The sequence below is a fragment of the Hirsutella rhossiliensis genome, assembly GCF_020360975.1.
Source record: "Hirsutella rhossiliensis strain HR02 chromosome Unknown scaffold00019, whole genome shotgun sequence".
NCBI classification, from domain to species: domain Eukaryota; kingdom Fungi; phylum Ascomycota; class Sordariomycetes; order Hypocreales; family Ophiocordycipitaceae; genus Hirsutella; species Hirsutella rhossiliensis.
The window spans coordinates 326677-386070 of NW_025408685.1; the positions used below are offsets into that span (position 1 = coordinate 326677).

Genomic DNA, 59394 nt, shown 5'->3' on the forward strand with positions numbered 1-59394 from the left:
GCCCTACAACGAGAAGACCCTTCTGTAGCTCTCGACAGCTCCACATCCGGCCAGGCCTCCATCAAATTCGGCAACAGCGACGCCATCCACTCCTCGGCACAGTCGCCCTTAACACACCCTCGGAAGGATCACGTTCCACGTCCTTCAAACCCCAACTCCCTTTTGCTCTGCCTTGCTGATATGGACCGGCTTGGTATCTATTTCAACAACATCACAGATACCATCAATTGTACTAATCATTGTACTAATCGCCCTACAAGCATTCCAGTCGTACGCAAATGGGGACATCCCTGGTTCTTCCTTACGAAAGATGAAGAGTCCATCTCGTTTCTTACGGAAACAGAGATTCGTACACTTCACCGACGCTTTGGACACCCAGCAGTCCCTAGGCTCCATCACCTCTTGAAGCAAGCCGGGCACAGTGACGTCTCGATAGACACATTAGAGACTATCTCTAAGTTCTGTCACCACTGTCAAATGCACTCACAAGCCCCACGCCGCTTCAAGTTCACCCTTAACGATGATCAAGAGTTCAACTACGAAATCATCGTTGATGTGATGCACCTAGGAACACCACAACGCCCTGTTCTACACGTTGTGGACTCAGCTACTGCTTTCAAGGAGCCAGATTTTTACCGTCAATGTCAGCTAAAGATACATGGGAGACCCTCCGGACCCTCTGGATCGACACGTATCTTGGACCTCCTGATACCCTCCGTCATGATGCAGGAACTAACTTTGCTTCTCTCGAATTCCGGAACGAAGCAAAGATTATGGGAATCAAATGCTCTCAAGTACCTGTTGAGACGCATTGGTCCATTGGAAAGATTGAACGCTATCACGCACCCTTCGACGCGCCTTTAACATCCTCCATGCTGAGATTGGCCACACCACTTCCGCCGAAACAGTCCTTCAAATGGCTGTTAAAGCAATCAATGATACGGCAGGACCTGACGGTCTTGTGCCTACGTTGCTTGTTTTCGGCGCATACCCTCGCGTATCTACAGACCCTGCCCCTTCCGCTTCCACCCTCAAAAGATCGGAAGCTATGCAGAAAGCGATGAAAATGCTCCGCCAACTCTCGGCAGAAAGACGAGTTAAGGATGCCCTCCATGCACGCAACGGCCCGAGCACGACAGAAGTGCTATCCCTCCCGCTGCAAAGTGAAGTTCGCGTTTAGATGAAAGACGGTTGGCAAGGACCCTTCAAGATTGCATCGATTGATAGCCATAACATCACCATTGACACAGTCAACGGCCCCAAGTCTTTCGATCGACCCTTGTACAACCGTATCTGCGTGATGATACCACTCTTTCCGACCCTACACACGACACAGACCCTCAGGCATTCGTTCAGATCTTAATGAACAACCGGCTCAAGACCCCGTTAAGACCCTAACGGCCCTGCCTGCCCGACCCGAACCCCCCCCCCCCGCAAGAGAGGACGCCCACCAGGATCAAAGAACAAGCCAAAGGATTTGATCATGATGGCCCAAGCCGTAGACCAGAGCTTCTTGACCCAAAAGGAGGAAGATGCACAAGCGCTTTTCCTCAAGCTACGGTCTGATGGCATAATCACCTCTCCTGGTGACCCTTCGAAGAATCCGATAACAAAGAGATTACTGACCTCGTTGGCCGCGGTGTATTCCAATTTGAACGATACGATCAAATGACTCATGGAAACTATAGAATCTTTCGCTCTCGAATGGTTCGTGAAGTCAAAGGAATCAACACTAAGCCCTACGAAAAGTCTCGACTTGTTATTCAAGGACATAACGACTTTGAGAAGACCACCCTCCTGACGCAATCTCCGACAATTCAACGCGTTAGCCAGAGACTCATCCTCGCTATTGCCCCCGGACTTCTTCAAAACTACGGCATAACCCTCTCCCTCCGTGATATCACTCAGGCATACCCGCAATCCCAGACCAAGCTTTCCCGGACCATTCTTACGTATTTGCCCACGGAACTACAAGGCAAATACCCTAACGGAACAATTATTCGTGTTATTAAGCCCCTGTACGGTATCGCAGAAGCCGGAGTCCATTGGTTCCGCACATATCAGCAGCATCACCTCGAAAAGCTGGATATGTCTACCTCCACCTATGACTCCTGCCTACTGATTTCGAATACTGGCCCTGACACGCTCGGTATTGTTGGAATGCAAACTGATGACACCCTCATCCTTGGAACGAACAACTTTTCTACCCGTGAAGAAGAAGAGCTACAAAGGCAGAATTTCGTTCCAAGCCCAAGACTGACATCACATACGGAACAACGGTTGACTTTAATGGTGCAAGACTGACGTTGCTGAATAATAACCCCTTAAGAAAGGATCCTTTACTTCAACAGAAGGGACAAGCAGCAAAATGACCACCATTGACCCTAAAGCAATTGATCGTCACCAGCGCTACGTTGAGGAACGAGCGCGAGCCTCATACATTGCTTCAATTGCTCAACCGGAAGCTTCTTTCGATGTTTCAGTCGCAGCCCAAGTACAGACCCTGAGGATAAAGATTACGCAATTTTGAACAAGCGACTGCAATGGCAAATGGATCACCAACTACGTGGCCTCACGTACAAACCAATTGATCTAGCTACTGCAAAGCTGATGGTTTTCACCGATGGTTCTTTCGCAAACAACAAGGACTTATCCTCCCAACTAGGATTCGTCATTACCCTCGTTAACGAGACAAACCACAAAGAAAAACAGTTCGAGATTAGTGGTAACATCGTACACTGGAGTTCAACAAAGTGCAAACGTGTTACCCGTAGCGTCCTAGCATCAGAGATCTACGGTATGGCCAACGGATTCGACATAGGCATCTCCTTGCGATGACTATGAAGATAATTACGGAACGACTCAACCTTCCTCCTATCCCTCTCATCGTCTGTACGGATTCGTACTCTCTACGAATGCCTAGTCAAGCTCGGTACGACGAAGGAAAAACGATTGATGATTGATATCATGGCCCTTCGCCAGTCATACGAGAAGAGAGATAACAGATATTCGTTGGATCAACGGCGCAGACAACCCAGCAGATGCAATGACGAAAGCATCACCAAACCGAGCCCTGGAACGCTTCATCGATACCAATAGTCTGACAATTCGAGTCGAAGGATACGTACAACGTTCCTAACCGCTCCTTATACCTATGATCAAATGATTGCTCCTATCAGGAAGACCCCTTCACTTCTTCCCAGATATCTACAGCTAAGAACAAGACGTCGGACCCACTTTTTGGCAATAATGACACACGCCCCTCACGGCACATTCCTTCACGGCCTTAACGCTACTATCCTTTAGACCCGTTCAAGGTGTTGCTGTGCTTCTCACAGCAAAAGAAGAGTTGCCTGTGTAGGAATGTATCTATCTAGTGGTGTGACCAACCATGGTTGGCACGTGACCCGTACGGTCACGTGTGCGGCTGAGGGCAGCGTGCCCCCTTTCTCCACGCTGGCCTCTGCCTCCTTAGATAGAGAATCAAGACGAATACAACATCAGGTTAACCCTAGTACCGTCTCATTGCAGCAGCTGCCGCAGGTGCCTACCCACAGTTAGGGACTTATCTACTCCTCGAGCCCAATATGACTGCTACTTGTTTGTCCATACAAATTAGCCGATCAGGAAGTACCCGAAAAATCTGCATGATAAGGATATATTGTGCCAACTAGCCGCGTTCAGACGCGTTATTTCCGCTCAGTTGACCACCTGTTAATTCTACTGCTGTCGGAAAGACAGGGTCGTCAGCCCATCCACCTTTTGCCTGCGTGGCGCAACGGTCTTCGCGACAACTGCCACGACATTATTTTACCACGACCTCGCCTAATTCCTGCTTCGATATTCCGACAGCGGCTTCGGATCAGCCCCCGAATCAACGCCCTGACCGACGACCTATCCTACCCGTTCAACCCCGACTCCTTGACACTTTATTGTGGTTTATTTGGTGTCGTTCCGACTACCTGTGTCGCGTCCATTCTCGAGCCTTTCAGCCAAGATCAGGTAAAACTTCATTACTCTCAATCTACCCTCCTTATTTAATTACCTTACGAGTGGATAGCTAATTATAACATGATACGTAGTATGGCCCCTGCTGAAACAAAAACATCTGCCGCAGCGAATTTCTTTGCTCCAAGGACCCGGCGTAAATTGCCAACGCAGAATTATGCCCGCATCGAACGTCCTCAATTCAACCTCGGAATCGCGCGCGCGCGCTGATTCTAGCGCAACTCCGGCTCCTTCCTCTCCTCTTCCAACTGGCGAAGATACAATTGTCTGCGCGCCCCCGGGTCATCCTGACTGTGAGTCAGATGATGACATGCCCGACGCGGATACACCAGAGCCGCCATTGAACAGTAGTCATATGACGCTCGCAGAGAAAGCCGGACTTATCAAGAAGTGGGCCGACAACAAACAAAAGCATGTTCGCAAGAAGAGAGACAAGAACAGCCACGTCTATTGGTATATGCAGAGGAAGCTATAGACAGAAGCTTTTACTCAGAGGATAAGGATGGGCCGAAGATCTTCCAAGAGTTCCGGTGGACTTGTATAGAGTGCCTTCAAAATCCCAATACTCTTCGGAAGAGATTCCAGGTCCTCGAATCGAACCGCCGAGGGTTACCTCTGGCATGGGAGACCATTTAAAAATCCACGGTATTACGAAGGAATCTCACCACGCTCGAATTAATGGATACGGCCGCGCCATTGGTGGAGGAGATTATACAGAGGCAGACGCATGGAGCGGTCGACCTAGGCAGAGAGCAAGACTCACGGCAAAGGAGTCTATCCGCCGGTGGTTTGTAAAACACCGACAACCCTTCTCTGTTGTCGAGACTCCTGCTTTTCAAGAGATGTTCTTGGCTCACAACACAACATGTGTGTACAGGAGTCGTATAACGTTACGCAATCATATATATACAGACTTTGTCGAACGCAGGAGAAGCTGAAGATTGAGCTTGAGTACAATTGTGCCACCATCTCGTTCACCCTTGATATCTGGACAGCACCGAATCGGGTGCCCATTTTCGCCATTATTGCGCACTGGATTACACCGGAGTTTGAGGAGAGAGAAGTTATTGAGTTTATTGAGCTCAAAAGATCTCACACTGGCAAACAATTAGCTGAGATAGTTGAGAGGACGCTTGAGGAGCTCAGGCTCAAGCCTAAGCTTCTCGCCATTACGGGAGACAACGCCGGCAATAACGGCACGCTCTGTCAGTCTTTGTACGATTCTCTCAAGACCAAATTCGACGACAAGGTGAGCCCAATAGGGAGGCCCGCATGCGCTTTCACGGCAGGAAGAGTTGGATCCGCTGTCTAGCTCATATTACCTCGCTCATTTGTGAGGGCGTCTTGCAAGATCTCAAAGCAGGCACAGCGAAGGAAGCCAAGAAGATGCTTGACAAGTGGGACGAAGAGAATAAAAGCAACAACTACACCATTCCGGGAGACTCTAGTCGAAGTGGGATTGCCAAAATCCGCCTCCTCAATCTCTGGATGTTGAGATCCGGGTCTAGGAGCAAGACTTCAAAAGCATGCCGCGCACGCACTACCGGAAGCCAACCTACGATGTCGACACTCGCTGGAATTCGGCCTACGACATGATTGACCAATTCCTCGAGCTTGAGGCAGAGTATACTGAGTTCGTTGATACTCACCCGCAAGTCAAGTGCCTCCTGCCCTTATCAGAAGAGATTGTCGCTCTATCAACTGCGGAAGGTTCTGAAGCCGTTTAAAGACCACACTCTGAAAGTCTCCGAAGTTATGCCGCCGATCTCACAAAGTCTCGATATCTATTGGGATTTGGAAGCTCTCCTTGATGATGTAGTCGAAGGAGTTGGCGACTTTACAGACCTTGATATGTCCATTCGAGACGCCTTCTCGAAGGGCAAAGCAAAACACGTTACTTATATGAAGAAGCTTGACGATCAAATGATGCTATTCGCAGCTCACATCCTGGATCCGCGTTATAAAACTCACCAATTGGAAATGATGATACCGGATCAATACTCTGAGATTATGGCTAAAGTCAAGAAGTATTTCAAAACGGAGTGGCCGGAGCTAGCAGCATTGAATGCCACAAACTCAACTATGAGCCAATCCAGACCAGCTGAGCGTCCTCAAGGAGTCTCCATTGCGCAATGGAGAGCCATCCAAATGAAGAAGGCGAGGGAGGCGGAGACGGGCGCGGCGATCCCTATTTCGGAGCTTGAACGGTGGCTTGCAGCTCCTCGAATAGAGTTCGACGAGTCTATTGCAAAGTCTCCAGACTTCCTACTGAAGTGGTGGAAAGAACACAAGGTCGAGTGGCCACTTTTGGCTGCGGCGGCGCGTGATCTTCTCTCTGTCTCTGGCTCTGAAGTTGACGTGGAACGCCTCTTCAGCGGTTGTAGAGACGAATTCGGTATCCGCCGTCACGCCTTGAAGGCAGATACGGTGCGAGTACTAACACTTTTACGGAGTGCTTATACTCAGGAAGATAAGATCGATCAGGCGTTGATCAAGGCGGCCATGGAGTATGACATCCTGCCCTTTGCCAATAGTATTATTTGGAGACCAGACCACATTCCGGGCAAGCTGGAAGATGGTATGTATGGATATACCCTCATTATATATGTAGGTATATGCTAATCTGTGTTCAGGCGAGAATCCTCCTCAACCTCTTCCTCCCACCGAGGCTCCCACCGAACCCCTACCCCAAACCTCCTGCATCCCAAGCCGATAAGTCTGCGATATCAACCCCCTGTCTAGATACAATGGAGGCTTCGGAGGATTGGGGCTCTAAGAGTGTAGCCGTGTACAGTGGCGGATTCGAACGCGTTGTACCGACGTATTTTGAGGATTCGGCAGAGCTTTGAAAGTGCTTATTTTCAGTCGATTTGCCTAGGACAGGCGGATCAGTATTTATGTAAGTTAATTTTTGTAGTATTCGGGATTATCGACTTCTTAGAAGGCTATAACTTAAAACTATATACTACTTATTGGCGTTTTTGAGGCATCTTTGCAATCGCTCAGGTACACACCAAATTCACTTCGTTTAGGGGGATCCCTTCAAACCATTCATGAATGGCCTGAATTGGCCCAAACCCAACTTGAATCGCGAAAATTGGAGCTTGAAGATTTTGAATCAAGATCCAAAAAATTCAATTCATTTGATTCATCCTTCATTCAAAATCTTCAAAATCTTCACCTTCGTCTATCACCCCTAGAAGCGAGCCCTGACATCCTCCCGACAAGATCGTGGGCTTGACAGCGAAGAGGTCCTCAGGTATGCTTGGAACATTCCATGCAATAATCTGACCGGCAACGCAACGAACTGATCGGAAGTCGCTGACGTTTGACCAGTTCACCCCGCAAAGAAGTATCTAGTTTGCGAGACGACGCAGTCAACAAGTATTGCGCGTGGCAGTGTACAAAGGTCCGAAGCTCGATCCAGAAACAAAACTATGATCTGGCACGGGGGGTTGACCATAGATCATGGACTTGATCTTGAGCTACTACAAATTAACCAGGACAGCGCAGTCCGGTTATATATGAGACACGGAGTGGTTGAGGGCGTGGCGTTTCGCTGGGTTCATGATATTGGGGCTTTTCTAGACCAGTCTTCTGAAGGAAACAATCTCCAGCGCGAGATCATCAGTAAGAACACTCTGGGATCTGGACTTGACGATTAGGGGGCTGGCAAGCCTGTGATTTAAAAACGGAAGAAAATGTTTACAGGGCACTGGATAAAACGAGCACTGAGCCCCACTGTACAAGATTAAGGAAGATGCTCTCTGCAGATGCTTATTACTGAGCCTTGTAATGATGATCTGTGGCGACCCGACGCATCACTCTGCCCCGCGTTTTCTTATTAACAGATCTGGGGACGCTGAGCCAGAGCACCGCTATACGGTGTGTTCGGGTTTTGCGACTTCAATAGAAGAATGTAGACCAACCTCAAGGTATTTGTGGCTGTTATCAGTGTGATTTATCCGTACCTCCCGCCATATTGGCTCTATGCCTACAACTACCATAGACCGTCGAGGTACGTACATGCAGCACATCGTCCAACTCTCCCCTGTAAAAATTCTGTCCCCTGGAGAGCTGTTAGCGGCTTGCTAGCTGGGGTCAGATTTACAGCGCTTCAGCTGCGGGGTCCATCGTGGCCCTAACAGCACAGAGGAAAACCATAGGAGAGTTCATATTCCTCTGCGAAGCCGGTCTCGACAACACGTCCACTCGGACCTCATGGCTCTCTTCGGAACCAAGGAGCTGTGGGTATTGGAAGGTCCGCCCTTCTAAACAACGGTGGCTGGCGGCGGAGGTTTTTCTCCCTGAAGGCAAGCTGCGCGACAGCCTCTGATTCCTTCTGAGGGGTGTTTTCCCTACCGCCGCTCCTCGCTATTTCCATCGCTTGGTTACCGGAGCATGGACTGCGGCAGCAGTCTTAGCAGCGAGCGAGATAATCCTGACCAGGAAAACCAAGGGTTGACCATTGTGGCAATTGCCACGCGCCTGGAAGTCGCGCTGACGGGAGACAGGCTTCGACAAGGAGCGCCAAAGAGCCTACGAAATGCTGGATGGACATTTGGGAGGACTGGCCGCGGGGGCTCTGGTCACTTGTATTGACGTGCTCAGCGACAACCTACCGTCGGGCGTAGAGAGCCGCCTCCAGGATCCACCTCGACAGCTTGCCTTTGGCCTTGCAGGGAGTACTGGGTGGCCTTTCGGTGGCAGGAATTTTAGATAGTCTAGCTCAGCACGTCCTGTGCCCCGTCTCGGGGACCTGAGCGGCCTGAAGGCCGCTGGACAAAAATACACACACACACATGTCAAGTTCTCAACGTGTTACCCAGCCTCAAAGCACTGGCTGGTGTTATACTCAGGGAAGGGATGCCTGGCTTTTGAAACAAATTTTGGGATCATCTCGTCACGGAACAGGCTGTTTGGATAGTTGCTTCTGTAGGGCTCGTGACATCGAAAGAGCTACCATCAGAGGACGACCACTTCGGAGTTCAAATCGTCTCAATTTCAGTCGAATTCTGCGAATAGTTGCTCGCTGCAGGAAGCTATTTTCGCGATGTCAATATGTGAGCGGACGTCAAGAACGAGAGTCTTAATATGCTTGTGTTGGGTCATACAATCTGGAGGCATTTCGTTCTTGGCTTTACCGGACGATTCGAAGTGTGTCGGTGAAAGTGGAAGAAGTGGGGGAAAATTCCCCGCGACCAGCGGCGGGGGGGTCGCTACTCTACCCATCGTCCAAAGGCCAGCCAGCCGCTGTCGAATCGAGTTGACAAAGTGCCGGATACCTAGAGAACCGAGCGCTGTGCCACAGGTAAATGCTCGTGCTTTCAAGTTCCAATACGAGAAAATGCACACATGCGTTTTCGCCCCCATATACAGTATCGGTCACCATCCGAGCCCTTCCGCACAGAAGCCAAGTCGGCGGATTATGGCCGAGACAGCAAACCAACAGAACTTATCGCAAGACCGCCGAGTATATCCCTTAGTTGGGAAGCAAACGGCAGTGGTGAAGTGCACCCCCTATGCAGCTCCCAGGGTGTGCCAGCCGCTACACCAACGGCCCCAGCAGACCTGTGGAGATTTCCCTTACCCAGGAAGCCACGGGGGACTAAAGACGTGATTGCGACCGTGTTCGACCGTCCGACCTCCGTGCTGCGATATGCCAGTCCACATTATTTGTTTCGGGAGCTTCGGGTAGTTTGGTGCTGTCTGAATTCATTAAAAGAGAGAATTACACTGTGCAGTTCCGCTGGTGCCTTGAGGAACGAAAGGCCTCTTCTTATCGCGCGACCACCCAACCCTATTTTTTTCCCCCCAAAACTCCCGTCCTCTGATTGGTCGGGTTCCTCCCTTTTGATTGGTCGGAAAGGAAATTATCATGGTTTGAAAGCTTCCCCGCAACCTCGACTGCTTACCGCTCCTTCCTCCGGCCTCCTTTTTTTCTGATGGAACGGCCCTGTTTCGTCCGCCCTCTCGGCCGCCTATCACTCCTAGCCGGGCCTTTGCCTTTCTTTTGGGGTGTCTTGGAAGAAGACGTATAGAACTTGCCCCGCCGAGGTTTTGTGAGAACGGTGGTTCTGCGGCTCGGGCCTAATGAGGAAATAGTTGGGCGTTCTATCTATTTATCCCCAGTCTCGTCTTGTCCCTCCCGCGGCCCCGGAGGTCATCGCCGAGCCAGCGTAGCGCCTCCCGACGGTCCTCTCACTGAGCCTCTCTAGCCGTGCCTGCGCCGCCGTCATCTCCTCGGGCACCCTGTTCCCTACCAGGTCCCTCTCCGCACCTCCGACACGAGCATGATGCCGTCGAGCGTCGGGCACCGCGATAGCTGCACGTATAGGCTATACGGGTCGCACGGCGACGGTACCGCGCGCCCGTCGACGGTCGTCGTCCTCGCCCCCGAGCTCCAGCGCCACGCGCTCCAGCGTCCCGCCCTGCACCTTGTAGTCGGTGCAGGCGAAGGCCGCGGCGCACGGCAGGCCTCCGGCTAACGTCGTTCCGCTGCCACGGCCGCTTCCGCTGGGCCTGGATCTTGACGCTGATGGGCGTCAGCAGGATCGTCCCGGACGGCATCCCCACGAAGTGGAAATCCTTGGTCGTCTCCGAGGCCAGCACCATGCCGACCGGCGGCCCGAAGTGCATTGTCAGCTCCGCCGAGACCCGGTGGCCGGGGAAGGCCCGGTCGGGTATGACGTCGACCGCCGTGTACCCGGCCCCGTTCACTAGCTTCAGCCCCTGGTGCGTGTTCTGGTTCACGACGACCGGCATGCCGGGCACGAAGAGGAAGACGGCCGGCACCGGAGTCGCGCTGTCGTCGCCCTGGCCTAGCATCAGCACCGCCTCCTCCTCCGTCGGCGTGCCGTCCCTCCACTTATGCTCGGAGACGAAGATGCGCGCCGCCGTCCGTTGCCGGGCCCGGAACGCGAGGGCCGCCTCTAGGTTGAGGTTCCAGCGATTCCTGTTAAGCGGCGTCACCACCGTCACCCCAGTCTCCCACGGTATCCGCCTGCCCGCCCGGTAGCACCTCGAGTTGAGGAGGTCTAGGTCCGACCGGTCCTGCTCCCCCCGCCGGATCCGCCCGAGCAGCCGCCGTAGCTCCGGGTCGCCGGCGGCGCGCATCTGCTCGTCGAGCATGACGACCGTCGTAAACTTCCTCCATAGCGCGTGCGCCTTATCGTGCTGCCGCCGCCGCTCGGCCGCGAACGCGCCGTCCGCGTCCCACGGCACCGCCGCGCTCGGCAGCAGGATCGACCGCTCCTGCACCGGCCGGAACTGATGGAAGTCGCCGCAGAGGATCACTACCGGGATGCCGCCGAAGTCCCGCGGCGAGCCCCGCAGCCGGCAGAGCTGCTCGTTCGCCGCGTGCAGCGTGCGCGCCCCGAGCATGCTGACCTCGTCGATCACCAGCACCTCCTTCTCCTGCCAGTCCATCCGCGACCGGCCGTCGACGAAGCGTTCGCCCTGTCCCGGCAGCCGCACCGTCTACCTCCTCGCCGACCCCCGCCTGGCCGCCCTGGCCGACCAAGAGGCCGCAGGCCGAGTGCAGGGTGATGCCGTTGATCCGCGCCGCCGCCGTCCCCGATGTCGCCGTGATTAGTAGCTGGCTCGATAGGTCCTCTGGGCGAACAGCTCGACGAGCGCCTCAATGACGCGCGACTTGCCGGTACCGCCCTCGCCGCCGACGAATAGACAGAGCTGGCCGGCGTCGCCGCTGTCGCCGGCGTCGCCGCCCTGCCGGGCCTGATCGAGCTGGCGGCATATGATGAGGAGGGCGATCGACTGCTTCTCGTTAAGCGTTAGCCGGCCCGCTAGCTCCCTGCCGGCGGCGACAAACGAGCTCGACGGGCCGAGCCGCACACGCATCCCCGCGTCGGCGTCCGCTGCCGTCACCTCGACGTCGTCCTCGCCGAAGCCGCCCATCACCCCGCGTAGCGCCGCACCTCGGTCGGCCCCGGGCGCCGACGCCGCCGCGCCGCACCTCGGTCGGCCCCGGGCGCCGACGCCGCCGCGCCGCCCTGGATTCCTTGGATCGCCCGCTCCCGCTCCCGCGCGGCGCTCCTCTGCTGCGACTTGATGGCTCTTACCTGCTCTTGCCGCGGCAGCGCCGCCCCGGAGAGGTCGACCCGCGAGGATTACCCGCCTCGGCCCCGCCTCGCCCGCCACCACCGTCGCATCGAGCTCGGCCGCCGACGAGAGCGCCGACTGCTGAAACCGGCAGAGCTGCTGCGTCATCGCCAGCAGCTCCGCCGACCGCGCCGTTACCTGGCCCGCGCCGGCGGCGTTCCGGACAACGTCGATGAGCCGCGCCGCGTCGCCTGCGCCGCCGGCGCGGTACACCTGCCCGCCCCTCGGCCGCCTCCTCCGCGCCCTCGTTGGCGCGTGCCGCCGCCGCCGGCTCGCCCTCCTCGGTCGTAGCGGCCCATTGCCTGGCGTCGCGCTTGGCGTCCTCCGCCGACCGCCGGAGCAGCTGTACGTTGTCCGCGAGCCGCGCGATCCTCGGCGCCAGCGCCGCCCGCTCCCGCGCCCAGATATCGTTGATGTCGCCCGTCTCCTCGCAGACGAATGCCTCCCACGGCACGAACAGCGCTAGATGCTGCACCGCCGCCCTTTGCACCGTTAGCCGGGCCACGGGCCGCGTCGCCGTCCGACGGTACGCCCTCGGCTTTGCTATACGTACCTCCGATGACATGACTCCTCGTCTTCCTCGCCGAACTCCTTACTGAGGTACCCGTCTAGGCGTACGCTCGCCCCATACCCGGCCGTCTGAGCACTTGCGCCCAGTCCTTCCCGGAGCCCAGCTCTCGTTAAAGGGTATCTCGCCCCAGGCCGCGCAGCCCTCGGCGCCTCCGCCATTCCGTTTCAGCCTTACGAGCGACGCGTAGTCGTAGAGACAGAGGCCCTGTAGGAGCCCGCCTCTATGCCGGTAGGCCTCGATGAAGGAGATCCTCGGCCCCGCCTCCTCGACGACGACCGTCTCGTCCGGCGCGTCGCTCGCCGTCGCCTCTACCCCGCTCGCCAGTCGGAGGTGCCGCCACTGGCGGAAGACGGCCCAGTAGAGCTGGTTCGTGTTCACGTACGCCCACGCCGCGCCGCTGCAAAACTCCGCGGGATACCCCAGGAGGTCGGCGATCACCTCGACCTGGGATAGCGGGCGCTCCGTGAAGATTCGGTTCGCCGCCTTTAGTAGGAATACCCTCGTCTTGTTCCCCCTTATAGGGTCCGCCGCGGCCTCCTCTCCGGCTCCGTTCCCCCCGCTATCGTTGCGGTCGGCGCTGGGGATACTGCTCTCTGCTGTCGGCTCTAAGGTCGGGAGTAACTCGGCCGCGGCGGCCACCCGCTTCCACGTAGGGTCCTCTACCTTAGTCGCATAGTTGGTGATGTAGTAGATCAGGGCCATGGTCTTGCGCTGCGTCGCGATGAACGAGATGTCGTGGTTGTGCCGCAGCCCTACCGCCATCGCCTTGTTCCACCGGTTCACCATGCTATGTGTCCGCCGGATCTCCAGCACGCCGTCCGCCGTGAGCGCCGTCCTCTACTAGCCTCCAGGGCGCCTTAAAACGGCAGAGGTCGCCCTTACGACCGGCCCCCGCGAGCGAGTACTTGACGCAGGTCGCGCTATGCGTATGGACCTGCGTCGCGCCGGCGCAAGTTGGCCTCCTCGTCGAACGCGTCCGTAAAGCGCTCGACGTCGTCAAGCCACGACGACATGTGCGCCGTGATCGACCGCTCCGCCTGCACAGCGTGGTGCCCTTCTGCGTCTAGCTCCTACGGCCTAGGGTTAGTTTCGGCCCTTTATTCTGCGTTCGACGGAGCCGGAGGCTACGCCTCTGACGTCGTCCGCCTTACCTCGGAGAAGACGCTGTCTACGTAGCGGATTATTCGCTCCCGGTACGCTGCCTGCTCCTCGCCGCCGGCGCCGGCCAGCGCCTCGCCGAGGCGCGCATTGCCCTTTAGCCAGAGAAGCCCGTGGAGGTGGAGAGCACCTCGTTCGTTCGTCTCTACCGCCGTAGTACGCCCCGACGTGCCCGAACACCGACTCGTCCCCGACGTCGACGTAATGCTCGAAGAAGAGCTTTATCTCCCGGTGAAAGAAGACGGCCGCGCTCATCGGGTCCGCTATCGCCAGCCGCACCCGCTTATACGCAGTCCCTAGCTCTCTTAGGAAGGCCTCGGCCGCTTCGGGGTCGCGGGCGCGGTACGCCGCCAGCCGTAGCTTTACCGGGTTCGTAATATCGTTCGGGTTTAGCGTGAACCAAATGGCCGGCACCCCGTATCTGACGATGAGAGATAGTATCTTCTTCCGCATACTTAGGCGGCTCTCCCTCGACATCGGCTGCCGGTGGCCAAACACCGATAGGGACCGGAGGAGCTCCTTTACCCCGTCGTCGCCGGTCTTGCCCGTGGCCTCGAGCTCGACCCTCGCCGCCTCGAGCCTCTGCGTCGTTAACGACTTTAGTAGACCCTCGACCTTTGCGAAGTTCTTCCTCGTTACGCCTAGCATACTGGCCTGGCGGTTCCTAGACCGCACCCCATATTAAACACTAGGAAGGCGAAGATGGGATGCGTCGCGAACCGGCCGCCGTGGCGCCGTAGCACGACGTCGGCCCATGCTTGGAGGTTCATGTTCCGGGTCGACGTGAGGCCCTCCGCGACCCGCTCCGCCTCGGCAGCCCGGCCCCGCCACCCGGTAGTCTCGCTTCCACGGGTAGCGGCCTCGTCGGCGAGCCTCGGCCCCCCCACGCCAAAGGAAATTAGCGTCGGGAAGGTCTTGGCGAAGAAGGAGGCGTCCGCCGAGTCGGCGAACTCGTTGCCGCGCCGTACCTGGATATAGGGCTCGTACTTGTCGCCATCGCCGCCGCGCGCCGCCCCTCCGGCCGCCGTCCCCACCCACGTCCTCGGGCCTGCGCGGGCGCGCGCTCCGTCGGGCCCGACGGCGTCGCGGGCGAAGCGAATCTTCTCGGCGTCCGCCACCCCTGGCGGCCCGTCGAGCGGGAACATGCCGGACGACGTCACCTCGTTGATTACTTCCCCGCCCTCTTCGGGCCTAGCGCCGTCCTCTTCGTCGTCGCACGTGGGCCTGACGTCGCGACTCCTCTCCGCGGGATCCCGCCCCTGGCTTAACATGACGAGGATCTCCTCGATCTCGACCGCGCCCTCGTCGTCCATGGCCCGCTCCGTCGGCGGCACCACCTGCGCGGTCCGCGTCCTCTCCCGCGCTGACGGCTCGTTTCGCTCCAGGCGCTCGCATACCACCGACGGCACCCCGTGCGGCGGCGCCCCCCAGCTCTCCATCTCCGCCACGTCGATCTCGACCTCGCCGTAGAGCGGGTTGTTCTCCTTAAGCCAGACGAGCGCCCTCTCGACCGCCCGCCGCCTTACCGACAGGAGGCCCGACAGGTCGCGTGGCCCCGGCTTCTCGGCCCCCTGCCACGAGACATGGATCTCGTCCATAACCCGGACTAGCGGGTGCGGGAGCACCTGGTCACCAGCCCTGCACGTCATTCGGGAATACCGTGATATGGCCCTTGACGTGCCTCGGATACCTCACGCTCTGCCTCTGCCCGCCGGGGATGCTATACCTCGTCACGAAGCCGTAGCACGAGTTGAGCGAGATCAGCTTCTCCTCGACCGGCGTGAGGCCCTTGAGCTCGTCGGGGTACGCGTGCTCGCAGCCGAGCCGGCCGTGGAGGTGCATGCCAGGCGAAGCCCTCACGCCCGAGGCACCGCGCGCACTCTGCGCATACCGGCACCGCCCGGCCTCGGGGAAGCAGCTTCGGCACGCGAATAGAGACCGGCCGCCCTCCGTGACGGGGCTCCGCCATGGCCACCTCTCCACGCCATTTCCCTAGCTCCTCTCTTGACCGCTTCCGGTAACATACCTTGCAGGTCAAGACCGGTAGCGTGCCGGCGTCGTGGAACGCCCGGTAGAACCTCTGCACCGTTCGCACCTGCCTCGCGCGCGGCACCGGCATGCACCACGTCTGCTCGTCTGCGAGCCTCTCGCCCGCCGCGAACTCCTCCTCGAGGTGCTGCAGTACGCTGGCTAGGTCCTCGGCCTGCAGCTCCCTCCGTCTTGGGGTTTTCTGGCCCACCCGGACCCGGGAGCATTTCCCTTCGGCCTGCCCGCCGGGGGTGCGGCCCTTCCTCTTCCGCTCTCCCCCGGGCTGCCGATTCATTGTCCTGCCTGCGCCCCGTTAGCCGTCTTCATGCGCCTTGGCCTCGCTCTGCGACCGTACCGGCTTGTTGGCTGTCCGTGCTTCCGACGCTCGGTCCCGCCTCGGTGGGGGGCGCCGCGTGGACTCCCGCCCTCAGAACCGGCCGAGCCCGGATGTGCCGCGGCGCCTGCTGGCCTCTGGGCGGGCCGCCCTCGCTCGGCGGCGGTGTGAGACCGGCTGCGATCGGTGTCGGCCGGGGCTGGATACGCCGCAACGCCTGCTGCCTTGCGTCGGCTTGGAGTCTCTGCTGCCTCGGTGGTCTTCCCCGCCTGCGCTTCGCGCCCTCGTCGACACTCGGCTGCGGCGTGGTGTGGCCGTTCCACCCTATTCCCATATCCGCTTCGCCCTGCCTAGGCTGGGCGATGTCGCCGCCGTTGGCAGTCGCACCTATCGGTCTCCAAGCGTCCCCGCCCGGACCGTCCTCGACCGGCGTCTCCAAGGCGCCACGCGGTCCGTGGGCTTCCTGCGCCGGGCTCGCGCCCCCCCCTGCTCCGCGCGGTCCCCCTCCAGCAGCTGACTCCATCGCGATACTGGCTGCCACTACCTTTATAAACCTCTCATCTACCTCGTGCTGCTATGCTGACGTGGAGCCTCGTGAGTCGGACGTCGACGTATACGTCCTTTCCTGGGCTGCTCGTCTTGCGCTTATGTTGCTACTCGGCATGCAGCTTATGCGTAACGGACACTTTACATTTACAATGACCTATGTACTCTATATAGAGCTCCGTAGTACGTCTATAAGCATGCTGCTGCTCTTCACATTATACCGGCGCCGACTTTCCATTAAGCCTACCGGGAACTGCCTGCTGCTATCGCATGCAACGGCCTAGGCCGGTCTTTACATGTAAGTCGCTACGGCACCTTCCTCTTACTCGTGCTTTACATTCTACGCTCTCCTTGTTATCTGGAGCTATGTCGCTAAGCGCCTTGGTTCGAGGTTAGATGCTTGCATGCTGGCTTTTAACCCCATGTCTTAAACGTGTCGCCAATGAAGCTGCCCTATTCTGTGACAATATGGCTTCCCGTATGTCGGTTGTCTTAAAAAACCCCTCTATCCCTAAGCAGACCGCCTTTTTGCCCTTTTCCCCTCGCTTCTCATAGCATTCTCTAGACAACGCTCTTTCCATGTTCTCCTAACCGCTAAAAATTTTCCCGTGTTTCCGTTAATATCTATGCTCGTGTTCTGTAAGGCGGCCCCTGGCCCTTCACTTCCCGCCGGTTTCTTCCAACGATACAAAAATAGGAAGAGTTCCTGCTCCTATTCTGCCCCGCTTAAACGATTCAAAACGGCAGCGTCGCTCTTACGCTATACAACCTCGCCATGTCTTCGTCCCCGTCTTCGGCCGCCTCTCCGCCGCATCTGAAGAGGCCCCTTAGTACTGGCAAGAGCGTCGACGGTGACATGTCTATGATGTTCTTCGCCCAGCCCGACTGCCCCTCGAGGTTCGCCCACTAAGACGAGCACCGCATCAAGAACCTTAACGCCGAAGGCTATCGCCCGTGTCTTCCTGCCCGTCCCCTCGTAGCTGCTCCCGGCCGAGTACGCGCCCCTCCGCGCGGAGCCGGATGCCGCCGACCCGGCTGTCTCTCTCTTCTTTAGCCTAGGTAAACCTCTCGATTTACGGCCAGCCGGTCGTCGACCCCGACCGGTCCGAGCATCGGTTCTTCGTTAACAGCCACGTCCACTCCCATGCCCTCCCCTGGGGGGTTCGAGTGCCGCGACGGTCTCCACGCCGGCCCGGGCGATACCGTCGTCTACAATTCCCACGCTCGTCGTCCGCGACCATGGCTACCATCCATGCCCCCCGCCCTGTATGTGTCTCCTCCCCTGCCGCGTCGCTGACTTCTCCTTGTGGCGTCCTCCCGCGCTCCTTGGCCTCCCGAGGGCCACTTCCCCTCGGCCCCTCCCGTCGTCTCCTTCCACGGCGTCGTCGCCGGCGCCGGCCTCTCCCTCTTGCGACGGGACCTCCAGCCCGGTCTCGACGCCGTCCGTCTCCGCTGCCGGCCGGGTAGTCGACCGTGTCTTCGTTCCTCAAGGCTTTTGTGCGCAACCCAGGGGGTTGCCTTACCTCGTTGGGCTAGGTCCTCACACCTCAAGAATCAAGGCTGACCAACTGCAGGGCATACCCACCTTGGTTCCCACCCCCCCACAAACCTATCGGATATTCGGACCAGATTGCCGCTGGCAGGTGCAGCACATTTGAACGCTGGAGCCTGAAAGATGTGGACAAGCGCGAAGTGTTTGCTTGCAACAGTACATCAATACCATGCTACTGTACCATGTGGCCATTCTCTCCAGAGACCAAACCGCAATAAATACCATGTTTCGTCGTGTGCTCAATTTCTACGTTCCATACTAGGTCCGCACCATCATAATAAGTCCGAACCTCAATTCATCACGTCTTGTTGATCATGGCTATGACGATTCCGTCCAGTTCTCGCATCTTTCAACAAATCGAAGATATACAAATTCGAATTTCACAGTGCGAGCAAGAATTAAAGTCCCACAAGTCACCACGATTCGAGTATGAGGAGAGACTGGCCGATGTCAACACCCGCATTGATGAGGCTTGGGAACGTCTGTTTTCAGGTCAAAGCCCGATCGATCGTTCCGAGCTCCAGAGCAAGATTCTGAATTATGGCCGTGAGTTGGAGAGGATTGAAAGTGAACATAAAGAGGGCCTCGAGGGGTGCAGAGGCTTCTTACCAGTGTCGTATCGATGCTGTTTGGAAAGACTCGTGCAAAGGGCTTATCGCAGTATTGGAATCTATGCTGCTTCCAAATACACCGCAAGAAGCAGAAGACAGGGAGCTCCAGCAAACACTTCCGAATGGGTCAACTAGAGATCAGCCGAAAGGCTCTCAACCGGCAGCACCCGTCGAATCAGTTGGGCGTCGTGGGCCTCCTGGGGGGCCTTGCACGGAGACCACTGACACCTGCGGCAAAAGCAACAGGGTAAGTTGCCCATGCCCGACCGAAAAGGACTATATTGACGAATCAAGCCTAAACGAAGGCTCGATAGGATGATTCAGCCGCAGTGGAAGAGGCGACGAATCACTGAGAGCCAAGAGCGGCATAGTGACGATTCACTGAACGAGAATGACGGGCAGTTGCAGGATGATATAGCCAGATATCTCACCCCTGGCGAAGTCTACCTTGCTTTCAAATCCGACGCCTGGTCGCCAGTACTTCTCTTGCCCACAGACAATTTGCACGATGTTGGCCTTCCAATTACAATCGAGGCATTGGGTCTGACGAAAAACGTCCCGCACTGTTATGAGTACGACCGGGAAGAGAAAAGCTTTCGATGGCGAAAGGAGTACGAGGGTGGCGGACGTCTTTTCGCAGAGCGGCAATACCCCATCATATTTTTTGATGGCTTGGATTTTCCGGAGAGAAGCTCAGTCGGCTGGGTCGCTGCCAGAGACCTCCGAAGCTTCGACTTAATGGATGCCAATATTGACAAGCGCATCAAACACGTCGGGCGGGTTCGCCAGTTTGTCAATGAGCGGGAAAAGTCACGAGCAAAGGATAAGGATGATGCATCTGCCTCTCAACGAGCAAGGTCTGTTGATGGTGAGTCCCTGGTCTTGATGAGAAAACCCCAATTCTAACACACTATTCCCAGGTGACGATACTAGGAGCTTAGGGGCTTTCCGTTTGACGCCCAAAACCAGCTGCGGAGATCAATCTCAGTCGGGTGAAATCGGATTATGCGCGGCCAAAAAGGACCCGAAGGTCTCAATCGACGGGGAATGCTCAACTGACGATTCGGAACCAAGACTTGGGTGCGATCCCAATCGAGAAACAGCGAGCTGCCCCAAATCCGAGCAGGATCGCGATGGCGACCGCCCCAAGGAGGACTTCGGTCTTGCACCTCATTCGAAGGCTCCCATATCAACTATGGGTTCGACCTCAGGATCTGACGATGGTACTCCATGCAGCGAAGGGATTACGAGGTCACGCCTGCAGGATCATCTTGCTTCTGATACTACGATTATAGTGCGCGATGAGCGGCCACCAAACACTGCCCAAGACGGACCTGAGCAAATTTTGTTGGACCACGGTACGTCGGTGTCGCACTGGGAAAAACAAGGAGACTCTGACTAGATACTAGACGAAGCTAGAACTGCGACGCCTCAACACCATTCGAAGGCGACGGCCGATGCGCAGAATTCGTCACGCTTCTACGAAATCCTGGATGTTGAGCCTAACAGCGAGCGAGAAGCTCAACCCAATGGGCCGGACGTGGGATGCCAACTTGAGGGTGTTGGCGCGAATGATTGTCTGCCTCATACTCAGACTGCTACTGCACCTACATCCACGTCAGATTTGGATGATTGTGAACATGAGAAACAAGCTCTTCAACCCGAAAACATGGATAAACTTTGCAGTGACGGGCTGCGATTGGCTACTGCGACGCGGACGTCTCAAGGTTTCCTTCAACTAGCGACAAATCGGGAAGGACTGGCATTACGCGCACACCCCTTACAAACGTTGAGACCCACGATTTTCAGGTACCAGCAAGCTAAGTTTGGGACCCAGACACGGGACAATGGCGACGAACAGTCTGGAGACGTAAATCAGTGTTTGCGGCTGCGAGACAACGCGGCTCTGCGGCGCCATGAAGACTCGCTGGCATTCCTGGACGGACCTGACTCTAGTGAGTACACAGTCAGCCTCGTCAGATCTCAAATCATTGATATGGGGCGACTGACACGTACACCGCTATATATGTTATGGCAGTGACGCAGCAACCTAACTATTCGATGACGTCCAGATTTAATGGATGGCCCCAACTTCTCCCACAGAATCTTCTTACGGAATTGACTCAAGTCTCAGGGTGGAAGATCCTGGCCCACATGTATTCATGGATCGTTACAAAATGTATTGTTGCCCCTTGAGTTGTGATAATAAGTGGCGATATTTGGCCTGGTTTACGAAGCATTTGCTGCGTCATCACTCCGAAATACAGTAGATGCTGTCTAGCTGTTTTTACTGCACATTGCTAAACTTCCATTGATTGAAATAGGCCACATCAGCCATGCTAGCAGCGGTGCTGTTGTGATGTGCATCTCACTTTTGGCTGGGCGGTCCATGCGACAAAGTTCTCTGCGGACTACTATGCCCTGCTCTACCAGCTGCAGATTGTCTTGGATGATAATAAGTCCGCCTTACGACGAAGAGATATAGCCGCCAAGTGTAAGTGAGAAGATAAGAGAAGAGAAAGAGGTGGAAGATGTGGGGTGCTTGGCGACTGATAGTAGACGTCAACCCCAAGAACCGGTATTAAGGCAAGTTCGCCCTGCCGCCTGGAAGTGGGAAGTTGTTGGAGTGATGCTGTACAATAAGTAAGTCCTGTCGATACTTCTCACCTTGGGAGCATTTCGGCGTTTTCGTATGGGATGGAGACGCTAACGATCTGACCTGCCCGCCAGGGCGGCCATGATTATCTCACGGAGGATGAGCCGAGCAAGCATGAAGATCGGGGACTGAAGAACTCTTGATTCTATATATAAGTGATAGTGAGAAGTTGGCTTCTTATACTTGTGACGTTGGGTTGAGTGGCGATATCGCCACTCAGGCAGCCTAGATGACGATGTCATCTAAAGGTTCGAATCCATCACTAATATGGCAGTACGAACAGCCACGACCTAAAATATGGGCCAGCTGTGCGAATATGGAAATCAGATTGTTGGAGGCTGATACATCCTGTGTGACTATGTTCGTTATCTGGTTAAACGGAGACAATGAGGAAGGCTATCCCATCGAAGTCTTCAATGAACGCGGCTGTAGGGTTCAGTCGACTTACGTTTCAGCAAGTAAGAAGCGCTATGCCGTTACGTGTGCTTCGTCTCCTACATAGAACAACGACCTTGGTGCCCGAGCCTGTCCGAATCTCACGTTAATGCTAAACAGTGGCGCAAATGCCGAGGCCTCCAGCCCCGACACCAGTTGGAGAAATCGTTCCGTGGTATCAGACAATAAATGGCGAGCGACCCGACGATGAGTCGATGACCCGGCATACTGTACCAGTACCGCCCATAGGTTCTCGCACCTCGTGATGATCCGAGGGCTGAGTCCCCATGTGTTCTTGCCGCGCGGTGATCAAGACGACAGACGGGATGCGACGGTGCGAGAAGTGGATTTTGGCTGCGACAAGACAGCAGCAGGATCGCAGCTTGTCTCGCAACACCTTCTCAAAAAGCCGCCCCACTGCAGCCGGTACGGGATCTTTACACCATCTTCTACAGATAATGATTGCCGGACCTACAGAGTTCTTGTCCCTCACGTATTGCAACGTCGGGGGCGGCGGGGTAAAACCGTCTTGGGTCCCTTACAGTGCCGTTTTACAAGCCGTCAAACCACACCTAAACAGGCACCAAATGTCTTGAAGTTCCGGCAAGTCGCTGCGCAACAGCCGGAAGGCCTCCTCCCCCGACCATCTTTTTTGGAGTAGTGGTGTCGTTACGGTACAGTGAGGCTCAGGTGCAGAGCACCGAGTTTTAGTGCCCACTAAACTCGGAATTAAATCCTACGCTGTTGCAGGGCCTTATGTAATTGTCAACTGCGTGAGTTTTGCAAGAAAATTGGCCAAACCGAAATGCCATTCTGTCGGGATGGATGCCACACTTGACGAGGGCATGAGCGTATCATTGGTAAGTCAACACACTGCAGCCAAGACCTGCTACAGGCGATGAACGCCACTCGTAGCGAAGCTCCAGAACACAATGCTCAGAATTTCTTTACGTATTACTTCGTGAATTCGGAAGGAGGTCAATTTGTGAGTACCTACCAGCCCGCGGCATTCCATGTTGTGATGTCCAGCCAAGAGTGGTCTACGCGACGGCATCCATAAAAAATTAGCCAAAGTTAGCTGTTGATCTACACTTCTTGGTACGACATACGACCCATCCAGTGATGAGACGAATGAAGTGCCTAAGCCCGAATATATTTGAGAACAGGGCGAGATTAAGCACAAAAGACATAACTTGCAGCTCATCTAGATTGAACATGTAGATCTTCACGTACGAAGCGACCGTGGTTAAATGGAAAATAGTATTTCTTCCGCTGGATTTGCGCAACTTCGTCAAAAGGAGTCGCAGCGGGCAACTACTCGAGGAGTCGCCCCAATGAAGACAGCGCACATTCAAATACCCGACAGTGTCTTGCGACTGGCTCATGCTAGACGTCGAGTTTTTGTCATGTATGAGACCGATAAGAGAATTCGGTCTAGTAAAGACGACAGAAGGAAGCAAGCAAGAGCTCGAATGTCTCGAAGGGAGAGTCACCCACAAAGCGGGAGCTTCGCAGCCGAGGTCGAAAAAGCAGAAGCCACACTTCGGCTAACATCTTGGTTCCTCTCCGCTCTAGCGAGCCGGGAAAACGCATGTTCAGTGGTGGCACAAGAAAGCGACAGAAGCAGGCACGAGGCTGAAGAGGCAATTTCCAAGTGTAAACAAGAAACGATAGAAGCAATACGAACCTTTGTGTAGGATTTTCCGAACATGATGCTTAACTCTTAGTCTACCCGGTATGCCTCTGTTTTGCATACTTGATACGGAGGAGTCGAAAACAGCAGGTATACCTCCCCACTTGCGCTATAACGCATCTAAAATTCACTGCGCTGAGGCGAACGTACATGATAAGCGCGTGAAACGCAACGAAAAGTCACCCGCTGATGGATCCTTTTCGAGAGATCTTGAAAGATGAATCTCCAACCTCATCCTGATAGAGCTCCATGGTAGTGAAGTAGAGAAAGGGGGGGAAGCGCTTTCGCGTCTTGAAAGCCCCTCACACTACCCCCCTCTTTTCTGGTGGCAGATCTGCGGTCAACTCGTGCCTTGGCTAATCCATAAAACATATAAGGAACTATTATTTCTACACTACGTGTGGGCCTACACGTTTACTGGGGCGTAACGGTTACCTGACAAATATCGTTGCGTTGCCCCCCCTCAGGATTTATCTCACGGTAAAATCAGCCTTATTAGCCACAGAAGGTGCCAATTTAACAGACAAGTCAGCCTATCAATTTGTCTGCTGCGTGCGGGAGCAATACAGTATGCAAGCCGGGCGCGAAAGCTTGTGAGTGTTTCTACTCCAGTGAGGCAGAACTGGCGACCAAACCATTTTATTCGTCGCTATCGCACAAATCCGAGAGATGCAAAGTCATTTACTCACCCTTCAACCTCGGCAATCCAGACAAGCTCGCCGCAGTCGCCTTCAGACTTCTATCTTCATCCGTCACGAACTACGCATTCCCAAACTCGGACGTAGGGGTCGCCGTGGGTCAGTGGGCTTGAGCTCTAGTTCCTCGCGTTCTAATTCTTTGCGCCCAAACTGACGCCGTCGGCAGTCTCGAATTGCGGTCTCTACAGCCAAAGCCTATGCTCCTAATAGTGTGGCCAGTGCGTTTGGACCCCTCAAACTGCTCATTCAGTGCGTGTGACTTGGCCGCACTACACTACCAGTGTGCCTGAGATGTTCAAACTGAACTATTAGTCTGTTCGTCACGGCCAAACTGAACTACAGTGCAAACTGTGGTCTACACTATTAGTGTGAACATATAGTCTGACATTTGGCATTGCACCCGTCGCACCTGCAAGGTTGCCTTCAAGTTTTCCAGCGCCCTCACCGAATTGCCTGCCTTACCTGCAGCTTTCCTCGCCCCTTTCCTGAATCAGAGGCTCAGACCCGGTACCGGTGGCTTCCGGATCGATATAGCGACACTGGAATCCATAATTAGACAATCTTCATCTGACGAAACAGAAATCTTACCTCGGATGGGAGTATCAGAGCGCTCCGGTCCCAGGATCGTAGGCATTCCAAGAGATTTAAAGTTTCAATGTTCATAGATCCTCGCTGGTCGGTTACCGAAAGTTTGGCTTTGGAGAAGAGCCGCTCTGTCTCAGTAGACATAGGCGCAATCGATAGAAGGTCAATGGCCATCAAAGATAAGTTAGGAACCGTCGCCGCTGCGCTGACTCTAACCACCATTTCAACGGATCCGATACCATCACCACAGGCTCGCGGCAATACACTTCGTACTCGTCGTCATCCATGTTGAAAATCGTAGCCTTTTGCTCTTTCATCCACATTTTGTACCCATTTGGTCGTCTTTGTCACGGCACCAACCTGGGTTCCGTCACGTGCATCCCTGTACTTAGTCTAGACTCTGTTCCACCTCCGTAGTTTGCCCTCCTCACAGCACAACATAGATCTTCCCTGGCATCCTAGGTCTGCCCCGTGATAGTTTGTGCTGTCTACTATCGGCTGCGCCGCCATCCCGATTGTACACCTAACCAGAGTTTTCCCATTCGACACCCCAAGTCCCACGCAACGAGATCACCACGCCGCGAGCGGCCCAGCCCTACCCTCGATCACTGGAATTTTTCCCCGCCCTGCCAAGACCATGATGAATCCCCAGAACCAGGCGGGCGCAACCCTCGCCGACGCTATTCATGATACCTTCCCAAACATCGCAGCTGCCCTTCACCGGGTCCAAGCTTGTGACTGCTCCAGCCTCGCCTCTATGCTCCAAGACCCAACAGACGACATGTACAAGAACCAGGTCGAAGCTCTCTGCCGCGCGGCCGAGAGCGCAATGGACCACTTCATCAACCAAAACGCCAATCTAGAGAGACGAATCGCGGAATTAGAAACACACCTCGCCCAAGCCCAAGGAACACCCCGGACCCAAGACTCCCTTGTCACCCTCGCCGATGAACTAAGAACTCTGCTGAGCGCCAGACCAACAGAATTGCGCCCTGAGTCACGCCCCCGTCGAATGATGCCAAACCCCAACCCATTTGAAGGCGATGAGAAGGATGTTAAGAAACGCCAACAGCAATATGTCAACTGGCGCTCTCAAGTGCTCGAACTTTGCTGTGGATAAGAGTTTCTTTGTCACCGATTTTATCAGAATCCAACACATCGCTGGCCTGCTTGGAGGATCGGCCTCGAAGCTCTACCGCAAGAAATTCGATTTCATTATTGAACATGAGGAAAACCAAGCCATATGGCCATGGCAAACCCATACCGACTGCCTGGCGGAGATGAACAAACAGTATGAAACGCTTGATCTGACACTTTCGGCTTCACAAGCCTTTGATAACCTTTGGATGGGCAAGAAACCCTTCCAAAACTTCATCGCTGACTTTGCCGCCCTGGCCGAGGAGTGTGGAAAGACTGAGACCCAGAAAGTTGAGTCCTTGCAGCTCAAGGTCTCTCAGGAACTCGCCAACGAAATGACGCACCAGCTTGTCCGCCCTGCTAGAGACAACTTCTCTGAGTGGTGTAAAATGTACCAGACGATCTACGATAACCTGTTGGCCAAGGACCACCAGGACAAACTGCGCTCAGGACGTCTAGGTAGTCGACCCTACCAAGGCCAAACACACCAGCAATTCCAACAACGCCAACAGGCTGACGCTGGCGACCCGATGGTTTTGGACGCTACGCGCCAAGCTAGACCTACGAGGAGGACTGCTTTACTAATAACCTCTGTTTGTACTGCAAAAGCCCGGCCACTTTAAAAGCGATTGTGATGAAAAGAAGCAGGCCGACGCAAAACGCAACCAGGCCTTTGGAACATATAAACCTAGCTATGGGTACAGTAGAGGAATGGGACGCGGCCAACCTGGACAAAACCACCGCCCCTACAATTACCAAGCCAGCCAACAACACAACCCACCCGTTTCCCAGCCCCAATTCCTGCGTATCCCCAGCCTTTCCAAGACTGCGATCCTCGAACAAGGCTATATTATAGCAGACGAGGAAACAAGGACTACACCAACCCCACTCCTCTGTCAACACCCCAGCCTCACTTGAGCACCGGGAAAGAATAACCTCCGCCCAGAGCCGCGGACGGAGGTCAACGAAGAACCAAGGATGCCGGAATGGATACGTCGCTGTCTCTCGAGCCACAAACCTATCAGACTTAGGTCAATAGACAGCAAATCTCTACTCATTCAAGCTACCTTAGTCCCCGCGCATACCGACCCCATTGAGGTGACGAGCCTTATTGATAGCGGATGCTCTGCACGGGCATTTGCGGACCGTAGCTTGTCAAGACCCGGAATATCGTAACCCAACCAACGCCAACAAAACGAGCCCTCCTCGCCGACGGGAAACCGGCTGGCTCAATATCGGAATACTTCATTGCACCAATATTGATAGGATTGCACAATGAGCTCTGCCTATTCTTTGTTACAGACCTCTCCCCGGACACCCCTATCATCCTTGGACTCCCCTGGCTGCAACGCCACAACCCAAGCATCGACTGGTCCAGTATGTCCCTGACATTCACATCCCCATACTGTCACAACTTTTGTTGCCCCCAAGGAGTTCAGAACGCATCTGCACCGGTGCTGCCCGACCCGCCCGGCAACTACCACGACCTACCAATCCCGGGTGAACCAGCCCGACGAGTCTCGTTCGACCTACCAACCCCTGGCAAACCAGTCCGACGAGCCTTGTCCTACCAGCCTCCAATTGTCGAAGATTCAGAGGACGACCATAGCAACTGCTCCAGCACTCTCACACATCAGTCCTCAACGGTCGACGACTCAGAGGACGATACTAGCAACTGCTCAAACACTAGCGAAGATGCCCCCGTCATGACATTTGAAGCAACGCCAATATCTAGCAAGCCAGCGCGACGAGTCTCATTCTATCAGCCTCCAACAGTTGAAGACTTAGAGAATGATAGTAACGACTGTTCAACGCTGGCGAAGATGCTCCGGTTATGACATTTAAAGCAACGCTGACCCCAGGCGCAAATCACTACCGTACCTGCAACCCGAAGAATCACCAAGGCCCCGAGTGCCGAGCCCAGATGATCCCCAATCAGCCGAGAACTAAACCAGCCCCGACTCGTATGACTGCTGGCAGCCGTCATACAAAGCCACCACCAAGACCTCCGCTACCTCCACTCAGCGTGCCACTTCCAAACCCATCTCGCGACACCGCCCTAGAACCATCAGACCGACCAGACCTATCGAACATACGGCTTACAAACGCTACAAACTTCGTCCAATTCTGCCGCGACCCAACCGTTGAGGCGATGAAAATGACATGGGATGAGCTTGATCGACTGGATAGTAGTCGCCAGCAGATGAAATACCGCCTACCTGACCTCCCAGAGGAATATTATAAAATGGTAGTCCTTGGTATAAGCAGCAAAAACATGGACTTCAGCTGGAAGGAAGCAAGACAGCTCTTTCCTAATGAATTGCACGACTTTGTTGACGAATGCTACTCACCAGCCCGCCTAGCCAAGATCACAGATGCCGATATCGAAAAGTTCATGAAAGGCAAGCCGGAGCGAACAGCGGATGACGTCTTGAAGAAGCTCCGATATGGCTCCGCGACCTCTACGATGTGTTCCTACCTAAGCTCGCAGACAAACTTCCCCGCAGCGCTCATGGGACCATAAGATAGAGCTTCTGACTGGAAAAGAACCTCCGTACCAAAAGACACGCCCAATGAACCCACAGGAACTCAAAGTCATACGGAAATGGCTGGATGATAACCTGTCTAAAGGGTTCATACGGGAGTCCCGAGCCCGCTGTGCAGCACCACTACTCCTTGCCGCGAAGCCAGGAGGTGGTGTCCGGATCTGCCAGGACTACCGCGGTCTTAACAACATCACCATAAAGAACCGCTACCCACTGCCTTTGATCCGTGAGACTCTAGATGCCCTATGCAACGCCAAAGTCTATACGAAACTAGACATTATCGCCGCATTTAACAAAATCCGCATCGCCGAGGGAGATATATGGAAAACAGCCTTTATCACACGGTTTGGCTTGTTTGAAACATTGGTTATGCCGTTCGGCCTCTGCAACGCCCCAGCAACCTTCCAGAACTACATCAACCATACCTTATTCGACCTTCTGGATAAGTTCTGCACCGCCTACCTTGACGATATCTTGATATATTCAACAGATAAGAAGCAACATAGGGAACACGTCCGCGAGGTAGTCACACGACTTCGCGATGCAGGCCTCCAGATTGATATCGACAAATGCGAATTCGAAACAACTAGGACGAAATACCTTGGGCTGATCGTTACGCCTGGAGGTGTCGAGATGGACCCCGACAAGGTCTCTACAATCCTCAACTGGAAGCCACCAACAGCACTCCGCGACTTACAAAGATTCCTCGGCTTTGCAAACTTTTATCGCCGCTTTATCCGTGACTTCTCCAAGATCACCCGGCCATTAAATGACCTCCTGAAGAAGAGCACAATCTGGTCCTGGGAGGTAGAACACCAAACCGCCTTTGACCGACTGAAAGCCGCATTCTCCGTAGCACCGGTTCTAGCCTTATATGACTATAATAGGAAAACTGTACTTGAAACAGACGCCTCGGACTGGGCGTCTGGAGGAGTCTTGTCCCAGTATGATGATGAAGGCGTACTGCGACCTGTAGCCTACTTCTCGTCAAAACACTCGGCCCAGGAATGCAACTACGAGATCTACGACAAGGAACTACTGGCGATCATTAAGGCTCTGGAAGAATGGAGGCCTGAGCTTCAAGGGACCCAAGAACCCTTCGAAGTCATCACGGACCATAAGAACCTTGAATATTTCACAACAACCAAGGCTCTAAACCAACGACAAGTCCGCTGGTCCGAGTTCCTGTCAGGCTTCAACTTCCGTATTGTTTATCGACCAGGCACCAAAGCCGTCCGTCCAGATGCGCTAAGTCGAAAGCCAGAAGACCAACCCAAGCGCGCAGACACAAACGACGACCGCATTAAGAACCGCCAACGGACCATTCTGCCAGAACACATCTTTGACCCAGAGGCCCTGGCTGAACTGACTCGAGAAGTCAATGGGGAATTCGACCTCGCTGCCGCCCCGATAGACGTTATCATGCCAGCCATGGACAAACCCATCGATGAACTGGTCGATAGAGCCTACGAAAATTCAGAGATGGCCCAAGACATGCTGACGGCCCTGAGAGACGCATCAACCCACCGCCGCTGGCCCAAGAAATGGCGAAAGGAACTTCGCGTAGCAATGGCAGACTGCTCTGTCATTGGGAATCGCATATACTACCGCGAGAAGCTCTTCATACCACCCAACGATCAGGAACTAAAGACCCAGGTTATTTACCGTACGCACTCCACAGGCCCTGCAGGACACCCCGGGCGGATAAAGACAATCGATTTGGTTAGCCGAACTTACTGGTGGCCACGCATAACCCGAGACATCGAGGAATATGTTAAAGCCTGCGAGCTGTGTGATCGGGTCAAAGCCTCAAGGTCGGCACCCCCAGGATTCCTCCAACCACTGCAAGTGCCATTCCAAGCTTGGTCAGATATATCCATTGACTACATCACGCCCCTGCCAGAATGCGAGCGCCATGGCAAAACATACCAGCATGTCCTCGTTGTTGTGTGCCGATTGACAAAGATGCGCCATTTCATCCCAGTTGTAGGCCTAACAGCCGAAGAACTAGCCTCTGTCTTTATCAGCCGAGTCTATTGCCTCCATGGCACACCCGACAATGTCATCTCCGACCGCGGTTCCCAATTCATCTCCGAGTTCTGGCGCCAAGTCTCCGACCGCCTAGGAGTTCGACTCCGCCATTCTTCCGCCTTCCACCCAGAGACAGACGGACAAACGGAACGGATCAACGCAGGCATCGAACAATATCTGAGAGCATTCATGAACTTCCACCAAGACGACTGGGTCGACTGGCTCCTCTTGCCGAGTTCGCCACGAACAACGTTACATCTGAGACCACGGGAGTATCACCATTCTTCGCTAACTATGGGTTTCACCCCAAACTCGGCACTGAACCAACCAAGCCACTGCCGCCAAACCAGTCCGCAGCCCAACGGCGAGTTCCTCAAAGCAAACAACATCGCCGACCGCTTTGAGCGTATTATCACTCAGCTGAAAGCCCTTGCAACCCAAGCCGCCAGACGCTACGAGGAGAACGCCAACCTCAATCGAGAAGATGCTCCTCAGTACGCCGAAGGTCAAGAAGTCTACGTAAGCACGAAGAATATGAAGACAAACCGGCCGATGAAGAAAGGAGACGACAAGTGGGCAGGACCATTCCCAATTCTGAAAGTCTACCCTCGTTCATGCTTGCTTAAACTCCCCGAGGGAATGAAGATCTTTCCCGTGTTCCACAACTCGCTCCTACGACCGAAACCAGAAGCAAATGGTCTACCCGGCCAAGACGTTATCAACGAGGCCGAGTCAAAAAACATCCGAGGACGAGTCCTAGAACGCGATGACGAGACAGGAGAACTAGTCGAAAAATGGCTATTTGACGGGCTACTAAATAGCCGCAGAGACGTTGATGGCCTACATTACCTAGTCAAGTGGAAACACTATGACCCTACCTGGCAACCGGCTAGAGACCTCAAAGGACATAACCAAGTACTCCTCGACTTTCATAGAGTTCACCCAAACAAGCCAGGCCCCCCGGTCTGGGCAAGGAAGTAAAGGGCACAACTATATACTTTGTGCCCAGGCCGCTCTTAGTCGTTTAGGCTGTTCGAGGACGAACAGCCGTTTGGGAAGGGGGTACTGTCACGGCACCAACCTGGGTTCCGTCACGTGCATCCCTGTACTTAGTCTAGACTCTGTTCCACCTCCGTAGTTTGCCCTCCTCACAGCACAACATAGATCTTCCCTGGCATCCTAGGTCTGCCCCGTGATAGTCTTGCACTTGGCTCTTGTGCGGAAGCTGGTCGAAGAACAGGGCAGGGAGTGGTAGATTTGTATGCCTCCCTCCAGAGCTCCCCTACCCGAGCTTTAGCTCTCTCAATCCATTCATTCTTGTCGTCCCAAGTCTTCTCCATATATGTCCACTTGAGGGAAGGATTTAATACCGTCGCTGCTGAATAGACTGGCGAATCTTCCGTCAATTCGTAGTAGTCGGCTAATTTGGCCCATGTCGTCTCCATCATTGTAGCCAAGTGGGGGATGGTAGTGGCCTCCTTGGCCGCTTCAATGTGGTGCAAGAGATAGTCCATGGTTGGCAGAACGTCAGAGATGGAATTGCCGGTGCCTTCGTTGGCCATTGTAGCGTCGTGAAAAGGTTCGAGAAATTTGTGAATTTCAGCCAGAGTAACCCAGTCAGAGGAAGTCAGAGCATCGTCTTGCAGGGCAGGCTCTTGAGCACAAAATATGGTGATGCCTTGACGGACTTTTGTTCTAAGGGCCCACTCAACCATGCTATGCCACGAATTCCAACGAGTGTCATTGTCGCGCCGTAGCCGTAGACCGTCAGTGAGACCAGTGAATGTCTGAAGTCGCTGGGAGTCCAGGTGATGTAGACCACGATATTATGCAATTTGCCTATCGCCCCTCGCTTTCTCCATTGCTTAACTTCGTCGTCGGACGGTCCGTGGTAGGAATCTGCTGTGGGTGGTCGCTTTCCTATGAGGAACTCCATCACGGCCAGGTTAATGATGTGGCCGAAACAGCGAAGTCGGTGAGGAAGAGGATCGTAGAAAACTTCGAACTCGTGCTCCAAGTCGTCGGAGACTTTGTCGATCATGGTATTCATGTTGGTGGCATTATCCATCATAAAGTATCCAACTTTGTCGCTATTCCATATTCTCGTATGAACTCCATGATGGCTTCTGCCATGTTCTCGCCGCTGTGCTGTCCTTCCAATTCTTTTATCCTCACCACCAGGGACTGCAGACCATGATCTTCGGTAACGAATTGAACTGTAAACCCTATTACGCCCAAACAATTCGGCGATGTCCAATTGTCTGGAACAATGTGGATTGACGAGAGAGCATTCTGCAGAGCTCGCTTTACAAACTCCTTTTTGTTGTCGTAGCCCCATTGTAAGTCATTTTTAACCGTGTCGCCGGACCTCGGGAGGATCATCGGCGGCCGGACGGATATACCGGATAAAGTCGCGAAAGGCCGGCTGCTCAACATGAGCAAATGAGAGGCTGCAGGCTACTGTATAACGGCAGTACAGTTCGCGGAGAGTCGCTTGGTCTAGGGCATCTACCTCTGCGGTCGCCTTGCGTTTCTTGGTGGAGACCAAAGTTCCATTGGCCAGGAATGCGGTGATGTCTCCGAGGCGACTTTGCGTCACTTCCCGCCTGGTCTCCTGCCGCCCAGAAATAATGATATTGTGCTCCTTTCGCAAATGATTGACGATGGCGGACGACCCACCACAGTAATTGTATTTCTTCGCTCTTTTCTTGTCGAAGCAGGGCTGGCAATGCCACCATTTCGTTCCATTGGAATCAACCCAAGCTGCCGGAATACTCCTACCTTCTTCTCTTCGACAATACTGCCAAATAGGAGACGTCTTTCGGCGGTAGACGCTAAGGACAGGCGAAGAGGATGGTGCCGGTGACGGGAAGCCGCTGTCCCACTAATAAGGTCAGAATCATCTATATAGGTGCCAGCCTCGGGTGATCCACGATGGAGGACATGATCCTCTAGGGAATGCACTAGACCATAAGAGTGGCGATCATGGGAATCTGGCGGAGAGCAGGATTGGTGGGATAAACCGGATTGTTTGTGGCAGCTCCGGTCAGATCATTCTGTGGTGGACAACTTCCTCTTTTGACCACCCTAGGAAGTCCTAGTGATTTGGTTTGGACCACAGAATCCAATTAATTTGAGTTTGCCGGCCAATGATCGGTCATATCCCTTTAGCGTCGGCGCACAACGAAACTTTACATCGTCGCGAATTGTTCCGTACGTGCTCGCTTCGCGCTCGTCTCGCGCTCATCTCGTGCCAGCCAAGCGACACGCCCCAGTGTTCCTAACGTCGGCATCCAATTTGCGTACGCAACGGCGGTGGAGATCCTCAGTTGAGCCTCGACGAGAAGAGCATCAGAAGGCTTGCGGTGCATCGACCTATGAAGCTAATGATTGGTGTAGCTGGGGCCGTAGAAGTGTGGCCGAGGCTCAATCTGCGCTTTGGACTGTAACCCGACTGACAAACTTGAACAAATTGGCAGGGCAACATCCGGTATAATGGGTTTTCTCGACCAGAAACGATAACTTAGCAACATGTTTTGATAGCATAATAAAGTCAATAACAGGCGGAAGCTCTTAGCAAAGCTTGTGTTTAGACGCTTACCAGTATGCTTAATTACAACGGAAAGAAGCGAATGTATTGGCATCTCAACTGCTTCGCATAAATATTGACGAGCCAGCCTGCCTCCTACCCTAGAGATGACAGATAGGTTAGAGGCTACCTGGCACCCCGCCTTTATACGGTGACATAACGGGTATATCATAACTCCCCGACCGGGGTTCCGCCACTTGGATAATACGCACTTCGTCTTACAGGTTATACATGTTTTTCGTTGGAAATCAATCCGAAACCCTATTTCAAGGTAGTAAAATCCGGGTTGCTGGTAATCATGGGGCGCACTAATAGTGCAACTATTAGTCTGGACCCTTGCACTGAACTACCCGTTCAGTTTGGGCAAGCTACACTGAACCACCAGTGTGGTGTGAGAAACGCACACTACACTAATAGTGCGGCACTAATAGTGTAAACCACAGTGTGCACTAATAGTCCTCTTAATGGTCCACACTATTAGGAGCGCTGTCAGGGAGATCCGCACGAAAATCGAGAAATTCGACCACCTACCCTAAAACACGTATAACATAGATGAAAAGGGATTTCTCTTCGATATGATCATTCGAACAAAGAGAGAATTTCCTCTCAGTATCAAAAAGCAAGGCAAATTGCTCGGGGCATAGCAAAATGGCAATCAATCCTCGATTACGTTCCAGGCGTGCGTCAGCCAAGAGATGACATCGCTGCCCCCATTCCTCATCCACCAAGGCAAGCTAGGACAAATCCTGGACTTTTGGTTCGCAAAATACTGACCCAGATCATCAATAAGTACTTTTACCACGCCAGGAATGAGGTGGACGAATCACAATCTTGGAAAAGAGCAGCTCATCGGTACGTCCGACCTGTTTACCAAGGCGAAAGCTCGAAACGGTCGTACTTATCGCCTTCTAACTATCAATAACCACTTAACCGTGTGAATAGGGACATTATGGAGTGGTATGATCGGCACCGGATGATCGTTGCGGTGTTTCCCCCTCATTCCATGCATCGGCTGCAGCCCTTGATGTATCGCTATTCAGCCTCTCTCAACGGCGAATACACACCAGCTTATCCAGCATACAGCAAAAACACTACGCTTTATTGGCTTATTGAAACGCGAGCTCTAGACTGCATTTTGGAACGCGTTTAAGGAATTAGTCGACAAATCGTCTATCGATGCTGGCCGCAACAGCCGAAAGCTGAGCAGCACTCTCGAAAGCCCTCAATCTGAGTTTGAACTGCTTTGATATGAGAGCCAAAGTCTGCACAGGACAGATAGCCACAAGCAGCTGCGCATACAGGGTGGTAAGGCTCCAAAAGATGATCTCTTAGGCTGTTGATGCGTTTTTGCGTGTCCCTACGCACACTGGAGCGTTGGGCACGGCACCAAGCATCAAGGACACCGGCTGCCGCACGCACAGCCATGTGAACAGGCAGCCGTGTGAACAGGCAGCCGTGTGAAACAGGCAGCCGTGTGAAACAGGCAGCCGTGTGAACAGGCATCGGTATGTGGCTGCCTTGTAAACCGGCCGGATCACCTAGATAGTCCGACCTGGCTGCCTCCTACATAAGGATGAGGCAGTCATAGCTTAGTTGGAGAGACATCGATCCCACTTCATCTCATCCATATGCAAAATGCATCAGCTGTGCAAATCCTAGTGCAGATGGGTGTTTAGCTCTGCAAAAGTGGCTCAAGCTCGCCTCAAAATGATTGTGACAGGACCGCAAAAGAAATAGAAGGCTTTGAAGAAGAAGGCTGAAAAGTTTCAGCGATAGCGGAAGGCGGCGGAGCAAAATCTCTCTCTCTAAAGAAGAGGAAGCAAAGAGAGGCGGGAAAGGGGAGAAAACGACAGATAACGGAAGCCAGAACGTAAAATAAGGAGATAAATCGGCATTCTAGATAAGAGTCCAAGCTTTTAAATATGAAAATGCCACTCGAAATGCAGAATGAGCGGCGGGTGGCTTCTGAGGGTCGCGAGAGGAATCAGGATGTTCACGCCGCAAAAATCGTCACGCTTCAACTCATACACGAGCGGACGGTAGCATCGCAGGCACCAAACCCACTAGAATACGACACAAATGACAAGGCAAAGATCAGTTCAAACCGTATAGCTTGTCCGAAAAGGCCCTCTTTCGCTGTTGAGAGTGAGCGGGAGATGGTGTGTCACACAACAAGAGGCACGGACAGTATGGATGACTGAGCAACGATCGGGAAGGAGATCCCCTGTGAATCGGGCAACGAAAGACTCTTAATTCTCTATCTAAGTGATGGTGAAAAGTTGGCTTCTTATACTTGTGATTTTGGGCTGAGTGGCGATGTTGCCACCCAGGCAGCATAGATGACGACGTCACCTAGAAGGTTCGAATCCATCACTAATATGGCATTACGAACTGCTTGCTGCCTGTTAGGCAGCACAGTGAATGAGCGTTCCGATCTTGACATGGTGGGTGCATTTCGGGGACTTGCGCGATCGGGGCGTAACAGAAGAGGACAAGGGTGGCTGAATGACTACAAAATAAATTGAGTGGCATCTATTAGCATTATTAATTGCTCGAATGGGATTTTAGAACAATTCAAATAGTATTCGTGGAGTTATTCTCAGTTCTTTGCTGGAATGCAATGATACGTATGTATGTGTATTTCACCCGGAGGATTTCTCCTATAGGGCCTAGACGTAAAAGCTACTGACATTTCAATACATTAATGCATAACACCTTAAGCCCCACGGATGCAATGATAGGTAGGTAGGTAGGATTTATTTCGCCCGGAGGGAGGTCCCTATAAGGCCTTTACACTGTCTAGAGTACAGTTCAACACGTTTGTTCCTTGACTCCCCAAGCCCCACAGATCATCTTACGCTGCGCCAACCATTCCACTGTTCGCTCCATGACAGACCTGCTTGAAGGTCAATTTCTCCAAGTGTTCAGCATCCTATTCCCAGCAACTGAAGCGCGATGTGTCGAAGTTGAAGCGTGGTTGTGTTAGTCATTGATGGTGGTTGGTACGCCGATTGTGTCTTCTCATGACGCTGTTCCCTGTTGACGGGCGGGAACCCGGGTGTGCCCTGTTTCACCAGGGGGTGCCTCCAGCCGGCTTCGAACCGACCCCTCTGCGACGCAGAGGCTCCAGACGTGTCACCACTACGCCATGGAGGCGATGCAATGATACTTTTTATTATTAATATATTCCGCCATTGACGATAGTCAGAGGCACTGCGTCAGACTCGCTAAGCCTAATCTAGAGCTGTCCAATACTCGGTTCCGAGCCCAAGGAATTCGTCCCGATCTAATCCCTGAATTTCTCTTACATCCTTCAATCCGTCTCTTGCTCACTTGACCTGTCCCTTTCCAATTCTGGAGCCTGTCTGATGAGGTACAGACCACTCTCCTCCGCCGCATTTGACGAAGAGTCCACCTGCCTTTAGCCGTCCGGTGTAGCTAACCTACCAGCTGTGGGGCAACCACAGGTATAGGTAGAGGGTTTGTGCTGAAAAGAAAGGTTAAGACAGAGGATGTATGTTAGTAGGGTGACGGTCGTAACTTGGCGAGTTCCCGGCGATATACCGGGCACCCAGGATCTGTAGCCTTGTGTGCTCCTTTTCCACCGCACGCTGCACACTTAAAAACGTCCGAGGTGCAAGTCGACGCAGAATGGCCCGGTTGGGCGCACTGTCCACAGATCGGAGCTGGCGCCTTGCAGCGATAATGCAAGTGTCCGTAGAGGTGGCAACGGTAGCATCTCGCTGGTTGAAGTCCCTGAACAAATGGTCGCGTGTATGCACACTCGCCATTCGCCATCTCAACCGTTCGTTGTGCAAGCAACCTGTCCACCTCCTCTTTCTTATCCAGGTGTACCACCAGAGAGCGGTATTCCTTGTCGACAGACGCTGTCCCGAGCCATCGCATCTTGTGCACTTTCACCCCGTTCATCCGCTCAAACACGGCGCATCCGATATCATCCGTCGCAACCCCACGATGGGCTCTATCAACCCGTAGAGGGTACCACTGTTCCCCATATAGCGTTCCCTTGTCGAAGTGTGTCTTTATCCAGGTGTCGTTCTGCCGTACTTTATCGACGTCCGTCTCTCGAAAGAGAAGCCGAAAACGCCCTTTTCCTTAGAATTGACGCCCAGACAGGTCACACCAACTTCTCGAGGGCAGCGTTCGCGCGCCGACGAATAGTCCCGGCGTTGCCTTCCTTTATGTCGCTGTCTAGGACCCGACTCACGTCAAGCCAATGCCAGGCAGTGGCCCTGGGACCGGAGAGGTGGTGGCGAAAGTGGCAGGTGCTGTTGCTGTTGCTGATGAGGCGCACTTGGAGTGGCGGACTCCGGAGGGCTAGCGACGCGTGGGAAGAGCTCGTTTCGAATGAACTCTTCCAGAGACTCGACGCGTTTCTCCGCCCTTTCGGCCCGCTCCTCGACGCGTTTCAGGAGAGCTTCGATTCGCGCCAATGAATCCTCGTTGGCATTGGGGTCGGCATTCGTCGGTTTCGCTTTCGGGACGGCGGATTTCTTTCGTGATGGGCGCGGTTCAGGGTCGAATTGCAGCGTCGGTTTCAGAGGGCGACCGCGGGCGCTGGTCCTTGTCGCGTCGGCCGCGCTTGTCGAATTGGCCACGATGCTACAGGCCACATTGTCGTTCGTACCGTCTTCCTCGTCATCGAGCAACTCGAATTGGTTCGAGTTGCGCTTGGTGCTGTTCTTGCTCTTCCGCGGCATTGTTTTCGAGGCGGGCTGTTCATGCAATGATACCAAAATCCGGCGAATCGCCAGATCCGGCAGATCACCGGGAAATCCCTTAAACCCCATTTGGAAGAGAGCCCCACCAAAATTTGGCGCGGCGCGTTCCCAACGCCGTGGCCGCCGCGGCTGCCGCCTGGTCGCATTCAATCAGCATTTAATTATCACCAACGCTGGAAGCTGCGTTCCTTGGAGTCGTTCAAATATATCAATACGCCCGGCCCGACCTATTTTCCGATATATATACAATGTGCACACCTTTGACTACCGCCCGTGAGATCAATCAACGCCGTGACTATGACTGTGACGGTGCCGGAGGATCCGTCTGACGCGGCGGAGGACGAGGCACGTAAGGGACGAACGTATGCCCGGCCTGCCTACCAAAATTGTATGGCGCCGTGTCCCTCTGATCCCCTGGCTGTCGGGCAGGCTCCCTTGCCGTCCCTTGCGACTGTACCGGCGGCTGTGCCCACAGGCAGCTATCGTGATGTCCCTGTGCCGAGGGGGGCGGCCCCTGCTGCCACTGTGAGGGCGTAGGTGGCATCGGGTAGACGTACGATGCCGCCGGCGGCGCCTGTGTGTATACAGGCACATGTGTTGTAGGCGGTGGCATTACGTAGTACCCCTGTGAGCCCGGCGGCGCCTGTGGAAGTGAGGGCATCGTCTGTTTGTATTCATGTTGCGATCGGTCGAATTCATCGTGACGGTTGTGCGGTAGGCGGCGGCGGCGGTGGCGGCGTTGGTGTGGTGTGCTGAATAGTTGGTGATAGCTTCAAAACGATGGCTTCAAAACGAACGAACGTGTGTGAGAGGTGGCCTCGGGCGCCGGCGGCAAGCCGCGGCGGCCACGGCGTTGGGAACGCGCCGCGCCAAATTTTGGTGGGGCTCTCTTCCAAATGGGGTTTAAGTCGGAGTGCATGTTTGAAAATCAGGGGAATGTGCAACTAAAGGAGGAATTGAGGTACTTTGGCGTCACTGCAATTTTGGCTTGTCGGCTAGGTATCGACTTTTCCCGGTCGCTTATCTTTTCCTCGGTCGCCCGCCCCCCCCTCCCAGAGGAGGGGGATGGGGGACGAATTTTAGTCCCCCCTAGTACCCGTTGGCGGGGCCCTTCGGGTGCCAACTAGGGGGGCAAGCTGGGCCCCGCCAACGGGTAATCCGACCAAGAAAAAGCTAGCCCCGCAGGGCTGGCCCTTCTGCGCCCGCATCCGCCTCCACGCCATGCCCTACATGAGACGACCGTCGATTCTGCGGCACCAATAAGCCCGCCGTGTGAGATAGGTAGTACACCCTTCAGGCTCCACGTAGCTACTAAGAGATGAGGCCTTGAATCAAACGCAGCCCCGCGGCAGGGAAAGAGAAAGAGGACCAGCGTCCAAAGACGCAAATCCGAGGGGAAACCTACAGTTAGAAGAGACGACAAGAAGTTGAACAAAGGCATTGTGTGCTGGAGGACACAAGAGAGGCTTATAGGGGGCGCGATCTATGACGAAAAATAGCAAACTCATGCTGAATTCCTGTGCCCGCATGAGTTGAAGTGCGAATATACAAGCCGGCTAACTCGATTCGGCAGGAGCAGCACAAGGACGTCAGTGCGCACATGCCCAGTGACTTAGTCTGGTCACGAAAAATCAAGCCACGTGTTGTTCAGATGACATGTTCGAACAATTGAACATCAAATCTGCTTCGCGACAAGTCTAAACCGAAAAAGCAACCTCATGTCCCCCTAATATTTGGCTGGAAACTATGGAAGTGGCTTAAGACAACCGAATTTTCAGGGTATTGGTATCATATTAAAAGCATGCGAGCGGGGTGTGAAGATGTCATGGTGGATAAAAAGCATATTCACCTCTAAAAGGAGTACTCGTGCCCGCCCCTCACGCCAAAACGAATCCCAAAAAAGTGGAGTCAGGCACGCGCATGTATTATGTAATGTTTTTATGTCCGCCGTGCAAGGACCCCGGCGATAGTTAGCACAACAACTATCGGGTAGCCGTTGGACATGAGAAGTGCTCTATGCACGACCGCATATCTCCTGCCCATGCTCTATGTCGTCTCAATGGGAATTGCAGCTCCAGAACGGTAGTTATTGAGAATCCCAAGCCGTCAACATGACATATATCGACAGTACGTGGGCGGGACTTCTGTGGTACGTGTGTGCTTGGTAGGGGAACATGCAAAAGAAAGTCTTTTCGCAGACGGTCTCGACCGTGAAAGGACACCAGGTATACCTAAATTTGGCCTGCCTATGCTGGGGTGATGTGCCACGTTGTGACCGACTGCCGAAAGCTGCAGGGCTGAATGTGCTTCATTGGTGGATCCTTTGTCAATCTTGGACTCGCGCTTCTCTACTCCGTATTATCCGGTTCCTAGCCACCTGCCGAGGCCAAATTGTACACTATCGATTTTATTTATTTATCTTTGGATCGAGGGCCCTCGTAAATAACTCCGGGAAACTGGCATTCCGGCTCTTGGTTGGCCGGCTTGGAAGCAAGGGGATATGATAGAGGGTAGGTGCGTGCATGCGTCTCATGGCGACTTGGTCTCTTTGCCTGGTTTCTTGACGATGCAGATGCAGCAGTCATGGCAGCACGTACTTGGTACAAAATTACACTCTCCCCCCGTTTTCGCTCCCCTCCATTCGTCATTTATTAATGTCAAAGACTACCCCTACACTGCTGCTTTTTTTACACCCTCGCCTCGCAGTCCATCAATCCATCCATCTGACAAACCCCCCAAACAACATTCAAGCGAGGCCACGGCCAAGTCAGGGTCGCCAACCATGGAGGCAAAGGGGGCGCCGCTCGTCGGTCAGATCTTTAGCGTACTGCTATCCTTGGCCTCCACCACCGTCTTAACGCTGTTCCTTAGTATGTTTCCTTGGACCTTTATTCTTGAATCATCGCCCAACGCCCCCCAACACCGAAGCCAGTGGAACTGACTGGGGTTTCATTATAGTGCAAAGAACTCTCGCCATTAAAGCCTGGAGTCGTCTCCCGCTTGTGGTGTGGCGTACGTTTTAATACCCCAATATCTTTTACGCATGGCTAGCTGACGACTGCTCGGGCGGCTGGCAACAAGGGTAGTCGTCTTCGCCATATATATCGATTCATATATGTTTGTCATCGCCACGGCAATTTTGCAGCACTCTGTTGGCGTCAACTCCAGCTTGTCAACCTGCCAAGGCGCCATTCTGCTGTGCCTGGTGTGTTATGTCACCACTAAGGTATGTTTTGTCTTGTTGCCGGCTCTCTTGGGTCCTTCTCTAACCACGCCGACAAACGTCTAGATTGTAAGCCTCTCTGCGTGTCAACCGGCTCCACCACGTCGCATAAACTAAAGCAAAAGAGTGGCGTCTAGTTGATATATCTCTTCTTGGTTGAAAAGGCGGTAAGTGCACCATCTCATGTATCGATTATTGGACCGGCTAGCTGACGAGTCTCGATGCTAGCACGTTATTCGCGGCACTCGAAAACCGAGGATGCAATCCAAGCTATACATTTTCAACTCTTTTGGCATGCTGGGCGTTTACGTCGTCGTTGCTCTGCTCAACTTTATCTTGTTGGTTGGCCATTCTCCCGTCGCTGGCTCCAGTTCCTTGGCCAGGTTTGTGACCAATCTGCAGTCGCATCGCCAAGATAGAACACGGAATCTGTATCATCGGCATGAAGGGTCTGGCGATGATCCCCCTTATTTCCTTTGACACGGTTGTCAACGTTTATCTGACGTCCATGTTCATCATCCCCCTGAGAAGTAAGAGTAACCCCCAGAGGCATTCCGGAATATACGAGCATCAAGTTTGACATTCCATGTTCCTGCAGGGCTCCATTCATTCAAGGCAATGTCGCGCAGCCTAGCTAATGCGCGTCTGCGGAGGGTGGCTTTCCGTACCTTTTTCGGCGCTTCGGCTACCTTGATTAGCAGCATAGTGTGGGTAACCGACAAAGCATCATTGGGGACAGCTGAGTGATACGACCTTAGTAACCTCACGGTCCTCATGGCCCTAAACGGGGAGCCGGGGTGGGTGTGTCTGATGTGTTGCAATGGCGATAGTTGGTTTCCCTCTCTCACTGAACTCTTTCCTCTTCAACTGTCATGGATCTGACATTGTCACCCAGTCCTCTTCTCGGCCATAATCATCCAGTGGGTCACAAACGAGGACAACGCTGGGACTATGTCAGGCTCGTCAAACGGACATGGAGTCATGGTGCCCTGCGACGCCGAGACGCCGTGTAACTTGCAGCCGACACAGTCATCGACAGAACGAGACTCCATCTTTGACACGGGGAGATCCTCTGCCACCCGTGGCGCTGCCGCCGACCTGGATAACAAGACGCCGTCTGGCGTCGTCGTGACAACGACTATCAGACATGAGCGCGGGCTGGGCGTGGCGAATGGCAGAATCAAGGATAGAGAAGCACGGGTAGAGTATGACTTCCTCGGCCGTGAGCATTGTGCTGGTCCGCAGACAAGCATTATAGGCGGGCAGTTAGGCAGACATGGCAGACTGGCGTCGCCATACCCACAGGGCGGGCACGAATAGCTGGGATAAAATACTGCGCCACACCTTGCACTTTAGGGCTGTGGTGCAAGGCGTACAATCAGCCGAAGGCTGCGAGTCTGGCTATCAGTCAAGCAGTCACCGAACAATCAGTACAGTATCTACAATCATGCTGTCACGCGCTAGGAGAAGGAATACCTCTGAGATGTCTCGGAGTAGGCCGTCAGGAAACGGAGGATGCTATCATATAAGAAGGGTGCCTATTCTCGGGATTTATGGGATCTTCAGAGATCAATGAATTGAATGATTGACCCCCGTTCTTCACTCTCTGTTTAGTTGTGTGCGCCTTACATCCATGGTGGGCGGCATCTGAGGCGCGTTCACTGCACGGCTATCTGCTTGCGCCACTCCCGACATGGGAGACTGTGTACTGGGAAAGTGACGAACCACGACTGACTCTTCACCGATCTTGCTATAATTGTCGAGAAGAAGGTCCGAACGAGTTGAGGTCTCTAGGTCTCTCTAGGTAATACAGCTTGAAACCAGGTAAGAAGGGAAGTCTGCAGACTGTTATTTCTTCTTCCTAGACCACTGAGGGGTCCGGAGGATCTCCTATTCGAACGGGATCCTCCAAGGAGTCCGGTATATCTTTTACTGGCTCGGGGACCTCAAGAAATTGAACTATCGACCTAATAGCTTGCAAAGCTATTGATCGGGGAGATCGAGCTGAATGTGCTGACGTAGATGGCTTACGCGGCCTTCAGTGAGAGGCAAGGAGTGCCCTCTTCCTGATAGAATGTATATTATACCTGAAAATGGGATATCAACTTGGGAGAAACTTGGAGGGATATAAAAGGGGCTGTTTGGACGGGAAAGGAGGCAACCGGGGGGAGAGCAATCAACACATGCACATCACCGACTATCAGATCATCTGAGAATCTACCTACGAAAAAGTCCCTTTATGTGGGAATGTATTAGTCTATTGTACTCATCTAGCTAGCTTACGTACACAGTCACGTGTGCTGCTGAGGACGGCTGAGGCCACATAACTAGCATCGTGGCCTCCTCCCCCTTTTCGATAGACAATCCTCATAGCATAATACGACACACCGGTTGAACGACGTTCCCAGTTTGTCTCATGCTCGAGCCCTGCCAACACTGATCAGTGATTGCAGTGACAATCACAGACAGCTAGGACAGAAGAGACAAATCGCTAACCTTCAAGATCGGCTGCAAGGCATCGGTTAAGGAAGGTTATTTGTGCTAAGTGGCTATCTCAGACTGCAAGGCATCTGGGAGAACCTACCAAGCTATTAATCGGCTGCAAGGCATCGATTAGTAGTGCGACCACATCGCCTAGCGACTTCTATTATCGGCTGCAAGGCATCGATCAACAGTTGTTACTAGACCCGACAAAGACGTATTTCGACAGCCAGATACGACTCCATCGTCTCATTCACTTGATCAACGATGACCCCGACCGACCGAGCTACGACTCCGAACGAGAGCGCCCAGCTCGAACAATTGAGCGAACGGATGCAAGGACTAGCTATCCAGACATCCGTATACGATAAAGTTGATGTTACCCTTTGGGGACAAGACATCAAACCTGACGAGGAAGATGAGATCGCAGTTACGACGTACGCCGCTAGGTTCATGTCCAATGCCCAATTCGAACGCCTAGAAGGAGACGACATCCTTGACCATTTTCAACAACACTTCGAAGGCTGGAACCAAGACATATGGAACCGGGTACATATGGACTACAAGAGAGCCCTTAGATTACTTCTAAGGAGACGTGGCATCTATACAGGACGGAAAAATGGCCCTTTTGCACCCCAATTCATCATGTTGCAAACTGCGGAGGACCGACCTGCATGGCCAGAACGAGAGTACATGGAGACCGATTTTGACATTGGGACAACCGCTCATAAGTTACGAGCAGCAGGATCAAAGGCTCTAACTTCTCCCCGAGGACCCCAATCGCCGCCGGTAGCAACATCTCGTTACGATCTTAACGAACAACAGCCCATTAAGACCTTAACGAAGCCACCTGCCCAGGAACCCATCACTGAGGCACTACCGATAACAACATCACCTCCCGACTTCCGCTCCGACCCAAGATGCCCTTGACCCAACCTCTCTTACAGTTCATCCGACAACACACCGCTTTAAGCACCCGAACTCGTCCAACCCGTCCACCCCCAACCCGAACTATTATCCGAGCCTATGTCCCTCGAGGCATACACAAAACTCCCACCGGATGATATCCCGAACGCCACCGTCGATGGCGACACACAGCAGAAATTCATGAAACTCTGGGACAAGGACAAGAACTACACAGGAGAGCCGTACGACCTCCTCGATGACAAGATCCGAATCTTTATGAGTATCTGCTACAACATCCAAGTGAAACCGTCACAATTTCACGCCCTTTTCCCCCGAATCCTCGCCGGAAGAGCACAAACGTTCTACATTGACAAGATCGAATGGACTACCACGTTTAGGAAGGCATACGACAGCATCAAACAACACTTTGACACGGAAGTTAACCACGTCCATTACTATACAGATTGGACCACAACCACTTTCAACTCGATTCGTGCCCAAGATGCTTCCAAATCCCTCCATGAAGTCCTTCAACTACTCTTCGATAAGCTACAACTCTGTCAGAGAGCCCTTGGCCCTGACTACGCAGGAAACATTCCACTGCGTACTACGCTTATCATCGCATGCCGTGGTGTACCCGAACTTGAACACGCCCTCTTCAAACCTGCAGCAAAGATCGAGACCCTCTTTGCAGATCTACGATCTTCCGTTGAGACCCACCTTGCCCGACAGACAAACCCTCAGTACTTGCAAAGCCCTGACGGATCATTTGGACCAACGAATCCGAACAATCAGTACTACCTCGATCGCCGATACCATAACAACCGCGTACGAGGAAGATACGGATACTCAGGACAATGACCCAATCGCGGATATGGACAAGGCTACAACCGTGAAAGCTACAGGCCCTCAAGCCATAGCAACTACACCCCTAGCCACACCAATCGCAATTGGACCAAAAAGTGCTTTGTTTGTGGACAAGAAGGTTGCTGGTCAACCAAACACTCTGCAGAAGAACGACAAGAGGCCAAGGACCAATATGTCGCACGTTGTCAATTCACAGGCATACAACCTCCAAACTTCATAGCCTATCTTATAGACTACGAAGGTCATGAGCTTGATGAACTCACTACCGACGACATATGAGAAGAACCTGATAATAGCACCAACGATCACCAAGAACAGTGAACAGTGTTCCTGCCTCACAATTTGTCATTGAAGACCGCTATTCTAAGGACAAATTCTAAGGCATCATGATTGACACAGGTGCAGCCAAAAGTCTCTACAGCTGGTCATTCCCAGTACATTGCTTTACAGCGAGAAGACCCAAATGTAGCCCTAGACAGCTCGACATCCGGCCAGGCTACCATCAAATTCGGCAACGGCGAAGCCATTCACGCAATCGGCTCAATCGCCCTCAAAACACCCGTCGGAAGGATAACGTTCCACATCCTTCAGACCCCTACCCCTTTCTTGCTTTCTTTGGCTGATCTGGACCGTCTTGGTATCTATTTCGACAATATCACAGCAACCACAAAAGAAGAAAAATTGCCAGTGTGGGAAGAATTCGTCAAGATCTTAACAAAGCTACTTCATTAAGACCTTAACGGAGCCCTGGTCAAGAAGCCCTCCTTCCCTCACGGTCGTTACATCTTCTTACCCCGGTCACTACAGCAGCTCCAACCACAAAAAGAAAAAGTTGCCAGTGTGGGAATGTAAAATACTGCGCCACGCCTTGCACTAAAGTGAACGACGTGCCCTCGATACTTGTACTGCTGCCCCCGCACAAGCATAATGTTCACGTGGACATGGACACGAGCAATCAATGCCTCTTCGGTAGGTGTGAGCTCGGGCAATCGGGTCGGTACGGGGCCAAAGTCGAGCTGGTTTTCCGCAGAGAAGAAGTAAGGCTCGTCGGGGCCACGTTTCTCATCCTTTCGATAGCAACGCGAACAAATGCCGTCATAATCTATTTCCATCTGAAACCAACACTCGCGGCATCGGCTGCAGTATTCCATCTGGTCATTGTTGAGCTTGGTCCAGAACTCACGGAGGGTGGCCCTATCGCAGTCCGTCAAGGCCCAAGCATCCAGGTCGCCAGTCCACGCCGGATCTTGTGCACGGAAGACCGCCATTTCTTCCGGTGGAATTATCACTGGACTTCGAATACGCCGTGGCGGCCGCGACAGTCGATATTGCCGTCGAGGTTGTCTCTGGATTCGCCTTCCCGGTTGTCTCGGCCGCCCTCCTGTGCCAGGGCAGGACCACGGCGGCCGCGTCTTGGCCGCGCAGACGGCTGCTGCAAGCGACTACGAACAGGGCTTTCATACACTGAATCGTTATCGCTGTTCTCGTCTTCGTTCTCGGCATCGGAGTTACAATCAGCCCCTAATTGTTCACGGTAGCGACGCGGTCGAGCGGGGGAAAGCAGCAGGTTGAAATAGTCCTCGGCGTCCATATCGGGTTCGGAAAACTGGTCTCTATTGCCCCCTTCCTTGGCTACCTGATCCCCATTCGGCTGCGGCCGATCTCGACTCGCATCTACTTCCCTGTTAGCCCGAACACACTGCTGCAACGAAAACACAAGGGACATCTTATCCAGGACACCCGAACCTTCCGAGACGCCGAGTTGAGATATGGAAGGAGTCAGGGACACAGTCTCCCTGCACGACGTCGTGATCGATGGTCGCGCTGGATAGCGGCCAGCTTAACCCTAGCCCCTGCGGTAGAGATCATCTTGCGATACCTTCCCGCCTTTGTGAAATCTAGCAGCCAGGTAAGAATAATTCATTCTGGTTGCGTTGCCTCGGGCAGTCGATGGATCAAAATGGGAGGCGACTGGATCGGTCGCTGGCTGCTCAGCAGGTGACGGGGCCAGCGCCCGGAAGAACCGCGAGCTTTGTTGGGTTGGTGGAATTGGCGTTCCCAGCTCTATGTGCGGCTGGCTAATTGACTTTTTGAATAACGTCATAGCTGCATGAAGTCGTCGTAGCTTCTCCGGCGAACTAGGCTGGGTTCCCGATCTCTCGCTGGGAGGCGACAGGTCAGCATCTGCCTCGACTCTTTTCACGCTAGCTCTCCCAGGCGAGGAAGGACGGGCGGCGAGGTCCCTCAACGTCAGAATCGCCCCTCGGGATCTTGAACACTTCACTTCGTTAGTATTGAATGTCATACGGAGCGGGAAGACAGAGCTGACATGAGAACTGCACCGACTCCGACAGTCCAGGCAGTTCTTGGTGTTCCCGCCAGTTTTCCGTTTGCTCACGAAGTCACCTGCCGGTTTCTTCTCGCCACAGCGGGCACAGACGATCGAAGCCAAGTCAACTTGGAGCCCTTGAGTAGACCTAGAACTCATTATTCAGCCGAAGGCTTGAAGCAAGATATCAAGACGAGTTGGGTCAGTGAAGTTTCCATGTCACGCGACATTCCAAGTCACGCGACATTCCAAGTAAACAAACCGGGACCCACTTTTTAGGAGCCGTCATCCAGTTGCTGATCGTTTTGCGACCGTACATACAAATTTGGGACCAATCAGAGCCCAAGAAACTTATGACCCCTGTCTGCACCAAATCCTCATATATTGGGACGAGAGGAAGGCTCGCCAGCCGCGGCTCGCGCAAAGAAGCCTTTCGGAACGAAATTTGGCGACAAGAGAACCGGAGAAGAGTTGGCTACAGAAGAGAGAGAGAGAGTTGGCGACAGTAGATAGGAGACAGGAAGAAGAGTGAGGTCGAGATACGAGACACGGCGAGAGACGTAGAGCATTATCGTGAGTGAAACCAGCGCTCCTAATAGTGTGGACCATTAAGAGGACTATTAGTGCACACTGTGGTTTACACTATTAGTGCCGCACTATTAGTGTAGTGTGCGTTTCTCACACCACACTGGTGGTTCAGTGTAGCTTGCCCAAACTGAACGGGTAGTTCAGTGCAAGGGTCCAGACTAATAGTTGCACTATTAGTGCGCCCCATGATTACCAGCAACCCGGATTTTACTACCTTGAAATAGGGTTTCGGATTGATTTCCAACGAAAAACATGTATAACCTGTAAGACGAAGTGCGTATTATCCAAGTGGCGGAACCCCGGTCGGGGAGTTATGATATACCCGTTATGTCACCGTATAAAGGCGGGGTGCCAGGTAGCTGTTGTTGTTGTTGTTGTTGTGTATTTTGCGTCCAGCGGCTCAGGCCGCTCAGGTCTCCGAGACGGGGCACAGGACGTGCTGAGCTAGTTACAGAGAAGTGTCCCGAATGAGTTCCTCGAAAAACCACTGTCCATCTAAATGCACCCAGCGCTCGTAGTTCGCTACCGTGAACAACCCCTTCTGTCCCTATCCAGCATTTCATCGGCTCGATGGCGCTCGTGTCAAGCCTCGTACCCGTCAGCGGGATGTCAAGGCAAAGTGTCGGGTGGTCGCAGCCACAAAGAATTGGTCAACCCTTGGTTTTGTCCGGTCAGAATTCTCTCGCTCGCAGCCAAAACTGCTGCCGCAGTCCACGCTCCAGTAACCAAGCCGTGGAAATGACTGGGAGCGGCGGCAGGAAAAACTCTTGGAGGATCAGAGGCTGGCTTTGCAGCTTGCCCTCAGGAGAAAACCTCCGCAACCGGCCACCGTTGTTTAGAAGGGCGGGCCTTCCAATACCCATAGCTCCTTGGTTCCGAAGAGAGCCATGAGGTCCAGTGGACATGTTGTCGAGACCGGCTTCGCAGAGGAATATGAACTCTCCTAAGGTCTTCCTCTGTGCTGTTAGGTCACGATGGACCCCGCAGCAAAAGCGCGGTCGGGTGGCCTGAAGATCCTGTCCCGGCTAACGAGCCACTAACAGCTCCGCGGGGTGAAGAATTTTTACAGGGGAGTTGGGGTGCCAGGTAGCCTCTAACCTATCTGTCATCTCTAGGGTAGGAGGCAGGCTGGCTCGTCAATATTTATGCGAAGCAGTTGAGATGCCAATACATTCGCTTCTTTCCGTTGTAATTAAGCATACTGGTAAGCGTCTAAACACAAGCTTTGCTAAGAGCTTCCGCCTGTTATTGACTTTATTATGCTATCAAAACATGTTGCTAAGTTATCGTTTCTGGTCGAGAAAACCCATTATACCGGATGTTGCCCTGCCAATTTGTTCAAGTTTGTCAGTCGGGTTACAGTCCAAAGCGCAGATTGAGCCTCGGCCACACTTCTACGGCCCCAGCTACACCAATCATTAGCTTCATAGGTCGATGCACCGCAAGCCTTCTGATGCTCTTCTCGTCGAGGCTCAACTGAGGATCTCCACCGCCGTTGCGTACGCAAATTGGATGCCGACGTTAGGAACACTGGGGCGTGTCGCTTGGCTGGCACGAGATGAGCGCGAGACGAGCGCGAAGCGAGCACGTACGGAACAATTCGCGACGATGTAAAGTTTCGTTGTGCGCCGACGCTAAAAGGATATGACCGATCATTGGCCGGCAAACTCAAATTAATTGGATTCTGTGGTCCAAACCAAATCACTAGGACTTCCTAGGGTGGTCAAAAGAGGAAGTTGTCCACCACAGAATGATCTGACCGGAGCTGCCACAAACAATCCGGTTTATCCCACCAATCCTGCTCTCCGCCAGATTCCCATGATCGCCACTCTTATGGTCTAGTGCATTCCCTAGAGGATCATGTCCTCCATCGTGGATCACTCTGAGGCTGGCACCTATATAGATGATTCTGACCTTATTAGTGGGACAGCGGCTTCCCGTCACCGGCACCATCCTCTTCGCCTGTCCTTAGCGTCTACCGCCGAAAGACGTCTCCTATTTGGCAGTATTGTCGAAGAGAAGAAGGTAGGAGTATTCCGGCAGCTTGGGTTGATTCCAATGGAACGAAATGGTGGCATTGCCAGCCCTGCTTCGACAAGAAAAGAGCGAAGAAATACAATTACTGTGGTGGGTCGTCCGCCATCGTCAATCATTTGCGAAAGGAGCACAATATCATTATTTCTGGGCGGCAGGAGACCAGGCGGGAAGTGACGCAAAGTCGCCTCGGAGACATCACCGCATTCCTGGCCAATGGAACTTTGGTCTCCACCAAGAAACGCAAGGCGACCGCAGAGGTAGATGCCCTAGACCAAGCGACTCTCCGCGAACTGTACTGCCGTTATACAGTAGCCTGCAGCCTCTCATTTGCTCATGTTGAGCAGCCGGCCTTTCGCGACTTTATCCGGTATATCCGTCCGGCCGCCGATGATCTCCTCCCGAGGTCCGGCGACACGGTTAAAATGACTTACAATGGGGCTACGACAACAAAAAGGAGTTTGTAAAGCGAGCTCTGCAGAATGCTCTCTCGTCAATCCACATTGTTCCAGACAATTGGACATCGCCGAATTGTTTGGGCGTAATAGGGTTTACAGTTCAATTCGTTACCGAAGATCATGGTCTGCAGTCCCTGGTGGTGAGGATAAAAGAATTGGAAGGACAGCACAGCGGCGAGAACATGGCAGAAGCCATCATGGAGTTCATACGAGAATATGGAATAGCGACAAAAGTTGGATACTTTATGATGGATAATGCCACCAACATGAATACCATGATCGACAAAGTCTCCGACGACTTGGAGCACGAGTTCGAAGTTTTCTACGATCCTCTTCCTCACCGACTTCGCTGTTTCGGCCACATCATTAACCTGGCCGTGATGGAGTTCCTCATAGGAAAGCGACCACCCACAGCAGATTCCTACCACGGACCGTCCGACGACGAAGTTAAGCAATGGAGAAAGCGAGGGCGATAGGCAAATTGCATAATATCGTGGTCTACATCACCTGGACTCCCCAGCGACTTCAGACATTCACTGGTCTCACTGACGGTCTACGGCTACGGCGCGACAATGACACTCGTTGGAATTCGTGGCATAGCATGGTTGAGTGGGCCCTTAGAACAAAAGTCCGTCAAGGCATCACCATATTTTGTGCTCAAGAGCCTGCCCTGCAAGACGATGCTCTGACTTCCTCTGACTGGGTTACTCTGGCTGAAATTCACAAATTTCTCGAACCTTTTCACGACGCTACAATGGCCAACGAAGGCACCGGCAATTCCATCTCTGACGTTCTGCCAACCATGGACTATCTCTTGCACCACATTGAAGCGGCCAAGGAGGCCACTACCATCCCCCACTTGGCTACAATGATGGAGACGACATGGGCCAAATTAGCCGACTACTACGAATTGACGGAAGATTCGCCAGTCTATTCAGCAGCGACGGTATTAAATCCTTCCTCAAGTGGACATATATGGAGAAGACTTGGGACGACAAGAATGAATGGATTGAGAGAGCTAAAGCTCGGGTAGGGAGCTCTGGAGGAGGCATACAAATCTACCACTCCCTGCCCTGTTCTTCGACCAGCTTCCGCACAAGAGCCAAGTGCAAGACGACCAAATGGGTACAAAATGTGGATGAAAGAGCAAAGGCTACGATTTTCAACATGGATGACGACGAGTACGAAGTGTATTGCCGCGAGCCTGTGGTGATGGTATCGGATCCGTTGAAATGGTGGTTAGAGTCAGCGCAGCGGCGACGGTTCCTAACTTATCTTTGATGGCCATTGACCTTCTATCGATTGCGCCTATGTCTACTGAGACAGAGCGGCTCTTCTCCAAAGCCAAACTTTCGGTAACCGACCAGCGAGGATCTATGAACATTGAAACTTTAAATCTCTTGGAATGCCTACGATCCTGGGACCGGAGCGCTCTGATACTCCCATCCGAGGTAAGATTTCTGTTTCGTCAGATGAAGATTGTCTAATTATGGATTCCAGTGTCGCTATATCGATCCGGAAGCCACCGGTACCGGGTCTGAGCCTCTGATTCAGGAAAGGGGCGAGGAAAGCTGCAGGTAAGGCAGGCAATTCGGTGAGGGCGCTGGAAAACTTGAAGGCAACCTTGCAGGTGCGACGGGTGCAATGCCAAATGTCAGACTATATGTTCACACTAATAGTGTAGACCACAGTTTGCACTGTAGTTCAGTTTGGCCGTGACGAACAGACTAATAGTTCAGTTTGAACATCTCAGGCACACTGGTAGTGTAGTGCGGCCAAGTCACACGCACTGAATGAGCAGTTTGAGGGGTCCAAACGCACTGGCCACACTATTAGGAGCATTGCTCCTGACGATGATTCTTCTCGTTATTCCTCCACCACATGACCAAAATGACCTTAAAGCGGCCTCGGAGTATTTATACGGAGGATATTATGGCTAATGCGATAATTGATGTCACAAAAAACGGCTTGTCGCAGTACCGCGCCGCCCAAAAGTATGACATACCTCAGCAGTCTATTTCCGACAGACTCAAAGGCCAGGTAGCCCTGGCTGATCAGATCCAGCCTCGTCAACTCTTGAGTAAGTCTCAGGAAGCTCGCTTGGTTTCTTGGATCCTCCGCCAAGAGTCTCTCGGCTATGCTCCTCCCACAGTCAGATCCGCGCATGTGTGGAGGCTCTTATGAAGCAACTGAACAACGAGCGGACAGTGGGGCGCAACTGGGTCTCTAAATTCATCAATCGCCATCCGGACATCAAGAACAAGCGTGGGAGACGTCAGGAAGCTAACCGATTTAATGCTTTTACGCCTCGGGCGGTTCACTGGTTCTTCGATATCAGGAAAAGGAGTATGGATGGATTAAACCAGAAAATACCGTGAATGTTGACGAAGGCGGTATTATGTCTGGCTTTGGTGAGTATTTGGCTTGTCTTTCATTACTTTTACTAACCAGACTCCTTTTGCCAGGTTTGGATAGTCTTGTGGTTGGGAGTGCAGACCCAAAACGGAAGGCCCTTCTGAAAGGGCCACAGTCCCGCAACTGGACCTCATTTATTGAAGCTATCACCGCGGACGGCCGTGTCCTTACCCTGGCATTATCTTTAAGGGCAAAGAACTTCAGAAACAGTGGTTCTTGACGGAATTCGGCAAAATAGCCGACTGGCATTACATAACGTCGCACAACGGATGGACGGACAACCATATCGCTATTGAGTGGCTTGAGAGGTCTATTTGCCCCAGACGCGACCAGCCGATGCCTCAGATGCTAGACTGATCATATTAGATGGACATGGAAGTCATGCAACGGTGCGTTTCTTTATCCACCTCTGTAGGAATTACTGTTAACCGGGACCAGCATGCATGGATGGCCACATGCTTTTGAACAACGTTTATTGCTGTTACCTTCCTGCCCACTGCTCTCATGGCCTCCAGCCGTTAGATAACGGTGTATTCAATGCCTCCAAGGCAGCTTACCGGAAAGAACTTCAGAAATTGACCTGTTTGACCGATTCTGCGCCTGTTCATAAGGTCAATTTTATACGGGCATATGCTAAAGCGCGCGAGGTTGGAATGACGGCAAAGAATATATTGTCCGGCTGGAGGGTCACTGGGAATTGGCCGATCTCACGATCCAAGGCATTGCGGCATCCAGAAATTCACGCAGACATTGTAGAGACGTCTCCAAAGTCCGCGCCATTTTTGGGTTCTGATGATACGCCAAGAAACAGCCGCCAGATTCGCGATTTCGGAAAGAACAAGACTCCTGGCACCCGGAGACGATACGCCGTGATAGCTAGAGGCTTTGAAGCCCAAGAACAGACGCTTGCCGAGCACAGCAACAGAATCGCGAAGCTAGAGGAAGAAGTGGCCCGGCTGCAGAGGCAAGAAGAGGAGAGCAATTCCGAACCCGAACAGACGGTTCATGACTCTCAGTGAAGCTTTGGTGGCTGAGGAAGCCATTCCCAAATTAAAAGCCAAGAGATAGCCGTTGTGCTGAATTCTGACACAGAGGAGGAGGAGGTCTCAGAGGTGGAGACAGCTTCAGTGATCGAAGTCAAGGTGGCACCGAAGCCCTTCCAGTCACCACCAGATCCGGGCGAATGGTAAAAAGCGCCGGTACATATAAGAGCGTCCATTTCTCTACGGAATGATATTTTTTTGTGTTTATAATGTTAAGTTCTGATCATATTTCATGTAGTTCAAATGGTAGACTTTTGGTGGAGAATTTTTCAATTGCGCTACCGAAAGGTGGGTGTTACCGAAAGGGGGGTGGGGCATGGTAAGTCCTTCCGCACCGCAAGTCCTATACGCTCAAGACGATCGATATACAGATCGATTGAGTCCTCTTGAGCTGGCGATAGCCTCGTATGCGTTGCTTTATGGCCGCTGCGAGGTTGGATGCCGTGAAATCGCAAGCGGAGTCGTTCGCGTGGAACCCCAAATTCCTTAGCCGCAGCGCGAAGGACATATTGGGATTTGCCTCAATGGCTTTAATAGCCTCGGCTACGCGCCTTTCAAGCGTAAGCTCTTTATTCTTCATAATGTGGCGTTGTTGAGGTCAAGATAGAGGCTTGAAGCGGTGAAGTGACACAGCCAGGTGGTTGACACAGACAGGTGGTGAGGACCCACTTTACGTGGGTCTGTGGGACGAGTAAGGACTTCTCGTTAAGCAAAGCTGTAAATTTGAGCTACGTAGTGACGAAGTACACGCAGTGCGCAGATTCAGCTGTGCTTCTTTACTGAGGAAAAAGTGCAGACCACTTTTTCCTTACCCAGCGTTTTGATTGGCCTACTCATTATTTGCAGAACCATCATTGGTCAGATTTACCCAGAGTTCACCCGGAGGCAGCGTTGTGATTGGCCAGAGCCGATGTATACTGTACGCCGTAGAATTATTCGTACCGTACAAAACGCTTCTGATTGGCCAACATGGTTTACCCGCTACTTTGCCATACGGAAGTTTACCCCCACCTTTGCCGCCACAGACCTGACAGCGCGCGCCTTACATCAATGCTTTGTTGCATCTTCGTAGCACAGTAATTTACAGCTTTGCTTACTCCTGTGACGGCGTATTCGGCGGCAACCCAGGTATCTTATTTTACGGGCGCGGCATTTCCGGCTACTTGACCTTGCCTCTAAAAAGCTTTAAGACCCTTCTTTACTTCTCGTCTCGGCTTTCTACTATTCCACCTTCTTCCGCTCTTCTCCTTTGTTCTTTTTTGCGCTTCTCCCTTGCTTCATCCGCCGGACCTTTCCACGAGCCGGCATAATGATGGCTCACAAGTGGCTCCACTTGATCCTGGGGAAATCCGTTCTGTAACGCAGCAAACGCAGCGCCTGGCATGACTAGCACGTCGCCCACAAAGCGCGGCTTCTTTATACCAGCAATATCCCGGTCGTCCACCATTCGACTCAGCTTTTCCCCCAGACTCTGCACAATACCGAGTGTCATCATTTTTGGACCGGTAATGTCGACGACATCGGAAATCATGTCGAGAGTGATACCGCTCGGTGGGACGCCGTTCTCTGTAGCGATATTATATAGCTCTTTGACGACGGAATTGACGACATACAATAGGTGCGACGAGCCTGGTCGAGCAGCAAATACCCAATTCGTTAGTTGCGAGTAAACAGGGCGAGCCTCGTCGGATGGGATATCGAACTCGAGGCCAACTATCAAGCTGATGTTCGGTGCGGTGTGATACATCTCAGCAGGCAGCCAGTGACCGACGCCTACCTCACAGGTAACATCGATATCACCCAAATTCCCCCTCAGACAGCAAGATCAGATAGCGCAGCAAGTCTGCTCTGAGAATGGCAATGGGCAGTGCCAGGTATAAGGCGACGATATCGGGGCGTGACTCGTTATAACGCGCTATAACGTAATTCTCGGCGGACTGGTCGGTCAGGAGCTCGTACCGGAAGTTAGGATTCTTCTGCAGCCAGCTATCAATGATAGTTTGTTGGTCATTGGTGAAATTGCGGTCTTTCGCTGACTGCCACACCTTGCCCGGAATGCCGGGGATTGTGCCAGGCACGCTTGAAATGGTAGTACTCGTTGTTGATAGTGAAGATGCCTGGAGAGAGTTGACGGTCGCTTGCTGCGTATCTTGATTTGTTGTGGACAGGCTCTTCACTGCAGTGAGGTTATTCGAACTGGTTCAATTGGTTATATCTTGTGTAACTAGGGAAACGTGTCCCATACAAACTGTGTGCAAAGACCTTCCTCCCTGTGTCTCACCTCTTACTCGCACGTGACTAGCGCGGTCGATTAGTTATACGTGCGCGATCGGTGCCTAGTGCACAGGTGGATCCAACACTGGAACCTCTTTCTAAATCGATGATCGCGCACTAATCAATCCACCAAAAACACACCAAACACAGCGAATTAAGATGAGATAGGAAAACACGAACAAGAACACCAACAAACTCCTACCACGATGCATCACTATGTTGGATAGTGTGCTCTGACTGTAGCTCTCCCTCCCCCACACTGGGTGTGTTCTGCCACACGCCATCATGGGCCGCATTTCGAGCGCCGGATGCGCTAGCTGATTCCATCGGTCCCACGTTGGAATATGGACACGAGGATCTCCTCGTTAATGTGAATGGAATAAAAGAACGACGGTAAAGCAGAAGAAGACGAAAAAACCGATTAAATCTCGTCGAGAATTGTTGTGTTATTGCGATGAACGAATCCTTCCACCTCACGTTTAGCTGATTGTCGCTAATAAACTGCGTGAGGGCGCTGTTTGTGATGCCTTCGTCATAGCATCGGCAGGGTTATCTGCGCCGTTGACCCAACGGATTTCCGCAATATCCCTTGATTCATATGCCTGCCTCAGCGCCATGATATCTATCATGAGTCGCTTCTCTGTTGTGGTGCCAAGTTTGACGAGGCACTCATAGAGGCTATATGAATCTGTGCAAATGACGAGCGGGATTTGCTTCAGATCAAGGCGTTGTGCGATCGTATTGACCGTTTGCTTGATCACAAATGCGAGATCGAAGCCCGATGTCAATCCATAGATCTCTGATGCAAGAACGCTTCGAGTAACGCGCTTGCATTTAGTTGAGCTCCAATGAAGAATGTTTCCGCGGATGGAAAATGAATCGGTTGATTGCGCGGTCTCATTGGCGATGATAATCACAAAGCCGATTTGAGAGCTTAAATCCTTATTGTTGGCGAATGATCCATCGGTGAACACAAAGATCTTCGCGCTCTCGAGATCGATGGGTATGTAACATAGGCCACGGTCGGGATTGTTGATCTGCCATTCAATCCGCTTGTTCAAAGCCTTGAAGTCGGTATTAACGGGCTCTTGGGCTTGTGCCGCAACGGAACAATCGTATGTTGCTTCGGGTTGGCAAATCGAAGCGATATATGCCCCGGGCGCGTTGAGCAGCATAATCCTGATGCCTACTTGATGCCTGAAGATTGATCTCCTCGAGGTTTTGGGCTTGGCCCTTCTGCCTGACGATGACACAGCCATTTTGTATGGTCAGGCGGCTGCCGTTAAAGTCGCAGATGGAACCTTCTTGGAGAATCTCTTTTGGCTTGGCCTTAAAGCAGAGTTCTTTCTCCTCGATCTTGAGAAATGCATCTGTGCCAACAATGAATGTGTCATCCGTTTGCAAGGCCGCGATGCCAAACAGGTCCTTGTCGGCGATGTTGTTTGCCGTGATCAGAAGGCACGGGTCAAACGAAGAGGTTTCCATATTAAGCTTGCGGCAGTGATGGTCGTGATATGTGTTGAACCAGTGGGCTCCTGCCTCTGCGATGCCATATAGCGGCTTCACGATTCGCAGGATTGTTCCTCTGGATATCTTCTTTTGAGTTCTTGAGGAAGGGCTGCAAGGATGACACGGGCCAGCTTGGTCTGGGATTGTGTGTATGCCATCGTGATGTCTCTGATCATGATGAACATATCCCGTGTGCAGAGAAACGGTGCTAAGGCCAAGGCCACGC

The 59394-nt window shown here is 53.2% G+C and overlaps 9 protein-coding genes across 9 annotated transcripts; 6 read left to right on the plus strand and 3 right to left on the minus strand.

Moving 5' to 3' along the window:
• Positions 1-1668: 1668 nt before the first annotated feature.
• Positions 1669-2304, plus strand: HRG_11182 (reverse transcriptase (RNA-dependent DNA polymerase) domain-containing protein; the record flags this gene model as incomplete). Its single annotated transcript, XM_044869652.1, has 1 exon — positions 1669-2304. The coding sequence occupies one exon, from the start codon at positions 1669-1671 to the stop codon at positions 2302-2304; it is 636 nt and encodes a 211-aa protein (XP_044715205.1).
• Positions 2305-10346: 8042 nt separating this feature from the next.
• Positions 10347-16743, minus strand: HRG_11183 (PIF1-like helicase domain-containing protein; the record flags this gene model as incomplete). Its single annotated transcript, XM_044869653.1, has 16 exons — positions 10347-10445; positions 10498-11424; positions 11492-11622; positions 11673-12020; positions 12090-12267; positions 12341-12611; positions 12683-12768; positions 12875-13537; positions 13583-13604; positions 13673-13770; positions 13852-13953; positions 14027-14522; positions 14579-15496; positions 15549-15739; positions 15885-16189; positions 16242-16743. 16 exons carry the CDS (start codon positions 16741-16743, stop codon positions 10347-10349), a joined length of 5337 nt encoding a protein of 1778 aa, XP_044715206.1.
• A 1262-nt stretch (positions 16744-18005) lies between these two features.
• On the plus strand, positions 18006-20671 carry HRG_11184 (uncharacterized protein; the record flags this gene model as incomplete). The annotated part of the gene is made up of 9 exons (XM_044869654.1): positions 18006-18032; positions 18106-18207; positions 18234-18292; positions 18341-18460; positions 18656-18864; positions 18909-19176; positions 19235-19797; positions 19850-20287; positions 20349-20671. The coding sequence occupies 9 exons, from the start codon at positions 18006-18008 to the stop codon at positions 20669-20671; spliced, it is 2109 nt and encodes a 702-aa protein (XP_044715207.1).
• Positions 20672-28408: 7737 nt separating this feature from the next.
• Positions 28409-31470, plus strand: HRG_11185 (reverse transcriptase (RNA-dependent DNA polymerase) domain-containing protein; the record flags this gene model as incomplete). Its single annotated transcript, XM_044869655.1, has 7 exons — positions 28409-28561; positions 28641-30345; positions 30691-30806; positions 30947-31008; positions 31061-31229; positions 31312-31320; positions 31399-31470. The coding sequence occupies 7 exons, from the start codon at positions 28409-28411 to the stop codon at positions 31468-31470; spliced, it is 2286 nt and encodes a 761-aa protein (XP_044715208.1).
• Positions 31471-38528: 7058 nt separating this feature from the next.
• On the minus strand, positions 38529-39020 carry HRG_11186 (uncharacterized protein; the record flags this gene model as incomplete). Its single annotated transcript, XM_044869656.1, has 1 exon — positions 38529-39020. The coding sequence occupies one exon, from the start codon at positions 39018-39020 to the stop codon at positions 38529-38531; it is 492 nt and encodes a 163-aa protein (XP_044715209.1).
• Positions 39021-45012: 5992 nt separating this feature from the next.
• Positions 45013-45675, plus strand: HRG_11187 (uncharacterized protein; the record flags this gene model as incomplete). Its single annotated transcript, XM_044869657.1, has 1 exon — positions 45013-45675. One exon carries the CDS (start codon positions 45013-45015, stop codon positions 45673-45675), a length of 663 nt encoding a protein of 220 aa, XP_044715210.1.
• A 96-nt stretch (positions 45676-45771) lies between these two features.
• HRG_11188 (uncharacterized protein) lies at positions 45772-46738 on the plus strand (the record flags this gene model as incomplete). The annotated part of the gene is made up of 2 exons (XM_044869658.1): positions 45772-46479; positions 46535-46738. The coding sequence occupies 2 exons, from the start codon at positions 45772-45774 to the stop codon at positions 46736-46738; spliced, it is 912 nt and encodes a 303-aa protein (XP_044715211.1).
• An 8047-nt stretch (positions 46739-54785) lies between these two features.
• On the plus strand, positions 54786-55532 carry HRG_11189 (DDE superfamily endonuclease domain-containing protein; the record flags this gene model as incomplete). Its single annotated transcript, XM_044869659.1, has 2 exons — positions 54786-55343; positions 55437-55532. The coding sequence occupies 2 exons, from the start codon at positions 54786-54788 to the stop codon at positions 55530-55532; spliced, it is 654 nt and encodes a 217-aa protein (XP_044715212.1).
• A 2606-nt stretch (positions 55533-58138) lies between these two features.
• Positions 58139-59144, minus strand: HRG_11190 (polyprotein; the record flags this gene model as incomplete). The annotated part of the gene is made up of 4 exons (XM_044869660.1): positions 58139-58347; positions 58492-58752; positions 58850-58988; positions 59040-59144. 4 exons carry the CDS (start codon positions 59142-59144, stop codon positions 58139-58141), a joined length of 714 nt encoding a protein of 237 aa, XP_044715213.1.
• Between the last annotated feature and the right edge of the window lie 250 nt (positions 59145-59394).